The 72,089-nt window shown below is 38.3% G+C and overlaps 4 protein-coding genes and 1 pseudogene across 6 annotated transcripts; 2 read left to right on the top strand and 3 right to left on the bottom strand.

The window, feature by feature from the left end:
* Positions 1–33,883: 33,883 nt before the first annotated feature.
* Positions 33,884–35,334, bottom strand: LOC121977742 (protein ASYMMETRIC LEAVES 2-like). Of its 2 annotated transcripts, XM_042530179.1 has the most exons (2): positions 35,200–35,334; positions 33,884–34,811 (listed from the first exon to the last, which is right to left on the bottom strand). In XM_042530179.1, the coding sequence occupies exon 2, from the start codon at positions 34,795–34,797 to the stop codon at positions 34,177–34,179; it is 621 nt and encodes a 206-aa protein (XP_042386113.1). In that variant the 5' UTR covers positions 34,798–34,811; positions 35,200–35,334; the 3' UTR covers positions 33,884–34,176. The 2 variants fall into 2 exon arrangements, with proteins under 2 accessions (XP_042386113.1, XP_042386112.1); XM_042530178.1 differs by having other exon boundaries at positions 33,884–35,314.
* Positions 35,335–35,968: 634 nt separating this feature from the next.
* On the top strand, positions 35,969–39,774 carry LOC121975583 (NASP-related protein sim3-like). The gene is made up of 6 exons (XM_042527314.1): positions 35,969–36,283; positions 36,791–37,029; positions 38,159–38,368; positions 38,444–38,534; positions 38,643–38,910; positions 39,062–39,774. Exons 1-6 carry the CDS (start codon positions 36,018–36,020, stop codon positions 39,425–39,427), a joined length of 1,440 nt encoding a protein of 479 aa, XP_042383248.1. The 5' UTR covers positions 35,969–36,017; the 3' UTR covers positions 39,428–39,774.
* Positions 39,775–40,243: 469 nt separating this feature from the next.
* LOC121975582 (probable protein arginine N-methyltransferase 3) lies at positions 40,244–44,679 on the top strand. 2 transcript variants are annotated; one of them, XM_042527313.1, is made up of 8 exons: positions 40,244–40,553; positions 40,754–41,075; positions 41,474–42,013; positions 42,193–42,290; positions 43,018–43,096; positions 43,173–43,430; positions 43,519–43,686; positions 44,018–44,679. In XM_042527313.1, exons 2-8 carry the CDS (start codon positions 40,785–40,787, stop codon positions 44,462–44,464), a joined length of 1,881 nt encoding a protein of 626 aa, XP_042383247.1. In that variant the 5' UTR covers positions 40,244–40,553; positions 40,754–40,784; the 3' UTR covers positions 44,465–44,679. The 2 variants fall into 2 exon arrangements, with proteins under 2 accessions (XP_042383247.1, XP_042383245.1); XM_042527311.1 differs by having other exon boundaries at positions 40,262–40,553; positions 40,761–41,075.
* A 104-nt stretch (positions 44,680–44,783) lies between these two features.
* On the bottom strand, positions 44,784–57,854 carry LOC121978408 (annotated as a pseudogene).
* On the bottom strand, positions 57,621–65,020 carry LOC121975581 (outer envelope protein 61-like). The gene is made up of 11 exons (XM_042527310.1): positions 64,696–65,020; positions 63,220–63,450; positions 61,708–61,764; positions 61,468–61,596; positions 60,081–60,158; positions 59,913–59,983; positions 59,771–59,823; positions 59,461–59,656; positions 58,538–59,069; positions 58,301–58,444; positions 57,621–58,024 (listed from the first exon to the last, which is right to left on the bottom strand). Exons 1-11 carry the CDS (start codon positions 64,789–64,791, stop codon positions 57,878–57,880), a joined length of 1,734 nt encoding a protein of 577 aa, XP_042383244.1. The 5' UTR covers positions 64,792–65,020; the 3' UTR covers positions 57,621–57,877.
* Between the last annotated feature and the right edge of the window lie 7,069 nt (positions 65,021–72,089).

Genomic DNA, 72,089 nt, shown 5'->3' with positions numbered 1-72,089 from the left:
CCACGGTCTCCATTACTGGTTTGTAAGTGATGCAAACAAACTTGCGCGTTGGCTCTGAGTGTCTTCCTCCATATCGGATGAGTTTGTTTACGGATCACTAAATCAAACTTCCATTTTAGATGACTATAGGAAATTAATTAAGAGCGTGTGATCGTCCCCATCGGAAGGGACACAATCTTATTAATGGACTTAGTGTCAAGTAATGATATACACTTAGGCACGTCTAATAGTATCCTCCCCATCGGAGTCACTGCTATTATTTGTGTGACCGAAGGAAACCAACTATTAATTTTATTTGTCAAAAAGTTAGGTTGACAAGATAATAAAATTAATGGGTTACACCCTCCTTTTACAAATGTTGATTTTGTATACGTCCACACTATCGTGGCATACAAAATTCACGGTGTTTTGAGGTGTTAGTTAATTTAAAATAGTATTGTTTGAGGAATCAATATTATTCTAAATTTAGAGTCCTGACCAAAGTTATTTTTGTGATTCTTAGGATGACTTTCAACCCACTGGCCATTATACTGAAAGAGAACAAACTTACTGGTCCCAACTATATTGATTGGAAAAGAAACCTGGACATTGTTCTTACTGCTGAAAGCTATAAGTTTGTACTGACTGAGGCTTGCCCTGATGCACCTGACGGTGACTTTACCCCAGAGGAGATTGAGTATCATAAGAAATAGGTAAAAGCTGATGAGATGGCGCGGTGTTACATTTTGGCTTCAATGTCAAATGTATTGCAACATCAGCATCAAGATTTACCTACAGCTTATGATATAATGAACAATCTCAAAGAACTCTTTGGGCATCAGAGTCGGACTGCTAGGCAAGAGGAAATGAGAAAGCTAATGACAGCCACCATGTCTGAGGGGACACCCGTAAGAGATCATATCCTCAAAATGATAGCTTATCTAAATGAAATACAAGTCCTTGGAGGAGAAATCGATGGGGAAACCCAGGTTGATATAATTCTCCAAACACTACCTAGAAGTTTTGAGTAGTTCCGCCTGAACTATAACATGAACAAAAGAGAGTATACGTTGGCGGAACTTCTGACAGAACTACAGGCAGCAGAAGGAATATTTCGTCACAGTTCTCAGATTCACTATGCTGAAAATGGTTCTACTTCTAAGTCGAAAGGCAAAAAGAAGAAGAAACAGGTCTTTTTAGCAAAGAAGGTAAATAAACCTTAGGGTACAGGACAAAAAGCTGGAATGAAGAAGCCGAAGGGCAAGTGCTTCATCTGCAAGCAGTCAGGACATTAGAAGGTGGACTGTCCTCGTAGGAATCAGAGCAATAAAGGTATATCTCATGCTCTAGTAGTTAAAACATGTTTAGCGGTGTTATCTACCAGGCACCTGGTGTGTAGATACGGGAGTCACTGATCATGTCTGCAATTCTTTGCAGGGGTTCCAGGAAACCCGACGACTATTTGAAGGAGAGATAATCGTCTACATGGACAATGCTACTAAGGTGGCGGTTGTTGCAGTGGGAGATGTCTACTTATCTTTTGATAGGAATAGAAATTTGGTTTTAAGAAATTATCTTTATGTACCCAGTTTTAGAAAAAATTTAATTTCAGTTTAGATTTGGATGGATATTCAGTTTCCTTTAGTAACAATGTGGTTATAAAGAGAAATAAAGTGATTATCTGTTCTGGTGCATTGGTTGATAATTTATATACTTTAAATCCAATTTCTCCCACAAAGTAAAATATGAAAATTAATAACACATCTTCTAATTCTAATAAGAGAAAATAACCTTCGGAAATGAACTAAACGTATCTTTGGCATCTAAGGCTTGGTCATATTAACTTAAGTAGGATTCAAAGGCTTGTAGCCGATGGACTCTTGTGTCCATTAGAGTTGGAAAACTTTCCAACATGTGAATCCTGCTTGGAAGGTAAAATAACCAAGAGACCTTTTAAGGCCAAGGGGTATAGAGCCAAAGATGCGTTAGAACTGGTTCATTCTGATTTGTGTGGTCCTATGTCTATCCAGGCAAGAGGTGGTTATGAATACTTCGTCTCTTTTATAGACGATTATTCAAGATACGGATACATTTACCTGATGCGCCGCAAGTCTAAATGTTTTGACAAGTTCAAAGAATATATGGCTGATGTGGAGAAACGTCTTGGTAAAAGTATCAAGACACTACGATTTGACCGTGGTGGCGAATACCTCTTTGGAGAGTTTAGGATATACTTATCAGAAGTCGGGATTCAATCTCAATTGTCTGCACCTGGTACACCCCAGCAGAATGGTGTGGCAGAACGAAGGAATAGGATTCTTATGGAAATGGTTAGATCGATGATGAGTTATTCAGAATTACCAAATTCGTTTGGGGATATGCTCTGGAAACAGAAGTGTACATTCTGAATATGATACCTTCTAAAACAGTTCCTTCTACTCCCATGGAATTATGAAATGGGCGTAAGCCTAGTCTGAATCATATCCAGATATGGGGTAGTCCAACACATGTGCTGAAGGAAGATACTGACAAGTTGGAATCATGTACAGAAGTTTATCTGTTTGTGGGATATCCCAAAGGAACAAAAGGTGGTTTATTTTATAATCCTAAAAATCAGAAGATCATTGTTAGCACAAATGCTCAATTTTTAGAAGAAGATTATGCAATGAACCATAAGCCCATGAGTGAAATAGTGTTGGTGCAGTAAGCATCCGACGATCGAACCTCAGTTTTGATAATGGCAAAGGGATTCAAAGTTAAGATTCCTTGTTATCTAACGTGGTTAAATAAGGTTTCAGGAAAGTCCTAACTGCGGTTAGGCAAGGGAAAATCCTAAGGGGGGGTAACCTTAGGTCCTAGGGGGTGGTAACCCTAGGTGAAGGAAAAATCCTAAGGGGGGGTAACCTTAGGTCCTAGGGGGCGGTAACCCTAGGTGGAAGAAAACCCTAAGGGGCGGCAACCTTAGGTCCTAGGGGGCGGTAACCCTAGGTGGAGAAAAACCCTAGGGGGCGGTAACCCTAGGTCCTAGGGGGTGGTAACCCTAGGCGGAAAGTCCAGTCGGTCTGGAGGACCGGACTGGCATCAGGTAATCTCTCCTGAGGGGAGTAGGTGAGGACGCGTTCTCCATCGAGGGAACAGTAGGCGTCGGGTCGACCTTGTTGGTTGCTACTCGAAAAACCTAGAGGTTCCACTGTACAAAAATTTTGTACAAAGGTCTGAACCTTTTCCTAGCTACCATGTGTTCTTTTAAATTAAATTTTGGATCGCCTGCGGAACTTAACACGTTTGATCCAAAACTTAACCTATTCGTTCTTTTAGGTTTTGACTTGGGTCTCCTGCGGAACTTAACACGTTCGACCCAAATCACCTTAAGTTATTAATTCCATTAAATATTAATTTCCATAATTGGTTCCCAGTACTGACGTGGCGAGGCACATGGCCTTCTTGGATATGGGAGCAACCACCACCGACTAGACAAAACCTTTTATGGAAAGCTAATATTTAATTTCTTAAAATAACTTTAGGTTAACCAAAAAGAACAATCAAATCACAAGGGAAAGAAAAACAAAAGAACACTATATCGAAAACAAATTCGAAACTCTAGAATCGTATGCCTCTTGTATTTAGTATTATTTCCAAAAATAACTAGTATGATGCGGAAACAAAAATTACTAGTTATACCTTTTAGAAAGACCTCTTGATCTTCTACCGTATTCCTCTTCTAACCTTGGATGTTGTGTGGGCAACGATCTTCCGAGATGAGAACCACCAAGCACCTTCTTCTTCCTTACAAGTTTCGGTCATCAAAAACTTCTCCTAGGATGAAGAGGTTCGGCCACCACCACCATGCTCCAAGGGATGCTAGAAAAGAGACTTCTTTTCTCTCCTTCTTCTCCTTCTTAGATCCGGCCACCAAAGCTATCTCCACCATGAGAAGGTTTCGGCCACACAAAGGAGAGGAGAGGAAAGAAAGGGCCGGCCACACCCAAGGAGAAAAGAGAGGAAAAATAGAATAGAGTCGTTAGCCTTGAAGCCTCCTCTACCCCCTCTTTTATAATCCTTGGTCTTGGCAAATAAGGAAAATTTAATAAAAACTTCCTTAATTCTTTTGCCATTGAAAAGGAAAATTTATTTAATTAAAATAATTTTCTCTTTTCAAATTATAATGGCCGGCCACTCTTCTCCCCAAAACAAGGAGAGTTTTAATTAAAACAAAAATTAAAACTTCCTAATTTATTTCTAGAAATTTATAAAAATTTCTCCAATAATTTTAATCCCTTCATGATTGGTTAATAAAAATAATTTTATAAATTAAAATCTTTCTTTTAAACATGTGGATAATTTTCAAAAAGGAAAGTTATCTCTAAAAATTAAAATCTCCTTTCAATCTACAAATAAGGAAAGATATTAAATCTTTTCTTAATCTTTTGTAGAAACTAATAAAAGAGAATTTTTAATTTTTAAACTTTCTTTTAAATCATGAATATAATTAAAAGGAAAGTTTTTACCAAAATTAAAATCAACCTTTTAATCTACAAATAAGGAAAGAGATTTTAACTCTTCTCTTAATCTTTTGTAGAATCTTATAAAAGGAAGGATTTAAATTTTTAAACTCTCTTTAAATTATATTATCCACATAAGAAAATTTTAAAATTAAAATTCCTTTTATTTTAATAAGGACGGCCACATGAATTCCCACATGAACATACCCATAGCCGGCCCTAGCTTAGTCTCCAAGCTAGCTAGGCCGGCCCCTATAGGAAGGGTAAGAAGGTGGGTATAGAACTCTATAATTAAGAGGCTACGATAGGGACCGAGAGGAGGAATTGGTTTTGGTCTCTCGATGAAATTAAGCATCCCGTGTTCGCCCCGAACACACAACTTAATTTTATCAATAATAATTCATTCCACTAGAGAACTATTATTGAACTACCGCACCAATCCCAAATTACATTTTGGGCTCCTTCTTATTATGAGTGTGTTAGTCTCCCTGTATTTAAGATAACAAATGTCCACTAATTAAGTAAGTTACTGACAACTCACTTAATTAATATCTAGCTCCAAGAGTAGTACCACTCAACTTCATCGTCATGTCGGACTAAGTCCACCTGCAGGGTTTAACATGACAATCCTTATGAGCTCCTCTTGGGGGCATTCTCAACCTAGATTACTATGACATAGTTTCCTTCTATAATCAACAACACACACTATAAGTGATATCATTTCCCAACTTATCGAGCTTATTGATTCATCGAACTAAATCTCACCCATTGATAAATTAAAGAAATAAATATCAAATATATGTGCTTGTTATTATATTAGGATTAAGAGCACACACTTCCATAATAACCGAGGTCTTTGTTTCTTTATAAAGTCAGTATAAAAGAAACGACCTCAAATGGTCCTACTCAATACACTCTAAGTGTACTAGTGTAATTATATAGTTAAGATAAACTAACACCTAATTACACTACGACCTTCCAATGGTTTGTTCCTTTCCATCATGGTCGTGAGCCACTGTTTATAATTTATAAGGAACCGATAACATGATCTTCTGTGTGTGACACCACACACCATGTTATCTACAATATAAATTAATTGAGCAACTACATTTATCATAAATGTAGACATTTGACCAATGTGATTCTTATTTCTAGATAAATGTTCATACCAAAAGCTAGGCTTTTAGTATACACTCTAACAATCTCCCACTTATACTAAAAGACTAAGCTGTCATATCTGCTGCCATACATCTGATTCCCAAGCCTTTCAAAAAGCTCTTGCCTTAAGGACCTTAGGTTATCATCTGATGCAATCTAGGCGGCAACAACTTCTCCTCGTTATACAATTTCTTGTATTGGGTAGTACTTCTATTGTGGTTTCTTGCCTTATAGACTCATGGTTTCTTCGAGTTTGTTACTGCACCATTATTATTACAATAAATTATAATAATCTTTGGACAAACTAGAAATCATATCTAAGTCTATCTTGAGGTAATTAAGTCATTCAGCTTTTATGGCTACCTCAGAGGCTTGCCATATACTCAGCTTCTATGGTGGAGTCCAGAAAAAACACCTATGCTTATCACTCTTCCATAGTTATGACTTTTCCTCCTAAAGTAAACACAAAACCCCGAGGTCGACTTATTATTGTCCCTATCCGATTGGAAGTCAAAATCTGTGTAACCCACAGGGACCAAATTAACTGCCTTGTAAGCTATCATATAATCTCTAGCGCCTCTAAGGTACTTTAATATATGCTTTACTGCAGTCCAATGTCCTTGTCTAGGGTTACTTTGATATCTGCTAACTATGCCCTTGGTAAAACAGATTTCTGATCTCGTGCATTGCATATATTAGGCTTCCGATAGCCGAAGCATAAAGAACTGTCTTTATTTCCTTTATCTCCTTTGATGTCTACAGAGACATATCTTTAGATAAAGTTACTCCATCCTAAAAAGTAAGAAACCTTTCTTGGAGTTTTGCATGCTTAAAACGAGCAAGGATTTTTCTGATGTATGAAGCTTGGAATAAGTAAAATATTCTTTTCTTGCGATCCCTTATTACTTTGATCTCAAGAATATATACATTCTTCCAAGTCCTTTATATCGAATTGTTTGGACAACCATACCCTTACTTCTGACAACATTTTGATATTGTTTCCAACTACCAAAAATGTTATCTACGTATAGTACAAGAAATACCACCACGCTTCCATCACACCTTTTGTATACACAAGACTTATTTAGTTACTAAATGAATCCAAAGGTATGGATTACTTTGATAGACTGGATGTTCCAAGACCTTGAAGCTTTGTATCGATCCATGCCGATTGAGCTTACACAAGATGCTCTTAGCCCTTTGCAATGAACCCGTCGGTAGCTTTATATGGATGCTTTCTTCAAGACTTCCATTAAGGAATCCTGTCTTGACATCCACTTACCAAATAGATAAAAGAATCGGATAGACTTAAGCATGGCTACCGGTGAAAAGTTTCCTTTTCATCTAGCCTTGCTTTGAAAGTTTCTACCTTCCTGCTATCCTCTTTTCCTATTATAGACCTTTTTATACCTAAAGGCTTTTACACCATTTGGTGGTTCTACAAGCTTCCAGATTTTATTAGAATACATATATTCTAATTCTGTTATTCATTACTCTTTGCCAAGATATTTCATCTTTATCTTGGAGTGTTTCATCATATGTCCGGAGATCAGGTTCATGTCCTCCAGGGATCGAGTCCAAAAACTCTCCCAAAACATGAATCGTTTTAGGTTGCTTAACAACCCTCCCACTACGACAAGACACTTTCTGCAATTGTGTATCATTTGTGATACGTGTTGCAGTTTCCTTGTGATATCTCATCTTGTACAGTTGGTACTAGATTAGACATGCCTTTTAATATTTCCTTAAGAACAAATTTTCTTATGGGCACATGGTTTATTACATAGTCCTTTTCGAAAAATCGGTCATTGATGCTAACAATGACCTTCTGATTTTTAAGACTATAAACCTACTTTCATTTCACTAGGATAACCCACAAACAAGTGAATTCCTGTCCAACTTATCATTGTCTCTCTTCTGCATATGTGCTGGATTACCCGAATATGCTTCGAAATAGGCTTACGCCTATTCAGCAATTCTATATGAGTAGAGAGTTCTGACTTTGAAAGGTACTATATTCACTTCCATTTCCAGAGTATATCCTAAAAATGATTTTGGTAATATTCTAAATAACTCATCAATCTACTTATTTCTATAAGAGTCCTATACCTTCCTTTTTCTTCACCATTCTGTTGGGGTGTACCAGGTGCAGTTAGTTGGGATTGAATCCCTACTTCTGATAAGTGACTCCTAAATTCTCCCAAGAGGTACTTGCCACTATGTTCTTACCATAGTGACTTTTACTTTGTCGTTTCTCCACATCAGCCTCGTACTCTTTGAACTAATCAAAGTACTTAGACTTGCGGCACATCAAGTAAATATATCCGTATCTCAAATAGTTGTCTATAAAATAGATGAAATATTTGAAACAACCTCTTGCCTGGATGCTCATAGGATCACACAAATCAGAATGAACCGATTTCAACATATCTTTGACTCCATACCCCTTGGACTTAAAAGCTTCTTGGTTATTTTCCTTCCAAGTAAGACTCGTAGGTTGGAAAGATTTCCACTACCAATGAACCCAAAAGTTCATCAGCTACCAATAAATCCTACTCAAGTATAACCTAGCTTTAGATGCCAAAGATATAATTGGTTCATTTCCGAAGGTAGCTTTCTCTTAAAATTAGAAGATGTGTTACTAATTTCCATTTGTTGCATCGTGGGAGTTATTGGATTATAAATTGTCAACCATCATACCAGAATAGATAACTTCCCTATTTTTCTTGATAACAACTTTGTTATCAAAATAGACACAATATCTATAATAGTTTAGAAACTAAAATCAGGTTCTTTCTAAACTTGGTACGTAAAGACAATTACTTAAAATCCATATTTTATTCTTATCAAAGGATAAACATCTCCCATTGCAACAGCTACCACTTTTACAGTAGTGCTCATGTGGATGGTGATTTACCTTTCATTTAGTTGTCGGGTTTTCTGGAACCTTGCAATGAATTGCAGACATGATTAATAGCATCTTGTATCTACACTCCAGGTTCTGGTAGATAACACCACTAGACATGTTTCAACTAATGAATTAAATACACCTAAATTGTTCTGAGTTCTAAGAAGACAGTCTACCTTAATGTCCAAGACCTATTTCCAATCATTACAATTGGGACTACTAAGTCTTTTTCTATAGTATGACTACTAGGGATTGACAAACATCCTAAGAATCACAAAAATATTTGGTCAAGATCAACTCCTTAAAATCTCCATGAATTTTGTGTATACAAAATCGAAGAGGAGATTTTATTCATTAATTTTATTATCTCGTCAACTTTACTTTATGACGAATAAAATTAATAGTTGATCTGTCTTTGATCAAATATTTGGTCAAAACTCTTTGAATTTAAAATAACATTGATTCCTCAAACAATATTATTTAAATTCACCAACACCTCAAACACCGTGAATTTTGCATGCCACGTTAGTGTGGACGTATACAAATTTATCATTTGTAAGAGGAGGGTTTTACCCATTGACTATCTTGTCAATATAACTTTTGACAAATAAAATTACCTCAAACATCATGAATCTTGTATGCCACGTTAGTGTGGACGTATACAAATTCAAACATTTGTAAGAGGGCTTTATTAATTTTATTATGTTGCCAATCTAGTTTTATGACAAATCAATAGTTGGTTTCCCTTTGGTCACACAAGTGATAGTAGTGACTCCGTTGGGGAGGATACTATTAAATGTGTCTAAGTGTATACCATTACTTGACACTAAGTCCATTAATAAGATTATGCCCCTTCCGTTGGGGAAGATCACACGCTCTTAATTAACTTCCTATAGTCATCCAAAAATGGAAGTCTGTTCTAGTGATCCACAAACAAGCTCATCCGTTATGGAGGAAGGCACTCAGAGCCAACGCGCAAGCTTGTTTGCATCACTTACAAACCAGTAATGGAGACCATGGGATTTACTTAAAAATCCCTCTCCCACTTAGTTATTTATAAATGAGGAATTTTAACTATGCTAGCCTACTAAATATGTAAACCAACATGCACACACAGCACAATATAAAAGCAATAAATAGAAAATCTAATTTTCAACTATTATGGCTTTTATCTCTAGTTGTCCTCCGTGTGTTGCCAACCCTAGCTACTGCCATCTTTGGCCACCGCCACCGGGTCTAGTTGTCGCATCCATCTTGCTCCTTGTTCCGCTGCGCCTCTGGTCCTTAAAAGGTTCCACGCCTTGCAAGACTAGATCCGCGACATAAATAGAATTTTACATTTTTCGATCCTATATTCCTCGAAGGAATGTACATGTATCTAGATCAAAAAATAAAATCCTAATAAAACTAAATACAGCTCCTGCTGTATTTTATAATACAATCATACACACACAATAAAATGCCCTTGACATGTCCAAGGGTCCAATCACACACATAATAACTATAAGCCATAATAGTTGGATCCTGCATCCACAAAGTTAGCACATCCTACTATTAACCTGCCTAAATTATGTATGACATGTGCATAATTAAACTAATACCAAATACACAGAGACAAAACCCTAGCTCTGATACCAATTGTTGGTTGCTACTCGGAAAACCTAGAGGTTCCACTGTACAAAAATTTTGTACAAAGGTCTGAACCTTTTCCTAGCTGCCATGTGTTCTTTTAAATTAAATTTTGGATCGCCTGCGGAACTTAACACGTTTGATCCAAAACTTAACCTATTCGTTCTTTTAGGTTTTGACTTGGGTCTCCTGCGGAACTTAACACGTTCGACCCAAATCACCTTAAGTTATTAATTCCATTAAATATTAATTTCCATAATTGGTTCCCAGTACTGACGTGGCGAGGCACATGGCCTTCTTGGATATGGGAGCAACCACCACCGACTAGACAAAACCTTTTATGGAAAGCTAATATTTAATTTCTTAAAATAACTTTAGGTTAACCAAAAAGAACAATCAAATCACAAGGGAAAGAAAAACAAAAGAACACTATATCGAAAACAAATTCAAAACTCTAGAATCGTATGCCTCTTGTATTTAGTATTATTTCCAAAAATAACTAGTATGATGCGGAAACAAAAATTACTAGTTATACCTTTTAGAAAGACCTCTTGATCTTCTACCGTATTCCTCTTCTAACCTCGGACGTTGTGTGGGCAACGATCTTCCGAGATGAGAACCACCAAGCACCTTCTTCTTCCTTACAAGTTTCGGCCATCAAAAACTTCTCCTAGGATGAAGAGGTTCGGCCACCACCACCATGCTCCAAGGGATGCTAGAAAAGAGACTTCTTTTCTCTCCTTCTTCTCCTTCTTAGATCCGGCCACCAAAGCTATCTCCACCATGAGAAGGTTTCGGCCACACAAAGGAGAGGAGAGGAAAGAAAGGGCCGGCCACACCCAAGGAGAAAAGAGAGGAAAAATAGAATAGAGTCGTTAGCCTTGAAGCCTCCTCTACCCCCTCTTTTATAATCCTTGGTCTTGGCAAATAAGGAAAATTTAATAAAAACTTCCTTAATTCTTTTGCCATTGAAAAGGAAAATTTATTTAATTAAAATAATTTTCTCTTTTCAAATTATAATGGCCGGCCACTCTTCTCCCCAAAACAAGGAGAGTTTTAATTAAAACAAAAATTAAAACTTCCTAATTTATTTCTAGAAATTTATAAAAATTTCTCCAATAATTTTAATCCCTTCATGATTGGTTAATAAAAATAATTTTATAAATTAAAATCTTTCTTTTAAACATGTGGATAATTTTCAAAAAGGAAAGTTATCTCTAAAATTAAAATCTCCTTTCAATCTACAAATAAGGAAAGATATTAAATCTTTTCTTAATCTTTTGTAGAAACTAATAAAAGAGAATTTTTAATTTTTAAACTTTCTTTTAAATCATGAATATAATTAAAAGGAAAGTTTTTACCAAAATTAAAATCAACCTTTTAATCTACAAATAAGGAAAGAGATTTTAACTCTTCTCTTAATCTTTTGTAGAATCTTATAAAAGGAAGGATTTAAATTTTTAAACTCTCTTTTAAATTATATTATCCACATAAGAAAAATTTTAAAATTAAAATTCCTTTTTATTTTAATAGGGACGGCCACATGAATTCACCCATGAACATACCCATGGCCGGCCCTAGCTTGGTCTCCAAGCTAGCTTGGTCGACCCCTATAGGATGGGTAAGAAGGTGGGTATAGTACTCTATAATTAAGAGGCTACGATAGGGACCGAGAGGAGGAATTGGTTTTGGTCTCCCGATAAAATTAAGCATCCCGTGCTCGCCCCGAACACACAACTTAATTTTATCAATAATAATTCATTCCACTAGAGAACTATTATTGAACTACCGCACCAATCCCAAATTACATTTTGGGCTCCTTCTTATCATGAGTGTGTTAGTCTCCCTGTGTTTAAGATAACAAATGTCCACTAATTAAGTAAGTTACTGACAACTCACTTAATTAATATCTAGCTCCAAGAGTAGTACCACTCAACTTCATCGTCATGTCGGACTAAGTCCACCTGCAGGGTTTAACATGACAATCCTTATGAGCTCCTCTTGGGGGCATTCTCAACCTAGATTACTATGACATAGTTTCCTTCTATAATCAACAACACACACTATAAGTGATATCATTTCCCAACTTATCGAGCTTATTGATTCATCGAACTAAATCTCACCCATTGATAAATTAAAGAAATAAATATCAAATATATGTGCTTGTTATTATATTAGGATTAAGAGCACACACTTCCATAATAACCGAGGTCTTTGTTTCTTTATAAAGTCAGTATAAAAGAAACGACCTCAAATGGTCCTACTCAATACACTCTAAGTGTACTAGTGTAATTATATAGTTAAGATAAACTAACACCTAATTACACTACGACCTTCCAATGGTTTGTTCCTTTCCATCATGGTCGTGAGCCACTGTTTATAATTTATAAGGAACCGATAACATGATCTTCTGTGTGTGACACCACACACCATGTTATCTACAATATAAATTAATTGAGCAACTACATTTATCATAAATGTAGACATTTGACCAATGTGATTCTTATTTCTAGATAAATGTTCATACCAAAAGCTAGGCTTTTAGTATACACTCTAACAATCTCCCACTTATACTAAAAGACTAAGCTGCCATATCTGCTGCCATACATCTGATTCCCAAGCCTTTCAAAAAGCTCTTGCCTTAAGGACCTTAGGTTATCATCTGATGCAATCTAGGCGGCAACAACTTCTCCTCGTTATACAATTTCTTGTATTGGGCAGTACTTGCGCTCTATTGTGTTTTCTTGCCTTATAGACTCATGGTTTCTTCGAGTTTGTTACTGCACCATTATTATTACAATAAATTATAATAATCTTTGGACAAACTAGAAATCATATCTAAGTCTATCTTGAGGTAATTAAGTCATTCAGCTTTTATGGCTACCTCAGAGGCTTGCCATATACTCAGCTTCTATGGTGGAGTCCAGAAAAAACACCTATGCTTATCACTCTTCCATAGTTATGACTTTTCCTCCTAAAGTAAACACAAAACCCCGAGGTCGACTTATTATTGTCCCTATCCGATTGGAAGTCAAAATCTGTGTAACCCACAGGGACCAAATTAACTGCCTTGTAAGCTATCATATAATCTCTAGCGCCTCTAAGGTACTTTAATATATGCTTTACTGCAGTCCAATGTCCTTGTCTAGGGTTACTTTGATATCTGCTAACTATGCCCTTGGTAAAACAGATTTCTGATCTCATGCATTGCATACATTAGGCTTCCGATAGCCGAAGCATAAAGAACTGCCTTTATTTCCTTTATCTCCTTTGATGTCTACAGAGACATATCTTTAGATAAAGTTACTCCATCCTAAAAAGTAAGAAATCTTTCTTGGAGTTTTGCATGCTTAAAACGAGCAAGGATTTTTCTGATGTATGAAGCTTGGAATAAGTAAAATATTCTTTTCTTGCGATCCCTTATTACTTTGATCTCAAGAATATATACATTCTTCCAAGTCCTTTATATCGAATTGTTTGGACAACCATACCCTTACTTCTGACAACATTTTGATATTGTTTCCAACTACCAAAAATGTTATCTACGTATAGTACAAGAAATACCACCACGCTTCCATCACACCTTTTGTATACACAAGACTTATCTAGTTACTAAATGATAAAATACGCCTTTCGTTTTTTCCCTCCAAAATTATTTTCAAAAATTCATTTTCATTCTTTTACGGTTTATTAGTATTGATAAAATATTGAATTTGGCAAAATTTGAAATAATATTTTTTTAAATTTTTTTAATAATATTTTATTATTATTTTATTATTTTTTTTTTGAAACTCGTAAATTTCTATTTCTATCCCTCTCCCGCACTACTAATCCAAGACTAAATCTTGGAACAAGTTTTATTGTGTTTGTTTTACGAGATTCCTTCTAATGGCCTACGAAGATGGGTACAACTCCACGTGCCTACCACTGCTGTCTGACGAGAACTTCAGATACTGGAAAGACCAGGTGGAGCATCAATTAAAGACCGAAGCAGAAATATGGACCATAGTCCATATTGGATTCACTCTCCCCACCAAAGAAGGTGTACTCATCACCTGTGACAAGTGGGATGCACAAACAATAAGGACATTCGAGGCAAATGCAAAAGCAACTTACATTCTCCTATGCGGACTAACAAATTCAGATCTTGATCGAGTTGGAAAGTTCAACAATGCTAAGGAGCTTTGGGAGAAAGTGCTCAAGCTTTATGAGATCCCTTCAGAGTTAGAAAATCGAATAGAACCTGAGTCCGAATTTGAAATTGAATCCTCAGAGTCAACCTCCGAACCAGACTCAGAAAAATCAGAGCAAAACGATATCATAGCACTGATGGCCAAGGACGAGATATCTAAATCTGAGTCAGAATTTGAAATGGCAACAGTCAAGGGGGAGGATCCTATCACGGATCTAAAAGGTAAAACTGTAAATTCAAATTGTAAATCTCTCATAATCTGTTTTAAGTGTAGGGAGAGAGGGCACTATAGAAACGACTGCCCCACTCGTAAGACTCAACCGGCACAATCGGAGGAGAAGGAGAAAATGATCAAGAGAGGGAAGAAATACATCAAATGCTCCAAATGCAAACTAATGGGTCACTGCAAAAGACAATGCCCAGAAAGAAGACCCAAGAATCTAGAGGGAGAAATTAAGGTTAGTACATTTACATTATATGAAAATCCAGTTTTTTGCAACACATGATCGCACTAGCTTAACTAATCCTGCTTGCTTTAGTAAAGATTTCTCTTCAAAATTAGATATGCATGCTAATAATGTAATGAACAAAATTAATTCAAATAAAAATAAGAAATTAACTCTTAGAAAAGTAGAAATACAAAATAATATTTTAAAAGATAAAATTGATAAATTAGAGAAGATTGTTAATAATTTAGTCAAATCACGAAATCTAGACTTGGGTTATAAATCTAAAGTAAAACTTAAACAGTACAAACCAAGTTATAATCAAGTACCTTTTATTTACTTAACTTAATAAAACATAAATCAATAACATAGGAGGAGGCTCCAGAATAGCTGGCACCTCCGAAATTAATCCACCCGATAAGGGTAAACAAGAGTAGAATACCCGGCAGGGTAATTAAGGTTAGATTAAAATGGATTTGGTTTAACTTAACCAACGGTACTGGTGAAGTTTTTGGATGATAGTACGTTAGGGAAGCTTGGGCATCGCATGTCTAGGAAGATATGGCTTCGACCTGGTGCATTTTACCAAGTGGAACTGACCGAAGCTACCCTTAAATGGATCCTAACTAGTTAGACCAAAGTTTAGTATTAAGTTCAATGGGTAGGACTATTTGGGAAACCTCGAAGGCATGGTTACTTTAATGAGTACCTTGTGACTCACCATAGCCCAGAAGTTTATCAAAAGAATGCTTACTTGTTGAACCCAAAGCTAAACCTGAATCTAACACAAAGTTAAACCAGACCCTTAAATTCAACCATAATTCATCTCACAACAATTATAGGATTCCCTGATTGACAATTTAGATCGGATGAGATGACTAGGAAATTAAATTTTTAAAATTGACTTAACTTAAATCAAGTTAATTAACAATTAAATTATTTTAACTTGAATAATTTTCAAATCTAAATTATTTTAAAACAAAGTTTCTAAATCATTCAAAATTGTCTAAAATTATTTTTCAAATTTAATTAAAGGAGATGGAGGATATGAAGGCAGTTCCTTATACTTCGGCAGTAGGAAGCTTTATGTATGCAATGCTGTGTACGAGACCTGATATCTGTTTTAACATGGGCATGGTTAGTAGATATCAGAGTAACCCTGGACAAGGACATTGGACTACTGTAAAGCATATATTGAAGTACCTGAGAAGGACTAGAGATTATATGCTAGTCTACCAAGCAGACGATTTGCATCCTGTGGGTTACACGGATTCGGACTTCCAATCAGATAGGGACAATAGTAAGTCTACGTCAGGCTATGTGTTTACTCTAGGAGGTGGAGCCATTGCATGGAGGAGTGTTAAGCAGAAATGCGTCTCGGACTCAACCATGGAAACTGAGTATGTGGCAGCCTCTGAGGCAGCCAAAGAAGCTGTATGGCTCAGGAACTTTCCAATGGACTTAGATGTGATCCCTGGTTTGCCCAAGATCATCACAATTTATTGTGATAATAGTGTGTACAGTTGCAAACTCGAAGGAACCATGAGCCCATAAGGCAAGTAAACATATAGAGCGCAAGTACCACCTGATACGAGACATCGTCAAGCGAGGAGAAGTTGTCGTCGCCAAGATTGCATCAGCAGATAACCTGACAGATCCTTTCACTAAGGCCCTTCCAGCGAAAGCTTTTGATCGGCATGTGGAGGCGATGGGAATCAAATGTATGGCAACAGATATGGCAGCTTAGTCTTTTAGTATAAGTGGGAGATTGTTGGAGTGTATACTAAAAGCCTATCTTTTGTAAACATTTATTTTTTGAAATAAAAGAATCACATTGGTCAATATCTGCATTTATTTGTTAAATATAATTGTTCAATCAATTTATATAGTAGATAACATGGAGTGTAGTGTCATACTCAGAAGATCATGTTGTCAGTTCTTTATAAATTATAAATAGTTGCTCACGACTAAGATGGAAAGGAACAAATTAAACCATTAGAATAGTCGTAGTGTAATTAAGTATTAGTTTATCTTGATTAATAAATTACACTTATGCACTCTAAGTGTATTGAGTAGGACCATTTAGGTAAGTTCTTTTTGTACTGACTTAATAAAAGAACTAGACCTTAGTTATTATGGAAGTGTGTGCTCTTAATTCTAATATAATAACAAGCACATATATTTAATATTTATTTCTTTAACTTATCAAAGGGTGAGGTTTAGCTCGATAAATCAATATACCCGATAAGTTGGGAAATGATATTACTTATAGTGTGTGTTGTTTATTATAAAAGAAATCTGTGTCCTAATTATCTAGGTTGAGAATGCCCCCAAGAGGAGCTCATAAGGATTGTCATGTTAAATCCTGTAGGTGGACTTAGTCCGACATGACAATGAGGTTGAGTGGTACTACTCTTGGAGCTAGATATTAATTAAGAAAGTTGTCAGTAACTTACTTAATTAGTGGACATTTGTTATCTTAAACACAGGGAGACTAACACACTCATGATAAGAAGGAGCCCATAATGTAATTTGGGATTGGTGCGGTAATAACTCTCTAGTGGAATGAGTTATTATCGATGAATTTGAGTTGTGTGTTCAGGGCGAACACGGGATACTCAAGCTCATCGGAAGGTCAAAATCAATTTCTCCTCTAGGTCCTTGTCGTAGCCTCATTATAGCCTCAAGTCCATCCAAATGTAAGGCTCTTCTTGGTGTCCAAGAAAGGGGTCGGTCCAATGCTTGGTGACCAAGCAAGGGTCTGCCACATCCTCTTCTATAGGGGTCGACCCTTTGCTTGGTGACCAAGCATGAAGGGGCCGGCCACAATAATTCAAAAGGGGAGGGTTGTTTTGAATTTTTAAATCTTCTCTTTATAGAAAACTATAAGTTTTAAAAGAGAGATTTTAATTTTTAAAATTTTCCTTATTTGAATTAGGCCACATGTTTTAATAGAGAGTTTTAAAAGTTTTAAAAGTTTCCTTTTTTAACCATCCTCATGGTTTAAGAAAAAAAAGGAAGATAAGTTTTAAAATTAAAATTTTTTATCATCATGTTAAAAAAGAAAATTTTATAAGAGAAGTTTTAAATTTTAAAACATGGTTTTAATTTTTAGAACTTTCCTTTTTTAACTCCTACTTTAGGAAAGAGAGCTTGTAAATTTTATAAGAGGATTTCTTCTTGTAAAATTTTAAAAATATTTTTCCTTTTTCCCCTTGATGAAGTGGCCGACCACCTTGCTTGGTGCCCAAGCAAGGGACCGGCCATAATTAAAATAAAAAAATCATCACAAAATTAATGTTGGTGATTGATTCAATCAAGAGGAAAGAAAAGAAAAAATAAAAAGGAAAAAGGAAAAACTAGAGGATGATTTTATTTTTTGTAAAAAGTTTTTCCTTATTTGCCTTGGACAAGTAATATAAAAGAAGGGGTGAGGAGGCCTCATGAAACACAACTCTTATTCTCTTGCTTGGAGACTCTCTTGGTGTGGCCGGCCCTCTCCCTTCTCTTTTCCCTTTTGCTCTCTTCTCCTTGGTGGTGGTGGTGGCCGATTTTTAGAAGAAGAGGAAGAAGCTTTTGGGTGGTGTTCATCTTGGAGGATCGTCGCCCACACGACGTCCAAGGCGAGGCAAAGAATACGGCAGAAGATCTCGAGGTTATTAGCTTACAAAGAGAAGGTATAACTAGTAATTTTCTTCCGTATCATACTAGTTATTTTCTTTGTAAGAATTCTAAATACAAGAGGCAATTAGATCTAGTTTTTTGAATTAGTTTTTCGAGTTTGTGTTTTCTTCTTTTTTGAATTTGTGATTCGATTGTTCTTTTTGGTTAACCTAGAGTTATTTAAGGAAATTAAATATTAGCTTTCCTTAAAAGGCTTTGTCTAGGCTGTGGTGGTTGCTCCCATATCCAAGAAGGTCACGTGCCTTGCCATGCAATCCTGGAAGTCAATTTTAGAAATTAATATTTAATGGAATTAATAACATAGGTGGATTTGAATCAATAGTGTTAAATTCCGCTTGCGATTCAAATCTAAACCATTAAGAATAGATAAGTTAAATTTGGAATCAATGATGTTAAGTTCCGTCTGTGATTCCTAATTTAACTTTTAAAGAACACAATAGGTTATTTAAGGAAAGGTTCGACACTTGTAAAAAAAAAAAAATTTACAGTGGAACCGGTACGTTTTCCTAGGACTAACCAACAATAGGCTTCTCCGCCTTCATAAAAGGAGATCTTTCAAAGCTTTTTCTACTACCTTGGATTAACAACCTTCTTAGTTGTAACCAAGTAAATTGCTGAATTTTTTTTTCTTTATTTCTGTTAGTTTACTTTATTACTATTGCACTATTTGAGTTGAAAGAATCAAGGAGGGTATACTTTTATTTTGCAGGTAATTCACCCCCCCTCTTGTCGGCCCTGCTGCACCAACAACTTCTATTTTCTTCCTCCTGAGCGGACGGCCTGCTTCGGTCGCGTGCGACTCTGGTTGGATCAGCGCTTCTCCGACGAGGTTTCTATGGGGATCTTCTTGTGTCCTCTCGCTGATTGGAACGATGATGCTCGTGTCACCGGTCAGGAGAGGGGGACCGACGATAATAACTCTTAGCCAAATTGATCCTATCCGAGAATGAGTCAACGGACTCTAGGGAGATGGTGCTCACGTTGACTGGATATCGGCTGAAGATGGCGTGGACCTCAAACGAGCTAAGTCTGCAACCACAAGTTGTTAGTGTCGAGCCAGGGAGGGGTTCACTGGCGATGGCCCTCCGACGCTCAAGTCAGTTACCGGCGACAAGCGAATAAAGTAGAGAAGAAAGGAGCAGCAGTGTAACTATAGCTACAGTAGTGAACATACCTCCGTCGAAGACTGGGGGTGGTCCTTATATAGGGCTCCCAGGAGGTGCATGCACTCTTCCCAAGGTGTGCACACTTCTCAAAGCATACCTGAAAAGGACGTGTCAGAAAAGCGTGGCTGACACCATACCTTAACAGCCCGAGCATATCCCTGACGTGACAGTGGAAGATTTCACCGTACGATTCTCTGTCTGACCATGCCGCCGACCATGCCGCATGTCGATGACACTGGTCCCTAGGAAGATATCAACAATTGTCCCTTTTATCTTTTATTGGGTCGAGCGGGAGAGCCGCTCAGCCAGTCTGCCATCTGGGTGATACAATGGCTGGGCCGAGCGCCCGCTCGGCCAATGATCTGCTATCCGACTCCACCCTGTTGGGCAAGGGAGCCCTGTCTACCGGGTCGAGGCTGCATCCACTGTTTAACCAAGCGGGACGGCCGCTCGGCCTTCGTCCCTCCCTGCTTTGAGCTTTATGAGCGTCGGAAGCTCGGTGTTTGACCGAGCTGTCGAAGTGTCGAACCGGCTACTCTTCCTGCTGATCGGGAAGGTAGTTCGTCTGATCGGACGCTTGCCTAGGACGTTGACCACTTTGACCTCCTGCCAGACGGGCCCCACCTTACCACCGGATCAATGCCTCTTCCACCTCTTCTCCATTCACATATATCCAACAACCCCCCCCCCCATATGAATGGAGATAGGGTATGTGATAGCATTCAGCAGTTGAGTTCAGTATAGAATGGGTAGGTTTTACACTTTGAATCTTCTCTTGTGGAGATTTGTTTGCTTACTGGCTGACAATAGACGCGATGTCCTTGAAATGTTTCACCGTTTGTGTAAGCATTGATATATCTCACCCAAGAATCTCCCTGATACATCAGTTCTCATGAGTGTGTTTATTCTTAGCCATGAACATGTCTGGATTTGTGAGAAGTTCTAAGAATTGTGTCTCTAATTCTCTTCGAAGCTGCCCCACTTCTTTCTCACATAGGTGATCTCTTAAGAGTATTCCATATTACTCTTCTTGGATCATTAAAAGTCGTGTGCTTAACCTCCATCCTTCACTGATTCATTGGGTCGTTCCTCCACAGTGAGCAACTTTATCAGTACAATTAGGTTGTCCCTTTGAACCTAGTTCTTGGGATCTCTAGTCTGCATAGGTTGGGTTTCCTTTGCACCAATATTTCTCATCAGCATCAGGCATATCTCTCATGATGAACTTACAACTAACTCGCTATGTAACCCCTTGGTTAACAAATCTGCTAGGTTATCCTTTGACTTCACATAGTCAACAGCGATAACTCCCGTTGAGAGTAGTGTCTAATGGTATTATGGCTACGATGTATATGTCTAGACTTACCATTATATAGATGGCTCTGTGCCCAACCGATTGCTGATTGACTATCACAATATATGCAATTGCCGACACCGATTTGGACTATCTTAGAATATCTTCTAAAAATTGTCATAGTCATTCAACCTCTTCATCATATTTGTCAAGAGCCACAAACTCATATTCCATCATGGATCTGGTTATTACCGTTTGCTTAAAAAAATTTCAAGAAATGGTTGCACCTCCAAGAGTGAATACATATCCACTAGTAGACTTAGAGTCTTTTATGTTAGATATCCAACTCGCATCGTTGTATCCTTCGATCACAGCAGGATATCTCATATAGTGCAGTCCATATTCATGAGTATACCTCAAGTATCTCAGTACTCTTGTTATCTCTTTCCAGTGCTCAACACCGGGATTACTCGTGTATCTACTTAGTTTACTTACTGCGTAGGTCAAGTTTGGTCAAGTACAACTCATCAGGTACATCAAACTTCCAATTACTCAAGAGTACTCTATCTGAAAGATACTTTTGCCTCAATTTTTTGATAGAGGTTGACTCGTATCTATGGGCGTTCATGCCAACACAGTATCACCCTTGGTGAATTTCTCAAGAATCTTGTCTATGTAATGGTACCAACTAAGAACAAATCCTTCTATTGTTTTAAGAATTTTAATTCCTAGAATCACATCAGCTATTGTTCTAAGAATTTTGATTCCTAGAATCACATCAGTTAGGTCCATATCTTTCATGTCAAATCTTGAGTTCAATATATCTTTAATGAATTTGATTATCTTATCATTACTCTCAATAATAAGAATATCGTCTACATATAGGTACAAGATGACATAGTCATTCTCTGTGACTTTCATGTAGACACATTTATCACATTTATTAATTTTGAATCCACATTCCTTCATGGCATTATCAAATTTTTCATGTCGTTGCTTTGGTGCTTGTTTCAAGCCATATAATGACTTCACCGATCTACAAATCTTATTTTTCTGTCCTAACACAGAAAGCTCTTCTGATTGCTCTATATAGATTTTCTCTTCTAAATCTCCATTTAGAAATACTGTCTTTACATCCATTTAATGTATTTCAAGATTTTATAGAGCGGCAATAGCCAACAATACTCTAATGGAAGTAATTCTTGACACCGGAGAATACGTATCAAAGTAATCGAAGTCTTCTTGTTATCGGTATCCTTTGATTACCAACCTGGCCTTTACTTATCAATTGTGCCATCTAACTTCATTTTCTTCTTGAAGATCTACTTGCAACCTAGTGGTTTATTTCCAAGAGGAAGATCCACAAGTTTCCAAGTATGGTTTTGTAAGATAGAATCTATCTCAGATGCAATTGCATCTCTCCAATGAGGTCTATCAGAAGAGCCTACAGCTTTTAAGTAACTTCGGGGCTCACTTTCCAATATAAAAGTGATAAAATCTGATTCATAGGATTTTTCTACCCAAACTCTTTTATTCTGTCTAAGCTCAACCTCATCTAGTTCCTCATCATCATCTTCACCTTGTGTTTCATATGTTCGCTTTAAGAAGCTAGCATCCTCTCGAGTTTTATACGGAAACACATGCTCGAAGAACGAGATATTTCTCAATTCTATTATTGAGTTCTTGTGTATCTCCAGTATTTGTGACTCATACACAAAAAATCGATACATACTGTTGTTTTGTGCATATCCAATAAATATGCAATCAACAATTTTTGGTCTTATCTTAATCATTTTCGGATCAGACACCAAAACTTTGGCAAGGCACCCCCATATTCGTAAATATTTGTAAGATAGTTGTCTTCCATTTCACAACTCATAAGGGCTTTTATCTATTTTCTTTCATAGCACCTTATTTAAAAGGTAATTAGCTAACACAGCTCCCCCCCCCCCCCACATGAACTCTGGCAGTCCAGAGCTTAATAGAAGAATGCATCATCTCCTTTAGAGTTCGATTCTTACGCTCAACAACTCCATTTTGCTGAGGAGTATAAAAAGCTATAATTTTGTATCTGATCTCATGTTCATCACACAACTCAGCGAACGGTGATACATATTCACCATCTCGGTCACTTCAAACCACCTTAATCTTTCTATTAAGCTGGTTTCAACCTTATTCTATTAAGCTGGTTTCAACCTTATAGAGTGCAAATTTCTCTATAGTTTCATCCTTATTTTTAAGAAGATACACATAATAGTATTTTGTGTTATCATGTACAAAAGTGATGAAGTATTTATTCCCACCATGTGTTGGTGTACCTTTGAGGTCGCACACGTTAGTGTGAATTAACCCGAGTGGTTTGTTACTTCTTTCAATATGTTGAAAGGATGACCTTATGATTTTTGCTTCAACACAAATCTGACACTTGTGTTTCTTTCAAGGTGGAATGCAGGTATGCTTTGCATATTTATTAATCTATGCAACACATCGTAGTTAACATATCCTAGTCTATCATGCCACAAACATGAAGACTTAAGCATATAAGTGGAAGAGCTTTCATTTTTATTTATCTTAGGCCTAATGATCATTACATTGAGCTTAAACAACCCATCAAATACATAGTCTCTTCCAACAAACATTCCATTGTTAGACAGTACAACTCTGTCTGACTCAAAAATAATATGAAAGTCATGCTTGCTTAACAGTGATCTGGACACTAGATTCTTTCAAATCTCTAGAGCATACAATGTTGGTGCAATCGACCTAGGTTTTGATCGGTACGATCATAGTTTTGATGTGTGTGTCAAAGAGTTTAAGTTAGGTTCATCCTTGTATTTGATATGTGTATTTGAGTTGTGCAGGTTCGCAAGATACACATGCGACTCAGGATGATGGCTTCGGGTCCGGTGAAGGATGAAGCATCCGAGGGACCGTGGACAAGGTAGCGAGGACAAAGGCCGAGGGAAGCAATTTTGAGGCATACGCGAAGGATGACATTGGGGACGAGCCGGAGGCTTGAATGCATCCGAGGGACGAGAGCCAAAGAAAGTATGCTTGAAGGTTCTGGTAAAGCTGCAAAGGAAGCGTCAAAAGAGTCGTAAGGGTGAGGGTACGAGTACACGAGAGATTGTATTCGGAGTAAAAACATAAATTCTAGGGTTTACTGTAGCAGTACTGTAAGCGTTACTGTAGCGATCTTGTGATCATTGCATGTTTTAGCGATCGGTGCGATCGCTATGATCGGTAACAGAATGGTTCTTCGTTCGGTCGGTGTAGATCGATCGCAAGTTTTCGCGATCAGCACCGATCGCTAGTTTTAGATCGGTGGTATATGACCGTTGGTCTTGGAAAGTAGCCGTTGGCTACCTCAACGGTAACACCGGTTGACTTTGTCAGTCGACCGGTGCCGAGATGAGTTGATATGATGATCAACTCTCTCTCTTATATAAAAAGCTTTGGGGCTTGAAGGAGGTTACTCATGCTTATTGAATAACTCCTTGTCATTGCCCAAAAGCTTCCAAGCCTCTCTTCCTCCTAAACCTAAGTTCATCATTGTAAAGAGGAAGAGATCCTTTGTGAGAGGTTTGCTCCACCGAGAAGGAGAAAGCTCTAGCCGGAGATTGCCGGGGACTGATCCACCGAAGGATCAAGGGCTCGTCCACCTCAAGGACACGCCGTGGAGTAGGAGCAAGCAATCTCCGAACCACGTAAAAGAATCGTGTTAGCGTTTGTGTTCTTACTCATTGCTTTCTTGTTTTAGTTTCATTTCCGCTTGCGCAAACTAACCGTGTAGAGAAGAAATCGAAGTTGGGGGTGACCTAGCTATCCAACCCCCCTTCTAGCCGGCCACCGATCCCTTACAAGTGGTATCAGAGCGAGGACGCCCTTCAACGGACTAATCGCCGAGAAGAGCACTTCATCAAAATGGCCGGCTCAAACATTCATCCACCAAAATTCGAAGGGGACTTCTCATGGTGGAAGAAGAAAATGGAGGTATTTTTCAATACCGATTTTGACATTATGCTAATCATGAGAAGTGGCTTTGAAGAACCCAAGGATGAACGGAATGAGACAATCGACATAACAAGATGGACCAAAAGACAAAAAGAAGAGCATCTAGCAAATTCCAAGGCAATGCATCACCTACTACATGTTCTTCCACAACAAGAAATAACAAGAATTGGAAACTATACAAGTGCCAAAGACTTGTGGGAAAAGCTAGTGGAGCTTCATGAAGGGACATCGGAAGCAAAATTGGCAAAAAGAGACCTCCTTCGAACTCAACTCAACAATATCAAGCTTGAGAAAGGAGAAAAGGTATCAATTTTACATTCTAGAATTAAAGAAATTATTAATGGGCTAACAAGTGTAGGTGAGACACTTTCAAATCGAGACATGATGATGAAAGCCCTAAATGCTTTCCCAAGAACCACAACTTGGAGCTCCATTGTAGATTCATACTACATATCAAAGGACCTAGAGAAATCCTCTCTAGATGAACTCTTCTCAACAATGGAGCTTCATGAAACAAGAGTTGAAGGATTAGATGGAGAAGCTCATAGATCAAGAGGAGTAGCCCTTGTGGCAAACAAGGGAAAGGGAAAGAAGAAGAAATCTTCATCACCACCATCTTCCGACTCCGAAGAATCAAGTGCCTCAATGGATAGCGATCAAGAGGCATATATGGTAAGGAAGATGAGAAAGGCATTTAAATCTTTTTCTTCTAACAAATCTCGTGCTAGGAAAAGTTCTAGAAGCAAAAGTAGGACAAGGAAGATCATTTGCTATAATTGTCAAGGAGAAGGACACATAAGAGATGATTGTCCTCTCTTGAAGAAGAAGGAAGGGAAGAAGAAGGAGGAGAAGAAGACAAAAGAAAAAGGGAAGAAGGCTCAAAACCTAAAAGCAACATGGGATGATCCTTCATCATCATCGGAGGAAGAAGAGCACCATGTAGTCAACTTTGCGCTAATGGGAATTGATGATATAGCCTCCACCTCATCCGAGCAAGAAGAAGGAAGGAGCTCAAGCGAAGATGAAGAGGGGAGCTCAAGTGAAGGGGGAGGTCAAACTTCGGATTCGGACTTCTCGGTAAGTGAGGTACATAATCTTCCTCCCCATATTTTAATTAAAATTATTTCAAGCACAAATGATGATTTATTTAGGGCAAAAAGAAAGAACAAATCCTTGAAAAATGACATTTGCATGCTTAAAGAAAAATTAGAATCCATGCCTATTAGGGATGATGATTTGCATGCTTCCTCTACAAGTTCAAATGATTCATGTTTAGAAGAGGAAAATAGGAAATTAAGGGAAAAGGTAGAATACCTCACCATAGCCCTTAGAAAATTTGAAATTGGCTCAAATACCTTAAACATGATTATTGGGAGCCAAAGGGCAAGTTTTAAGAAAAATGGGCTAGGATACAATGAACCCAATAATGAAAAGACTTATCATTGTCTACTTGCTAGGGGGAAATCAAAGACAAAGACCATAGATAGGAAATGGATCCCTAAGGAGTACTTGGTCAACCCAATTAGAGAGAACTTCTATTGGGTGCCAAAATCAATCCTCAAGGGTTAGAGGATTTTAGGTCAAGTCAACCATAGAAATCATAATTCCAATTTTTTGGTTGACTTGAGACCTTAAGGGGGAGCACTTAGCCTTGATAGAAATTCATGATAAAAAGGGCTAAGTAGAGATTACCTTTATCTCACAATGACTTGCATTATTTTCTAACAATAAATGTGAGATACTAGGATGATACAAATAATTCACATATGCTTATGGCATTTTGATGAGTTATGAAATGTATCAATTTTTAGTGATCATAGACCAACTATGGGGAAAGCAAATGTTTAATTAATGGACATCTTGCCCATAGATCATAGTTGGACATTTCAAATGTTTTGAAAACAATTCTATGTTTTATTTACTGTGGTTTAGCTATTTTGAAACATATGATTGCAAAACAAGGTTTCAAATTGATACAAACTTGATTGATTTTTAAAGTGTTTGAGTTTTTATCAAAACTTCAAAAATATGATGAATTTTAATGAAAACATATTTTTCCTTGTTAAATAACATTATAAGAAATATGTGTTCAAAATTTCATGATTTTTCGAATTTTCTAGAATTTTCTATGCATTTCTCAAGTTGGCTGTAAAATGCTGAAATTCGGGCTGGTTTGTGCCAGTCGACTGCGACAGATAGCAGTCGACTGGTAGCTGTTTTCCAGCACTTTCAAGAGCTGGTTTTGGGTACTTTTAAGTCCACATTGATACCATAGTATGTATACATGTTTGGTACAAATTTTGATGGTGTCAAAGGGGGAGAAATGCAAAGGTTTAAGTTAAAAACCTAACTATGTGCAAAACTTGAAAATTATGGTTGAGAGCATATGTTAAGGGGGAGCTTGGGTATTATGCTTTGCTTCTAATTTTCATGTTGTTATTTATGCCTAACTTAAACATATTGCCACACATCAAAAAGGGGGAGATTGTTGGTGCAATCGACCTAGGTTTTGATCGGTACGATCATAGTTTTGATGTGTGTGTCAAAGAGTTTAAGTTAGGTTCATCCTTGTATTTGATATGTGTATTTGAGTTGTGCAGGTTCGCAAGATACACATGCGACTCAGGATGATGGCTTCGGGTCCGGTGAAGGATGAAGCATCCGAGGGACCGTGGACAAGGTAGCGAGGACAAAGGCCGAGGGAAGCAATTTTGAGGCATACGCGAAGGATGACATTGGGGACGAGCCGGAGGCTTGAATGCATCCGAGGGACGAGAGCCAAAGAAAGTATGCTTGAAGGTTCTGGTAAAGCTGCAAAGGAAGCGTCAAAAGAGTCGTAAGGGTGAGGGTACGAGTACACGAGAGATTGTATTCGAGTAAAACATAAATTCTAGGGTTTCTTTGTGGCGATCTTGTAGCGTTCTTGTAGCGATCTTATCATTGCATGTTTTAGCGATCATTGCGCGATCGCTAGCCGATCGGGCGCGAATGGTTCTGTTCGTTCGGTCGGTGTAGATCGATCATTGCAAGTTTTCGCGATCACGATCATTGCTAGTTTTAGATCGGTATATGACCGTTGGTCTTTGGAAAGTAGCCGTTGGCTACCTCCAACACTAGCGGTGATTTTAGCAATCGACTGGTGGCGAGATGAGTTGATATGATGATCAACTCTCTCCTCTTATTTAAAAGCTTTGGGGCTTGAAGGAGGTTACTCATGCTTATTGAATAACTCCTTGTCATTGCCCAAAAGCTTCCAAGCCTACTCTCTTCCTCCTAAACCTAAGTTCATCATTGTAAAGAGGAAGAGATCCTTTGTGAGAGGTTTGCTCCACCGAGAAGGAGAAAGCTCTAGCCGGAGATTGCCGGGGACTGATCCACCGAAGGATCAAGGGCTCGTCCACCTCAAGGACACGCCGTGGAGTAGGAGCAAGCAATCTCCGAACCACGTAAAAGAATCGTGTTAGCGTTTGTGTTCTTACTCATTGCTTTCTTGTTTTAGTTTCATTTCCGCTTGCGCAAACTAACCGTGTAGAGAAGAAATCGAAGTTGGGGGTGACCTAGCTATCCAACCCCCCTTCTAGCCGGCCACCGATCCCTTACATACAACACATTGTTTAGAGTAAGGTCCTTGCTCGAGATCATCTTTAGTATTACTTTTCCTTGACCCATGATATCCGAGGTTGCTGAGTTCCCCATGAACAGTTTGTCTCAATTGACTTCTTCAAAATTGTGGAGCAGCTTCTTGTTGCAGCACACATGTCTAGTAGCTTCAGTATCGATCCACCATTGCTATGGGTTTGAACCGATCAGGTTCAGTTCTGAGACAACTACAAAGAGGTCGTCCATTTCTGATCCCTCATTCAGGTTGGCCTCCCTGCTTCTTCTTCAGCTTTTTGTATTCCGAAGATTTGTGACCAACTCAGTCATAGTTGAAGCACTTCCCAGAGAATTTCTTCTTGCTAATGCCTCCTCTGGGTCTCATCTTGGAAGACTTGGGGTTCACAGTAGCCTAAGAGAACAGCTTTTTCCCTGAACTCTTGTTGTCTTCTTCGATACGAAGTATAACAATGAGTTCCTCTACATTCATCTGCTTCCGCTTATGCTTCAGGTAGTTCTTGAAGTCCTTCCAGCCGGGGGGCAACTTCTCAATGATAGTAGCTACCTGGAAGATTTCACTCAAAAACATCCCTTCTGAGTAGATTTTGTGCAAGATCACCTGAAGCTCCTGGGCTTAGCTTATCACCGTCTTGGAGTCAACCATCATGTAGTCCAGGAATCGACGCATGATGAACTTCATGGCCCCCACATCCTCCATCTTATACTTCTTGTCCAAGGTCTCCCACAACTCCTTAGTTGTTCTCTTCATGCTATACACAGCGTACAGCGAGTCGGCAAGAAAGTTGAGGATGTAGTTTTAGCAAAGGAACTCAGAATGAGTCCATGCCTCTATTGTACTGATGGTCTGCGCATTAACATCCTTAAGATGCTTGGGAGGGTCCTCGATCAAGAACCGAGCCAGATTGGGCGTGGTCAAGTAGAAGAGCATCTTCTGCTGCCACCTCTTAAAGTTCGATCCACTAAACTTCTCTGGTTTTTCCCCATGATTGATTGATATAGCTCCAATCGAGGCAGAGAAGGCCTTCGTGTGTTGAGTCTGTTGCACCTCAACACTTTGTTCTGTGGTCATCTCAACAGAATCTAATTTGTTTCAAGATTATTGGACAAAACAATCTATTACCGGAGATTTGGGGAATTAGCTGAATTTAAATACACCAAATCTATACACAAAACTTATTAGTCGAGATGACCTAAGCTGATAATCTTATGCTACTAGAAGGGGCTGGTTTCTGGCAAGTGTTGAATGCAGACGAGTGACCGACCGGGCGAGCTAGTGGACAGCTGCGCAAACCGAGCGAGCAGCCGGGCAAGAACTAATCGGGCGAGTGAAGAGGCCAAGCGAGTAAGTGGTCGGACGGGCAAGTCGTGGACTAAGTGATCGATCAGCTAAGCGAGCAAATGAACAAGCAGTTGAGAGAATTGGGTGAGCGGCCGAGTGAACTGAGCGAGCGATCGAGCGAACTGAGCAAGCGAGCTAAGAATAAACGAGTGTGCAGCCGAGCGAAGAAGAGGTCGAGCAAGCTACGGTCGGACGGGTGTGCGACCGAACGAATGTAGAGGCTAACTCTGTCTGACTAAAATATTAAGCTAGTTTTTAACCTCATTCTTATATAGTGCAAATTTCTCTATAGCTTCATCTTTACTTTTGAAAAGATACACATAATAATATTTTGTGTTATCATCTGCAAAAGTGATGAAGTATTTATTCCCACCACGTGTTGGTGTACCTTTGAGACCGCACACGTCGGTGTGAATTAGCCCGAGTGGTTTGTTGCTTCTTTAAATATGTTGAAAGGATGACTTTATCATTTTTGCTTCAACACAAATCTCACACTTGTGTTTCGTTTAAGGTGGAATGCATGTATGCTTTACATATTTATTAATCTACACAACACATCGTAGTTAACATGTCCTAGTCTATCATGCCACAAATATGAAGACTCAAGCATATAAGTGAAAGAACTTTCATTTTTATTTATCTTAAGCCTAATGTTCATTACATTGAGCTTAAACAGTCCATCAAATACATAGCCTCTTCCAACAAACATTCCATTGTTAGACAGTATAACTCTGTCTGACTAAAAAATAATGCGAAAGTCATGCTTGCTTAACAGTGATCTAGACACTAGATTCTTTCAAATCTTCGGAGCATATAACACATTATTTAGAGTAAGGCCCTTACTCGAGATCATCTTCAGTATTACTTTTCCTTGGCCCATGATGTCTGAGGTTGTTGAGTTCCCCATGAATAGTTTGTCTCAATTAACTTCTTTGAAGTTGTGGAGCGGCTCCTTGTTGCAGCACACATGTCTGGTAGCTTCAGTATCGATCCATCATTGCTGTGGGTTTGAACCGATCAGGTTCAGTTCTGAGACAACTGCATAGAGGTCATCCATTTCTGGCCCCTCATTCAGGTTGACCTCCTGCTTCTTCTTCGGTTTTCTGCATTCCAAAGATTTGTGACCGACTCAATCATAGTTGAAGCACTTCCCAGAGAATTTCTTCTTGCTGATGCCTCCTCTGGGTCCCATTTTGGAAGACTTAGGGTTCTTCTATTTCAAGTTTTGACCATGCTCGTTCACGTTGGCTTTCACAGTAGCCTAAGAGAACAGCTTTCTCTCTGAACTCTTGTTGCCTTCTTCGATGCGAAGTCTAACAATAAGTTCCTATACATTCATCTCCTTCCGCTTATGCTTCATGTAGTGCTTGAAGTCCTTCCAGCTGGGGGGCGACTTCTCAATGATAGTAATCACCTGGAAGATTTCACTCAAAATCATCCCTTCTAAGTAGATTTCGTGCAAGATCACCTGAAGCTCCTGGACTTGGCTTATCACCATCTTAGAGTCAACTATCTTGTAGTCCAGGAATCGGCCCACGGTGAACTTCTTGGCCTCCACGTCATCCGTCTTATACTTCTTGTCTAGGGTCTCTCACAGCTCCGTAGTCGTTCTCTTCATGCTATACACAGCGTATAATGAGTCGGCAAGGAAGTTGAGGATGTAGTTTTAGCAAAGGAACTCAGAATGAGTCCATGCTTCCATTGCATTGATGGTCTGTGCATCAGCATCCTCAGCATGCTTGGGAGGGTCCTCGATCAATAACCGAACCAGATTGGGCGTGGTCAAGTAGAAGAGCATCTTCTACTGCCACCTCTTGAAGTTCAGTCCACTAAACTTCTCTAGGTTTTCCCTATGATTGATTGGCACAGTTCCAATCAAGATGGAGGGGGCCTTCGTGTGTTGAATCTATTGCACCTCAACACTTTGTTCTGTGGTCATCTCAACAGAATCTAATTTGTTTCAAGATTATTGGATAAAACAATCTATTGCCAGAGATTTGGAGAATTAGCTTAATTTAAATACACCGAATCTATATACAAAACTTATTTGTCGAGATGACTTAAGCTGATAATCTCAGGCTACCAACAGGAGCTAGTTTCTGCCAAGTGTTGAATACAGACGAGTGACCGACCGGGCGAGCGAGCGGACAACATCGCAAACCGAGCGAGCGACCGGGTAAGTAACTAACCGGGCGAGTGAAGAGGCCAAGAGAGTGAGTGGTTGGACGGGTGAGTCGCAGACCAAGTGACTGATCGATCGAGCGAACAAACAAACGAGCGGCCGAGAGAACTGGGCGAGTGGCCGAGCGAACTGAGCAAGCGGGCGAGCGAACTGACCAAGCGAGCTAAGGCCAAATGGGCGTGCAACAGAGTGAAGAAGAGGTCAAGCGAGCTACGGTCGGACGGGCGTGCGGTCGAACGAACGTAGAGGCTAAGCGAGCTACAGCCAGACGGGCGTGCAACCGAGCGAAAAGAGGTCGGTCAAGCAGAGGGTCGAGCAAACGCAGAGGCCAACCGAGTTAGCGACCGAACGAACGTAAAATTTTAGCGGGCGGATGGACCAAGGCCTGTGAGGGTGGCAGTTTCCTTAAAATAGATTCGCCCCACCTCCGGCTGTGCTTCGAGGTTTCCTCGGGTTGTCTGTTTCCTAGGATACAATAGTGAACCGTGATTCCCACTAAGCACTGATGGTCACGGCAAACTAAGAGGTTCCCGATTGCTATCATGGGCACTCTGCCGGGCAAGAGATGTACAACAGAAGAAAAAGAGAACGTAGGTGGAGAGCTTCAACTTTTTGAGCATGTAACCTTTTGTCTGTGGTTGAAGCCTCTATATGTAGGAACTCAGACCAATAGGCAGTGTTAATGATCATTTTTCGCTAACTGTGAAATGTCAACGTTTCACTCGGCTGTATTAATTTTTAATTTAATGCATCCGTTACACCCTTAAATAAGTAGCACAAAGTTTATGTAGCAAAATATTAGTTGTTCCACTTGGATAAATTTTATCCCAACCAACCTAGCATTCAACACGTATTCATACATTAGTCAATATGATTTAGTATAATTCAAATCCTTGATTTACACCAACGTTGTACGAAGGAGAAAAAAAATTACATACAAATGAGAGAAGTATTAAAAAAAATTAAATTTAGGTTGCATCAGACCACGTAGGCTATCATCCCCGTCGCGCAAGCTAAATTGTATAGCGTATGAAATTTATACATATATATACTCTTCTGCTCCATATCATTTTCAAACATAAAAAAGATTAATTATGTGGGCTCAAACGAAGACCCTGTCACTCTCAAATAATTGTGCACAGTCTCGATCAGCAACCGATTAGTTTGTCTCCTCCAAATTTATCTAGTGCAAAGAAGATGAATCCCTTTTATACTCGCACAATCTTTGAGTGATTGTCCAAAGCCTTCGCGGTCATGCAATGGCATGCTCAGTGACATTAGTCTCAGTGCTGCTGCCCTAAACACCCCGTATTATATATATAGCATACGTATCAGTATCTACTGTATGGATTACGAGGGATAGATCGAGAAATGGTAGATAGCACGGCCACAGAACAAGAAGAAGAGAACAATAAGAATGATGAGCTTGGGATGGAGGTGTGCAATGCAAAGGACACGTAGGCGTGTCTGCAGCGATAATATATGACCTATATATTCTTCCTCATGATGACCAAAGGGAGACATGATCTTTCACTCCGATCTAGTTTATGCTGCACTCGCTGCTGCTTATCACTGCGCCTCCTGCACTGCCACCACCCTCTCCATTCCAATTGCCGAAATTTAATGTCCTTGGAAAGAAACCCAGTCATTCAACTAGATTTTTTGTCTCCATGAAACACTGAAGTCAACACTGAACCAGAAACAGCATTATAGCAAGAAAATTTTGTAACTTGCTATTGTATTGTATGTAACAAATTTATTGATATGTATTATGATATAACACCTTATATCTTACTGACAGTGCAAATGCTTGATTAATTTACAGGGAAAGAGAGAGAAAGAATACATAATAGCATTACATATATACCGTATGTGGATCCATATACCCTTAATTTCTCTATCTTATATTTTGATGGTAAAAGGTGAATACGCTCGTCGCAGCGCCCCCATCAACCCGTCGCAGGATCAACGCGGAGGAGGTAAATTCTATTTTCAATATCTTATTCTTTCTTGATGTTGTTGATCTTGATTAATTAATGATAAAAAATGACCTAAACCATTGATCTTACTCTTCCCCGTGTGTTTGCTCAGGATTATGGTACTGCCGCTGCTGTTGCTGCTCTAACAATGCTCCAAATCCACCGGCGCCGTTCAACAACTGCACCGCCGGCAGCCGGAATGTTGCTGTCGCTCCGAAGCTGCCCGTCCGATCGTACAGCATCCCCACTGGCAGTGCCGGGTCTGTACTATTCATCGCCATCGGGGCGGCCATCCCGTTGATGCCTCCGGCGAAGCTGGGATTGAAGGCGTAATGGGGGAGGCCGACCAAGTGGGGGCCGGCGGCGGGGACGAGGAGGTAGTTGGAGAGTTCCTTCTCGGCGAGAGAGAGGTCGTGCTGGAGCTCTCTGAGGCGGCGCTGGAGGAGGTGGATGTAGCCGACGCAGCCGTTGACGGGGTCGCGGAGGCGCGCCTCCGCCTCGTATGCGAGGGACACGACGGCGTCCTCCCGCTGCTCCGGCCGGAGCTGCTTCAGCAGCTTCGCCACGTTGCTGGCGCCGAACACGCGGTGCACGTTAGCAAACTTCGCCGGCTGGTCCGGGGGGAAGTGCGGCGCGAACACGCACTCCGGCGCGCACTTGCGCCGCAGCAGCTTGCACGCCGCGCACGGCGAGCTCGACGACGTCATCTCTTGGCAATTTCCTAAAAATGGTAATTTAAACCCACCGCGGACCATCGATAATCATTCAATATTATTGCATGAATTAGGGTTAGAACTAATTTCGCTTGATTTTTTCCTTCGCAAGATCACTGCTTCGATCCAAAAGATGGATAAATCATAAAAATAATTCACTCTCCTCTCAAAAAATCAGATCTTTTGGATCTCGAGTCGAAAAAGATTTCATCTTTTTTTTGTCTTCTTCTTCTCTCATTAAAAAATTGTGAGATGTCAAGAAAGAAGCAAAGTAAGATCATTTTTCGTGGGAGAAGAAACTTCTGCTCAAGAACACTAATTCTAAAAACAAGAAGGAAACTCTAAAAACTAAACACAAAACTGAATGGAATTAAAGAAAAAAAAAAACAAGTATACCGATTTCTTCGCCTCCTCCTCTTCCTCAGCGTTGAATCCGCGGGGATCGGAAGGATTTGCGGCACTCGGTAAGGGGAAAAGAGAAGGAGAGGTTGCGTGAGTAAACTTCAGATCCCAACACAGGAAGAGAGAGAGAGATGAAGAAGAAATATCATATTAAAATTAGTCACATTAATGATCATTTTCTCATTAAATAATTAAAAGAAAAGAGAAAAAAACTACTGTGACACGAACATTTTGCTAATTGCCATCCAGTACTTATCTAAAACCCTGGGCAGGCAATTGATCTTTTGTTAACAGTGCATTCCCCATTCTAATTTCTGGCTTGTAAATATGTCATAAATAGTATGTAGTTCGAACTGATCTTAATTATATAGGTCAATCATAATGGGTAGTAAGTAGCCTGACGTAATTTAAATAGCTAAAATAGGGTTTTGATCGAATTTTCTTTTTCAAAATGATTACTTAATCAGGTTGTGTCCATATCACGATTAAATGTGCATGTCAACCATGACCCAACTTCATTATGACCATGGATCTTAATCGCCATTATTCTTGAATTTATATTTTTATTTCAAAAAATAAAATTATTATTTAGTTTTTAATAAACCTGCAAAAAAAAAAAAACTTTTTATAGCAATCAAAATAGAAGAATTATCCGTTTAGGGATTTTGTCAGGAAATGGACTTGTTATTGGGCCTTTGGCGGGCCTCGTTGAATCGCTGGTGGAAATCATTTATGAACCACGCCGAATGGAACGCGTCTGCTTTTCTTCGTCCCACTCACCCAGCGCTCCTACTAGTCCACGAGGTTGCGCCATGACTTCCGCCGACCAGGACCGCACCGAAGAAGAAACCCTAGCGAACGATACCGTCCCCGACCAGGGCGGCCAAACCATGGCCTTGGAGGAAGGCTCCGACGAGGTGCTCACTAGCGCCGGCGGGTCTTCGAGCGCTGGGGACCAAGAGAGTGCCGACAAAACCCTAGCCGGCGCGGATGAGCTGTTTGCGAAAGGGTCGAAAGCAATAGAGGACGGGGAGTTCGTGGACGCCGTGGACTCCCTCAGTCGTGCGCTAGAAATCAGGTTAGGGTTTCGTTTTGTGGGTTTGGTTGGTGTCCGGTAAAGCCACATCTCTGTTCGTCCATCTTCCTTCTCTTGCCGTAGGATATACTGAATTTACGTTTTCACTACCAGTTCGTCTGGTGACACGCCTTATAGATTCCGTCTCACCATTTGCAAATCTCTCATTTTGTTAGCCGGTGACTTGCTGAAAGAGCAGGACAGTTTCTTTTCTTTAATTCCGATGAACAGCAATTAGTGTAGACTCTGATAAATTAATCACTTTGATACAATTTCTACAGTAGATATCTTTAGTTAATTGATGGTGTTTGTCCTAAGCTTGCGCTGTAAAAATTTGAAGTGCTATCTGAACAGTGTGGATAAGGTTGTATTATTCAAACTCATCATTTGCATTGACATGAACCTTAACATGATTTTAGCAATATCATTGATTTTTTTTATTATTATATTCATCTAAAGAGTATTTTGACTGGTTAATAGTGGCATAGTTATTTATATTTTTTTTTTCAGGGTCTCACACTTTGGTGAGCTTGCACAAGAATGTGCGAGTGCATATTATAAGTATGGATGTGCACTACTATACAAGGCTCAGGAAGAAGCTGATCCATTGGGCAACTTCCCTAAAACTTCACCAGCAAATGATGAGAAGTCCACAACTTCTAGTTGTGCAAAAGAGAATGGAGGAAGTTCAAAGGATATTGCTGATGTTGGTAAAGATTCTTCATCATTGAAGGATGAGGTGCCTGAAGGTATTTTTTCATGTTTCATATGAACTTACAAGTTAATGCTGCTGCATGATGTTTAATTTGTATTCAAAGTATTGATAACTTTTCTTTTAGCTTAGATACCTGATGATATAAAATGATTCAGTAAGTTAGAAATTTTACATTGAACTAATTGGATATGATACATCACAATACAGTAGAAAATGATAAAATGTTATAGATCGTGAGCATTTGTCTAGTTGTTTTGTAATGTATAATTGCATATTCAATAAACAATGGTGAGCAATGAACTTAGAATATGTAATGACTAAGCATATGCCATGTCTTTGGCAGTAGATGCATTTTCATAAAGCTAGTCCTTTGGTAATATAAATAGATAAAAAGGATTTATACTAATTAAATATGAATCCAAGATTTTAAAAGTGTATGCAAGTGGCAACCATGTTGGATCAGTGCATTTCTAGATAGATTATGTTGATATATTGTGCATGCATATGCATTTTCTTTAAGAAAAAGTACTATTTAACTCTAATTATGCTCATAGAAAATTTAATCTTGATAATTCTGAGAATTAAATCAATGTTCACTATTTAATTTCATTTTTTACATTCTACCTTGCAGTTAAACAAAGTAAATGTAAACAAGATCTGAGTTTTGAAAAGTTATAAGTGGCAAAACGTGCAGTCACTAGTACAGACAATCAATGTTAATGCTGAGTCTTGAAATATATGTGACACATTTTTAATTTTCTTATGAAAAGATAATCATTAATACATTTCTTGCATTCGTCATACTTACCACTTTCTTCATCATCTTTAATTTACTGTTTTTGTTAATTTCTGTTGTGATCTGTAAACAATTTTGAAATTTCTCTGTGGCTAAGATTTGGTAAAAATTGTCCAATATTGTCAAGACTGATTTGCCTCTTGTTCTATTGCACTCATAGGTCATAAGCATTAGCTGATTTGTAATGTGTTCGCTAAGGGATCTTTCTCTACTCATTTGTCTGATTCTTTTATGTTGCTTCATTGGCATTGTTATCAAAGAAGTTTCACCTTTTCCTTTCTTTTTTCTTGCCATTGCCTCATATCAATAAATGCAAGACAATGTTTTCGATGCTGTGTTCGTTTAACATTTCCATAATGTGGTCTAGGTGAAGGTTCGAACAAGGATTCTAGTAATGATGCTGACGAAAGTGAAGATGATGAAGAGGATACAGCTGAAGCAGATGAAGATGAATCAGACCTGGATCTTGCCTGGAAAATGCTGGATGTTGCAAGGGCAATTGTTGAGAAGCAACCTGGTGACACCATGGAGAAAGTGAACATCTTGGCTGCTTTAGCCGAAGTCTCAATGGAAAGAGGTGCGTTCCTTTATCGATACTAATTACATATATCAGAAATGATACTCAGAAATCAACAACTTCGATAATTTGCAGAGGATATTGACACTTCACTAGATGACTATTTAAAAGCCCTGGCCATTTTGGAGAACCTAGTCGAGCCTGGCCACCGCCGGATTGTGGAATTGTATCCTTTCTTGGTGGTTATTCTGATGAAATTGAAATTCTTGCTTGGAAGTGAGAATTTAAGGCCTCGTACGTAACTTCTTCTCTTGCTTCCTTTACTTGATTTCAGAAACTTCAGGATTAGTTTAGTGTTGGAATTGGGATCAAGGATCAGCGAAGCCATACCTTATTGTGAAAAGGCAATAACACTTTGCAAGTCTCGATTAGTAAGACTCAAGGAAGATGAAAACATAACTGCTGTCACAGGAGCTTCTGAAAGTTCTATTCTGGACTCAGAGAAAAATGACTCTGCACCTGCTAAAGAGATTAAATCCGCATCTAATTTGACAAAAGACATAGAATTTTTGACTGAAATCTTGTCTGAACTTGAAAAGAAGGTATGATTTTTAACTAGTTTTTCCTTCCCTTAAATCCACATGCTGTCTCCTTAAAGATCTGCGTTGTGATCTGAATTGTCAATGTTGTGATATTCTCAATGTTTACACCTTTCAATAAGTTATTAACACTAACACTTTTTTTTTATTGTAGCTTGAAGACCTACAGCAGTTGCTGGCAACTCCGAGATCTGTGTTTTCGGATGGTGTGAAGTTGATAGCTTCCAAGCTGATGTCTGGAGAGATGAATGCCCCAAGTGCATCCACAACTCCACTGACTTCCTTGCAGATGGGAGCTGTAAATAGTGGTGGTTTTGACTCTCCGACACTTTCTACTGCTGCAACAAATGGTGCTATAACGGACCTAGGCGTTGTGGGTAGAGGCGTTAAGCGAGCTACCATAAACCCAAGTATCGCCGATCCTCAAAATAAAAGGTTTGCATTGGATAATCACACTGAGAATGCGACCGATCATGGTGACACCTCTGCCGTGCAAGATGCTGAAGATGCCTCAAAGTAGCGTGGGATGTTAGTTCTTAGTCTCTTCCCCGCTGAGTTCTATGTTGTTCATGACACTCTTTGCGTTGTGGTCATTAGTTCGAATGCCTGCCTACCAAGGAGCTCTGAGTATGGCCAACCAAAGTCATGGTGAGACCATTCGTAGTTGTCTCTCTTGTCGATTCTAGGCGTCTGTGTTTAGCTACAGCTGACATATTTTTGATGTATCGTATCATGAATTAATTTGGGGGCTGAGGGATGTTCATTGACTATGATGTCTCTCTTGGCTATGATGTTTTGATTTGCTACAACCGAATTCGAAATCCGTATTCATAATTGAAAAAACAACAGCCTCCACGGGTATTTCTACGAGTGTTTGTTTCAATAGATTTTAAGATTAATTTTTATTAGATGTAAAATACTTTATTGGAGGACTAATTTTTTTAGAGTAAAAAAATACGTTATCATTTATCTGTCTTTATTTAATCACGGATGAGTGATATTGAATAACGTTGGATGGATGCCTGATTTTCCTTATACTGTTAGAGTAAAATATATTTATTTTTTCTTTATTGGATCCGCGTTTTTTTATCCAAAAGTATCGGGTTTGGAAGTTTTCGTGATTTATCAGATTTTTTATTTTAGATTTCTATTTTTTTTTCCAGATTTATTTGTTCAGATCTGCGCATTTCGTATAAAAATCGGGATCCGTTTAATATTTTTTTTTAAATTATGAATACGGATTTTGAACTCGGGTTCAAGATTGGACTCCGGACCAAGCCCATCCGCCCATCCCTGGTTAAATCCGGATCCGTCATCAACAGGTTGCTGTAACCCTATTTGTTGAATCCGCACTCCTCTCTTACTACGATCCGCGCGCACGATATATTCTCTCTCGCTCGGCCGCCGCCACGGCCGCCTTCGTATTCTCCGCCGAGCAGCATCCCCTACATTGCCTCCTCTTCCTCGACTGCAACCCACCTTCTGTCGTTTCCTCCATCCTCTATTTACTCCGCTGAGTCTTCTTCTAGGTGTCTCTCCTCGTACTCGGCTTCCACTTCATCCTTACCCTCAAGCCAGACTGCTTCCGGCGATAGTTCCTGCGCTGCAGCCAAAAGGCACAACCGGCTTTGCAACCGCCCGCGTCGGTAGGTCAAATTGCTTCATTTTCCCCAAATTGATACAGTTTAAGCTTGAGTGAGATTCTGGCCTAAGATTTTCTCGCTAGGATTTGGTAACACGCTGTCACCAATCTGTCATTGTTGGACAAAACTGCTATAAATTCTATGATAATGGCGTCAATAAATGGTTGGTTTTATTTGTTGGAATCCTGACACAACATATTAAGGTTTCAGAGGCTGCTTTCGGAGCAAAACCCCATGGCAAAAGATGTCATTGAGTTCAGGCGATCTGAAGAATTTGAAGATGTGATAGAAGAGGAAGAAGACGAGGAAGAGGAGCAAATTGAGCAATGGGATGACTGGCAATCTGACAAGGAGGACTCATCTGCAGATTTCCTTTGCTTGTTCTGTAGTTCGAGATTTGGTTCTGTGGAGGTCCTCTTTGACCATTGCCGCTGTAAGCACTTCTTTGATTTCCACAGCATTGTTCGTGAGTGGAGCTTAGATTTTTATGGTTCCTTCAAGCTCATCAACTATGTGAGGTCTCAGGTGGGCAGCCATTATCAACTTTTGTTTGTCCTTGCAACAAAATTTTGTGCTGTTTTCCAAGAGTATTGTTTTTTTTTGGTTGTTGAAACTTTAAAGGAAGTATCGTAGATAATCCGTCAAAGGTTTTGGATTATGCAAGGTGTATAGTCTACTTTCGTATTTTCATTTTAATACACCCTCAAAATAATGTAATAAATATAACTGGTTAAATATACTGTCATTATCTAATGCAAAATTAGTCAAGAAAATTTTAGTTTGTTGATTTGAATGTAAAAAAAGAAAATAATGTTCTTGTCTTATGCTTTGGAAATTTTGGAAGCATACTTTCGAGGAATTATGCAGATAATACAAACACACAAATCCTCACAGTTACCATCTCTGCTTTTATTTAATTGCAGGTCTCTGAAAATAAATGCTGGTGCTGTGGTCTAGAGTTTCAATGCAGTAGAGATCTTCAGAATCATTTGCATCCAGCTCCCAGTTTTGATAAGGATGGAAAATTCTTATGGGAAGATGATCATTATTTAAAACCATTTATGGGAGACGATCCACTTTTGCATAGTTTTGGTGGTGATGAAGATGAAGAAGATGATCCTATGACAATAAATAAAGAGGAAATAATGAGAGAGCTAGTTGTCCATGAAAAATTACCTAGACTCTGTAATGGTGGTCACAGCATTCTGAATGGTGATGCTTCAGTCTCCAACACCTTCACAGAAACTGAAGATAAAACAGAATGTATACATATATTGGGTAATAATTTTGAAGGAAAGCCAACCGATGACATTATTTTTAAACCATGTGATGAGAAACATAAAGATGGGCAATTAAGGGAGTCTTTTGCTAATGTCACTGTGAAGGAGATCAGAAATGTAAATGAGAAATATTTTGGTGCTTATGGCTCTTTTGGCATACACAGGGAGATGCTCAGTGATAAGGTTCGTTTTTTTCTAAAATAATTCTTTTCTTATTAGGTTATCAGAAAATATAAATACCTCTTTCCAGATTTGCTGCGTAAAGTGATTGTTTACTAGAAAATTTTCATTTTCCTTTGCACATATATTTGTGTGTGTGTATATATACATGTTATACAAAACTAATGTTGAACCAAATTCAGGCAAGAATGGATGCTTACCAAGGAGCGCTGTTAAATAATCCCTCTCTTATTAACCAAGCTACAGTTTTGGATGTGGGTTGTGGGACAGGGATATTAAGGTAACGCTGGTTTGTTACCTCCTTCCTTATGGTTTTGGTTGGTTATACTTAAGAAAATGTGGTGCTATTTGTGCCCATTCCATTGTTTGTATTTATAGCTTATCAGACTGATTCTTATTTGTTCTTCCTAAACAAATTACCCTTTTTAGTTTTACTTTTCTTCCTTTTCAAGAAAATGTTGAGTTGAGTTTATAATTCTTTTAATGCTTTTTGAGGTATCTATTAGGCAGACTCTGCTTAGTGACTCTGAACAAGAACTGAACTGTATGTTTTAAGAGATTTTCTCCAAAAGTCAAGCAGAAGTTGTGAGCAAGCTGACATGGACTTTGTAGGATTTAGTTGTCAAAACTGGGGAGCTAATGAGCTATCTCAACTAAATTTTTGTTTGATGAAATTGCAAAGGAGTATAATAGCTACCAGGAATTCAATAATAGTTAGGTTTATGTTGACTCTATATAAGTTTTTTCAAAAATATACTAATAACTTTGCACACCAATTTTAGATGATAACTATATTCCTAAAGTTAGAAGCTAAAGATAGAAGCTTTGATCTGAATTGGATTTTGTTAATTAGATGGTTGATTAAACTAACTTTAGATTGCATTTGTCTATTTTAAATTCATAACAACTATCTTAGTGTATCTTGATAATATAATTAATTCCACAGGTATAGCAGTTTCTTTGCAGAATCATTGTTTGTCTGTTTGCTTTATCTATGTTTTCTATAGTCTTTTTGCAGCTCAGGGTGGTGCGTCAAAGGTCATTGCTGTTGAAGCTAGCAAGAAAATGGCTGCTGTTGCTACTCAAGTAATTGCCATTCCTAACTTGAATTTGCTTTCATAAACTGATTCTCACTGGATTGTCGCTATTTTTTGAATACTAGATAGCCAGTGATAATGGCCTATTGTCAGACAACACCACCAAAGGCAGAGAGAAGTGTCCTGGAGTAATAAATGTTGTTCAATGTATGGTTGAAGAGCTTGACAAATTCATACATGTTTTGCCAAGTAGTGTCGATGTGATAGTGAGCGAGTGGATGGGTTATTGCCTGTTGTATGAGTCGATGCTCAGTTCGGTCCTCTATGCTCGTGATAGATGGTTAAAGCCTGGTGGTGCTATCCTTCCTGATACCGCAACCATAGTAAGGCTGCTAAAATACATACCTCACTTGTACCTTTGTACTTGGTCAATCTATTATACTCTATCTGAACTGCTACTTTTGTTTATAGTTTGGAGCTGGATTTGGAAGAGGTGGGACAAGCATACCTTTCTGGGAGAATGTGTATGGTTTTGACATGTCTTGCATCGGCAAAGAAGTTATGGAGGATTCTTCTTCTGCTCCCATCGTTGATACCATAGACAGCCGGGAAATTGTGACAGAAACTGCAGCTATCCATGTAAGTTCATGCTTAGCTTCTATTAATTGGCAAACCCCTTGTTTGATTCTGCAACACATCCAATTTTGAATTTGAAGGTAACAATCACATAAGTAAACCTTGAAGTGCATTCGAAACTCTTATTCAAGCCAAGCTGCTGTTTAAAATACCCTTATAATACATCCTTTTCTTATTTCTTTCAAAATGCTAACACCACTTGCTGAAGAGAACAAAATTGTTCAGAGTCTAGAAAGCCTTAAGCTTTAAGTGTTTTTGTTCTAAAGCTGGCTTCTGTTTTTATTCTTAACCTTTGCTAATATATTTCTTTTATATTCTAAAATATATATGCCAGTCCTTTGATCTAGTGACAATGAAGCTGGATGATATGGATTTCACATCAAGTTTTGAATTGAAATTGAGAACAGAATCCATAGATGGCATTACCACTGCCAGAACACGCTCTTGCTACGGGATGGTGCTCTGGTTTGAGACGGGTTTTACTAGCAGATTCTGCAAGGAGATGCCCACCAACCTCTCGACGTCACCTTACTCTCCAAAAACTCATTGGTCTCAGACCATTCTCATGTTCAGGGAACCAATTGTTCTATCATCTTCTGATATTACTGCCAGCATGACTGGGGCAGTTGGCACAGAAGAGTGCCCTGCCGTTGCCATCAGGTCTCGCATCAGCATCGCTCGGTCGTCAGCGCATCGCAGTATCGATGTGTCATTGGAACCTCAAGCTATTAGCTCAGATGGTCGTAAGCGAAGTTGGCCAGTTCAGATCTTCAATTTGTGAGATTTCAATGACCTCATGCCACCCAAGTCTCTGTTCTCTTCTGAATTTTTGTAATGTAGGGTTATATATCAGTATTTATCTGTCTGGATGTTTATGAAAAGCTTGATTTAATACATAATCATGGAGCTGTTCCATAATATTGAAAGATTGAGTAAGAATTAGAACCCACAAGCCATTTAAGTAGAATTTGTCGAGCGATATGCTTCTTTTGTCGAGGTTGAATCCCCTTAAAATATTTTTGAACTTTTATGTTTATGAAACATAAAACACAATGGAAGGGCCACTTGGCTCTTGTGCTGACAGCCTTTGATCTTTTTCGATGAATTGATGTGGACAAATATAATTCCGGTGTTTTCATAGGGGACAACCACCCCAAATGCATCAGACCAGAGAACAAGCTGACAATAACACAGCTAGTAATTACATCCAAGCAAGAGAACCTCGATCTGTGGATGTTTGAGGTCGGCCTCTTGTAGGTGTCGGTGGTCTATTGGCATTGAGTTCCTAACATAGCAAAGAAACACAAAAGATCATAAAATAAAATCCTACAAGTCACGTACTGCCGTGCAATCGCTAATCGAAGAGTGCCACACCTTAATCCATGAATCTTCTGTATGACGCTCTGGTGAAGCCTCAGGTGAATTAATGGCAGGGGGTAAAGGATGAATAAGTTTTGGAACAACGACCAGGTCTCTCCCTAAAACTAAAATTGCTCCTGCATTATTTGCAGTTCCTGCACAAAGACTATTGGTGAAATTAAGAAAGCAGTCTAATGTTGAGAGCTAAACATGTCGATAGCAGTCCTACCACAATAGTTGGTTGCAGAGAAAAGAGTAATCAAATGTCCTGGGCAAAGCACTCAAAGCCATCCATCACACACTCATGTGCTCGTACATTCAACTGAAGGTCATTGTTATTACAGAACTCCATAACACTATCACAAAGATCAGCAATTTCATTGCAAATCAAAAAGAACTGTCTCTGTACAGGTGGTTTCCAATCACGTGGTTTCAGTAGATGTCCTATAACCTGTATTGATGACTAAAATAATTTAGAACACTCTGTGAATAGATGGAAAATACATCTATACAGTAAGACAATTTAAAATTCAGGTAAGATGCCTAGTTCTTGGGACTCTATCAATAAATTCATCTGTAATTTAAATGCTTGGAGATAAGTTTTAATCATTTAAATCTTCTGCAATAAAAATGTTTTGCTTTTTCAAATGTCTTACCAAGAAAACGAACAGAGGAAAAACACATTTTTCATAACTCAAGTACAGATGCAACTTTAAATGTTAAACACTTTTTTATAGCTACTAGATAACCCACTTATAACAGTATACATGTATGGTGAATCCAAACAAGTGCAATTTAAATGTACAGATTTGATAAACAGAATATAGCTTGTTAAAATAAAGTTTACCTTCTTGGGCACACTATTTATAGACATTTGTCTATCCAACAATCTCCGGGCTGCAATTGCACTCTCAGGAGTGCCATGACTTACTCTCCTACCTTCATTTTCAAACTGATCTATTGAGAGTTGCCTGACCATACCACCCAAAGCCCCACTTGTCTCTGCAGCAGCAACCACCTGGTGTAACAAACATGTAGAGTTTCAACATCAAAATAAACAAAAGTGAAATCATAATGGCCAATGTGGCATTTGCAAGAATAAATGACAAAGCAAAATGTCTTTAACATATCCTGAACTAAATATCGTACTAAAACTTGATAATAGAAATAAATCAAAACTAAGAACAGGACAGATATCATTTGTATGTCCTGAATAGACAATAATATGGAAACATGTGACTTGTTTATTCCATGTAATTTTATCTCAAAATTCCAGAAATTACTACTTCCACTCCCAAATAATTATGCTCACTGCTTGGTGGTGAAGTCGAACACCAGTTGGTGGGGTATCATTTGCTACAGAAGGATCTGACACTTTAACCATGCTCGTTACTGGTTTCCCACTAGTTGTAGCTTCTGGACCATTATCTCGATTAAGCAACTGTGACATGTCACCATTGACTTGTCGTGCCTTTAAGGCAGATAGAGTAGCGCTGATTGCTTCTGCCTCTGCTGCAGAGGCTTCAACTAAAGCCTCGACACCTTTGCTCAATCTTCTGCAGGAACCAAGAAAATGATTCCGATGAGAGTAGAAAATTGACCTGACTATGCTATAAATTTACAAAAAATCTAGTCATGCCTCATGGCTACCTTGGTCCTCCTTGGAGCGTAGCATGTTCAGTGATTATATCATTGCACATATCTTCATTGAGAGGAGGGACAACCAGAGATCCCACCACAATTGCACCATCATGATCTGTCTGGGAATTATTTTGCCTTGACCTCTCATCAGCATATGAGTAGCTTCCTGGTGCCTTTCCTAATTGTACATTTGAAGCAGCAGCCACTGCAGCAGCATGGGAAGCAGCACTTGTTGTCTCAGCAGCAGCCAGATCTTCAGCAACAAGTAAATCATCAAGCAGCACACCTGAAGAACCATAATGTAGTCAGAAACCAAAACACCTATAAATTCTCATTAACAGTTCAACTAAAACAAATAGCATTATTCAAATAGTGCATGTCAATTATACACAATCACAAATTAAAAGAAAGCAAGCATATGCACCTACATGTACCATTGAGAAAAGAGCTAATGGTGTAGAAATATTTTCTAGGAAAAGATAAAACAAGTAGCTTTTATGAAAATAAAGGGATAATCTGGCAGGGGAAAAATTTTTCTCTATGCCCTCAGGTTCTATAATGGGAATTACTCACCATTTACTCACTCATATAACACCAGCCATTCCCAAATGAGAAACACAATTATCCCTATTAATTCACTACAAAATTCAAAAATAACAAACAATTTAGAATGATTAACAAACGAGACAAAAATAGAATTCAAAATTATTCCCTTTTTGCACCATTAATTCAAATTTCAATTTCAATTCGTTGGTTTTTTTGTTTGTATTATGTTCCTTGCATATAGCCTAAGTAGAAAAAGGAATGGCATAGAAGAATAACGGCATTGTCATATTCCGCTTACCAACTTAATCAAATGGAATTCTACTTAGCAAAAAGTTTTATAATGAAGAAATAACAGTGGTTCATAACTATACAAAAAAAAACAGGAATATAAAGCTTATACAGGGATATTGAAAATTGGAATAATGGAAGAGTAAGGCAAAATGAAAAAAGAAAAAAATTGACAAAGGAATGTTATCAGAGTACAAATATAGAACTTTCAATTCTTGCCTCCATGTAATCCTCCATAAATGAATATCAAGTCACCAACCGCAGCAGCTGCATGTCTACAACACCGTGTTAGCTCAACAGATGCATCTGGCATCTGCACTATATCTACCTGTCCTTGGACTTGTTACAACTGACTCTGAATCACACCAAACTCCAGCAGCAGTATCCAACACTTCAATAAAAGAACACACTGTCTCATATAACTAAATGACAAAGGAACCAATATATTGTGTGCAGTTAAGTAGTAAGATACTATAGCTATGTGACAATTAATAGCTAAGACAAAATACAGAAAAGAAAAGCAAAGAACTTTTTCTGACAACAATTATTTGAAGGTTGCTTACAGGCATACTATTGGCAGCCAGTTGAACCAAGTCTATGGACAATACAGAAGCAGCGTCCATTAACTGTAGGTAAAGAAGTTACAGCACAACATAAAGTGCTCTTAACTACAACCATACATACAGCAATCATTCAACACAATCCTTTAAGAGAGGGGAAGGTAGTTTGTTCGCTCATTGATCCACACAATCAGGAATACAACAACAAAAATTCATTCCTAAACAAACTTTCTAGGCTAATTTTCATTCGTGAATAAATTTTGTTTAATTTCATTTCCCCATTAACTAAGAAGATTGCAAGCATTCAGACGGCATCAGTGGGCAGTGCCATCTTCAGTCGCCATTGGAGGAAAGCTGAGTATTATCAGTGGAGTTCTTTGTCAAAAAATTCTACAACTAAGCTTCAGAAATACTAGTTTAGAAATAGATATCATCTTCAAATCTTGAAATATGCAAAGCTTGCAGAAAAGATCAATTATTCTGTTGTGATTTATTTTATCAAAACAATTTAAATAAGAAGTTGAGCTACTTAAAATTACACTAGATTGATTGAAACTACCTGCAATGCTAGAAGAGTCATCTACCATGCGCCCACCCCACCAAGAGCTCCTCCAGACACATGCAGTCTTGCATTGACATAGACCTAATGGATAATGCTTATTAACATAATAAGATTAGGATATGCCAGAGACAAAAAAAAAGGTGGAAGAAAAGAGAATCTCACAGCAGCATGCTGATATCTCGGAGATGGAGAGACACCAGGAGCTATAGCCCACTCCCAACGCCCATCCCTATGTTTTGCAAGACCACAATGTTGGATATTGGGGCCTTAAATGGACCAAAACGATTTAGAGGAAGGAAGTCATCAATTGTTGAAAGTCGTAATTGACTTCAAAATTGAAATCTACGATTCGCGTAGATAGATTTAGACTATTAATTTGCTCAAAACCGATTAAGGGTGAATGAGAAATTAATGTTTAAAGTCAACCCAAAATAACATTTGTTATTCATTAATAAAGTGCATAGGAGAATAGTCCCACATCGGAAATTCTCGATGTGTATTCTCTACTTATTAATGAAGATGTGTTAATGGAGTTAACACAAAAAAATAAAAGGACAGGTGACCCCTTAGCCCAGGGCGAGCAGGTGCTCGCACCTGTGAGCCCGCCACCCGCCACGTGCGCACGTGCGCAATGGGCGCTTTGTAGGCGCACTTTGCACTTCGCACGTACGCCAAAAAAATTGTCACGCCCCAGGTAGTCCTTGTCCGAAGAAATTTCGGCAGCATCTCCCCTGTACGACGGACAATATGAATCTCAGTATACATATATCTATACCTCGGCCACACTTGGCCGGAACAATACATACAAATAGTAAACAATCCACGCAGTTATATTCAACATTTCTACACAGATATAATATGAACAATCCACGCAGTTATATAAAGAAAAGATGATATAGAAATCAACGAAGATATACGTACACATCCTACTCCACTACAACGAAGAAACGAAATCCACGAAGTAATGAAATGTTCGCAGGAGTTGGAGCCTTGCTTCCGTCGTCGTCGCCCGTCCGCGAGAGAGAACAGAGAAGGCAGAGAGGGGAGATCGGGGAAGGAGAGGGTTCGGGCAATCGGCGTTTTAGGAGAGGAGAAAAAGAATTTATATATTAAAAACATTCCCTCACTTAAACGGGTATCCCAAACAGGCTTTATCTGCGCCCGAACTTAATCCCCTCAAAACCCGTCGTACGAACTCCGAAAAATTCCCAGAAAATTCCTAAAAATCTCTGAAAATTTAATTAATAGGGTTATTTTACGCATCGTCGCGAGGAGCTTAAATTTATGCTCCAGGTGACATTGCAGTGCCTGCGTGGCACTCGGGTGACGTGACAGGCTCTTACCTGACGTGGCAGTGCCTATGCGGCATCCTCGTGGGCAAAGGGAGATGACTGGACAGTTGACTTAGGGAATGGATGGCTACCGTTGATCAACGTTGATCAAATAGATATGATGGATCGCTTGTGATGCGATCTAGAGCGTTGGATCGCAAAGAGTAACGATCTGACGGCCTGGGATGAGACTTGATCTGAAGCATCGAATCAATGGATCCAGATCCGATGGCTGATGACAATAGGCGGGATCTGAGGGTCACAACTCCTCAGATCTGATGGATGAGATTGAAGTGGGCTTGGTGAAGGGTTACAACCCTTCAGAATAGATGATCTAGATCGATCCAGCCCAAGGAACACATCCACTCACCCAAAGGGCACTCAACCTCTTCGTTCAGTATAAATAGAACCCTCCAGATGATGGAAAACTAACTCAATCTTCTCTTCTCTTCCTCAAACATTCATCTGATCTTGTGCATTCAAGAGTCCAAGAAATCTACTAAAAGGTTCGATGGTCTCGGAAGTCGGAGTGCTATGATTCCGAGACGTTCGTCGTCGTTGTATCTTGGGAACGAATTGCAACAATCCGTTAAGCACCGTAGCGGAGCAATATCGTTTACGGAGATAGTGTCGAACACTAGCCTCGACGATCAGTTTGCATACTCCAGAAGCTACCCGGAGACAACAGTCGTAAACGATATTTCCTGCAAACTGATATGGCTACCAACGACATTCCGACGGTCGTTCCGACCGTCATTCCGACCGTCGTTCCAACCGCCATTCCGACAACCATTCCGCACGGAGAAAAGCAGGAGAAATTCACCGGAACTGACTTCAAAAGATGGCAACAGAAGATGTTGTTTTATCTAACAACGCTAAACCTTGTACGGTTTTTGCACGAAGACACGCCAGCCGCTACGGAAGGAAGTAAGGTTGCTAGCGATGCGTGGTCTCATGGAGATTTTCTGTGCCGCAATTATATACTCAACGCCTTGGACAACACGTTATATAACGTATATTGTTCTCTGGAGATGGCAAAATCTTTGTGGGAATCCCTTGAGAAGAAATACAAGACCGAAAATGCTGGATTGAAGAAATTCATCGTCGGTCGGTTTCTGGATTTCAAGATGGTGGACTCAAAAAGCGTCTCATCTCAAGTCCAAGATATGCAATTAATACTGCATGATCTGGACGCCGAAGGCATGAAGCTGAACGAGACATTCGCAGTTGCTGCGGTAATTGAGAAGCTCCCTCCGTCATGGAAGGATTTCAAGAATTACCTAAAACACAAGCAAAAGGAAATAGGGCTGCAAGACCTGATCCTGAGGCTACGAATAGAAGAGGATAATCGAAAGTTATCCGACTCCAGAGGAACCAAGCGGACTATAGACGAAATGTCCAACCTGGTCGAGCCGAACGCCAAAAGGAAGGCTCAAGCAAAGAAGTTCAAAGGCTCCTGCTACAACTGTGGAAAGGCAGGACACCTATCCAAGGACTGCAGACGCCCAAAGAAGCCAACCAAGGGGCTAAAGGATGTTGCGAATCATGTCGCAACCTCTCTTGAGGACTTGGATCTCACTGCGGTTGTATTTGAAGCCAACTTGGTGGATACCAACCCGAAGTAGTGGTTCATTGATACTGGAGCAACTCGTCATATCTGTTCCGATAAAGCGATGTTCTCCAAGTATACTCCGATAAATGGCAGGAAGCTCTATATGGGTAATTCCACGACGTCGCCAATTGTTGGACTCAGAAAAGTTGTTCTGAAGATGACGTCCGGAAAGGAGCTAACACTCATTGATGTACTCCATGTTCCCGACATCAGTAAGAACCTAGTTTCTGGAGCGGCATTGGTCAAGGCCGGATTTAGGCTAGTGTTCCAGTCAGACAACTTTGTACTTACGAAGAATGGTATCTTCGTAGGAAAGGGGTACCTAGAAAAGGGTCTATTCAAAATGGTTGTAATGCCTGTACTCCGAAATTTTGATGGTAATAAAATAAATGCTTCCAGCTATGTTATTGAGTGTTTTAATTTATGGCATGATCGACTCGGACATGTGAATAATAATACTCTCAAACGTCTCGTCAAATTAAATTTATTACCAAACGTCAATGTTGACGGAACACTCAAATGTGAAGTGTGCGTGGAAGCGAAAATGACGAAACTACCTTTTCATTCGGTGGAAAGGACGACAACTCCTCTAGAGTTAATACATAGTGATCTATGTGACTTGAAATTTGTGCAAACTAGAGGAGGTAAAAAATATTTTATTACTTTTATCGATGACTGCACAAAGTTCTGTTATGTCTTTCTTTTAAAAAGTAAAGACGAAGCCCTAGAGGCGTTCAGAACCTATAAAACAGAAGTTGAAAATCAACTTGACAAACGAATTAAAATAATTCGAAGCGATAGAGGTGGAGAATATGGTGCACCGTTTGATGAATTTTGTACAGAATCTGGCGTTATCCATCAAACAACGGCACCTTACTCACCTCAATCAAACGGTGTTGCCGAACGTAAAAATCGGACACTAAAAGAAATGATGAATGCCTTGTTGATAAATTCAGGCTTACCTCAAAACTTGTGGGGGGAAGCAATATTATCGGCAAATCACATTCTCAACAGAATCCCTCATAAGAAAAATGATAAAACTCCATATGAACTATGGAAAGGCCGCGAGCCATCGTACAAATACCTGAAAGTGTGGGGGTGCTTGGCAAAGGTCGAAGTACCTAAACCAAAGCAAGTAAAGATCGGACCTAAAACGTTCGATGCGATATTTGTCGGATATGCCCATAATAGTAGTGCATATCGTTTCCTAGTTCACAAATCAGATATTCCTGATATACATGTGGGAACAACCATAGAATCTCGAAATGCGATATTCTTTGAAAACGTATTCCCAAATAAAAAGGGAAACGTTGAAAGTGATAACAACGGAAGTTCAAACAAAAATGACGTTACCGAACTTAGCTGTTATAAAAGGACTATTGACGATCAAAGTGAAGAGCCACGTCGTAGCAAACGGGCTAGAGTGACTTTCATGTCAGAAATGGAACCAAGAACATTAAGTGAAGCTCTCTCTAGACCCGATGCTCCAATGTGGAAAGAAGCTGTCAATAGTGAAATTGAGTCTATCATGAATAATCATACTTGGGAATTAGTAGACCTTCCTTCTGGTAATAAACCATTAGGTTGTAAGTGGATACTAAAACGTAAGTATAAAGCTGATGGATCAATTGACAAGTATAAGGCCAGACTTGTAGCCAAGGGGTACAAGCAAGAGGAAGGCCTTAATTACTTCGATACATACTCACCGGTGACAAGGATTATGTCCATACGAGTGCTAATAGCCATTGCAGCACTGTATGACCTTGAAATACATCAAATGGATGTTAAGACTGCATTCTTAAATGGTGAGTTGGAAGAAGAAATTTATATGGAGCAACCCGAAGGGTTCATGGCTCCTGGAAATGAGAAAAGGTGTGTCGACTTGTTAAGTCATTGTACGGACTTAAGCAAGCGCCTAAACAATGGCACGAAAAATTTGACAAAGTAATGCTGTCAAACGAATTCAGAATAAATGAATGTGACAAATACATTTATGTCAAAAACACACCTGAAGGCTATGTAATTGTCTGTCTATACGTAAGCGACATGCTAATAATGGGCGTAATCATGATGTAATCATGACTACAAAGAAAATGTTGATTAGAAATTTTGATATGAAAGATATGGGTCAAGCAGATGTTATATTGGGAATTAAAATTCTCAGGACATCAGAAGGGATAGTTTTAACACAATCCCATTATGTAGAATCTGTATTGAAAAAATTCAATGCGTACGATCTCTCTACAGTGAAAACACCTATGGATCTAAGTCAACACTTAGTAAAAAACCATGGTGAGACCATATCGCAGTTGGAATATTCTCGGATAATAGGCAGTTTGATGTATCTCACAAACTGCACACGTCCGGATATTGCCTGTACGGTCAACAAACTGAGTCGTTTTACGAGTAATCCAAACGACACCCATTGGAAAGCATTGATGCGAGTTCTCAGATATTTGAAATATACTATGAACTATGGATTACATTATGGAAAATATCCCGCTGTATTGGAAGGATATTGTGATGCTAATTGGATATCAGATACAAAAGACTCCAAATCCACTAGTGGATATGTATTCATGATCGGTGGGGGAGCAGTATCTTGAAAATCCACTAAGCAGACTTGCATTGCTCGGTCAACTATGAAATCCGAATTTATAGCACTAGACAAAGCAGCTGAGGAAGCTGAATGACTGCGGAATTTCTTGGAAGATATTCCTAGCTGGGTGAAACCTGTGCCTGCCGTACTAATCCACTGTGATAGTCAATCGGCGATTGGAAGGGCACAGAGTAATATGTATAATGGGAAGTCACGACATATACGTCGTAGACATAATACCATTAGGCAGTTGATCTCGAATGGAGTGATTGCAATCGACTATGTTAAGTCCAAAGATAATTTGGCAGATCCTCTAACGAAGGGGTTGAGTCGAGATCAAGTATACTGCTCATCAAGAGGAATGGGATTAAAAATCTACAACTAAAAACGACTGTAGCGGTAACCCAACCTTGTTGACTGGAGATCCCAAGATCTTGGTTCAATGGGACAACGAAGTTACAGAAGTTGTGGTCCAGCACATTAGATAGTTTATCTCTATCCCAATCCTAGGATGAATTTGTGCTGTCCTACCTCATGTAGTGAGGTTAAGCTTATGCTTTTAGTGACTTCTATACCTGATAAGGTGGAGTATGGTAGGATACTCTTGATAGAAGTGTCACCTATGTGAGTGTGAAGACAGGCCGCTTCAATGAAACACTCATGAATCCAAGATGGTATCCATGGCCGAAACGGAACCAACCATGAGAACCTAAAGTAGGTGAGATAGATCTCTGTGTGGGTGTTATTGTCTAAGTATACACCAACAGCTGAGCAGTTCAAGACATCACGTTCACTGCGCAGCCTAGTATACTCGATAGCATTTCACTACGGAAGGTTCAAAGCCACAAGCTACCTCTCCCGATGCAGTGACTTATCGATTGGACTCTTGTAAAATGTCAGCATGCATACACGCATTGCATTAATTTCCATTCATGTGGGGGATTGTTGGATATTGGGGCCTTAAATGGACCAAAACGATTTAGAGGAAGGAAGCCATCAATTGTTGAAAGTCGTAATTGACTTCAAAATTGAAATCTACGATTCGCGTAGATAGATTTAGACTATTAATTTGCTCAAAACCGATTAAGGGTGAATGAGAAATTAATGTTTAAAGTCAGCCCAAAATAACATTTATTATTCATTAATAAAGTGCATAGGAGAATAGTCCCACATCGGAAATTCTCGATGTGTATTCTCTACTTATTAATGAAGATGTGTTAATGGAGTTAACACAAAAAAATAAAAGGACAGGTGACCCCTTAGCCCAGGGCGAGCAGGTGCTCGCACCTGTGAGCCCGCCACCCGCCACGTGCGCACGTGCGCAATGGGCGCTTTGTAGGCGCACTTTGCACTTCGCACGTACGCATCGTCGCGAGGAGCTTAAATTTATGCTCCAGGTAACATTGCAGTGCCTGCGTGGCACTCGGGTGACGTGACAGGCTCTTACCTGACGTGGCAGTGCCTATGCGGCATCCTCGTGGGCAAAGGGAGATGACTGGACAGTTGACTTAGGGAATGGATGGCTACCGTTGATCAACGTTGATCAAATAGATATGATGGATCGCTTGTGATGCGATCTAGAGCGTTGGATCGCAAAGAGTAACGATCTGACGGCCTGGGATGAGACTTGATCTGAAGCATCGAATCAATGGATCCAGATCCGATGGCTGATGACAATAGGCGGGATCTGAGGGTCACAACTCCTCAGATCTGATGGATGAGATTGAAGTGGGCTTGGTGAAGGGTTACAACCCTTCAGAATAGATGATCTAGATCGATCCAGCCTAAGGAACACATCCACTCACCCAAAGGACACTCAACCTCTTCGTTCAGTATAAATAGAACCCTCCAGATGATGGAAAACTAACTCAATCTTCTCTTCTCTTCCTCAAGCATTCATCTGATCTTGTGCATTCAAGAGTCCAAGAAGTCTACTAAAAGGTTCGCTGGTCTCGGAAGTCGGAGTGCTACGATTCCGAGACGTTCGTCGTCGTTGTATCTTGGGAACGAATTGCAACAATCCGTTAAGCACCGTAGCGGAGCAATATCGTTTACGGAGATAGTGTCGAACACTAGCCTCGACGATTAGTTTGCATACTCCAGAAGCTACCCGGAGACAACACACAAGCACTTGATAAAGGCTACAAGAAAGAAAAAGATTATTTTACTTTGATGATCCTTTTATCCCAGATAATATGAGATCAATTCTATCTAACACTTAGGCTTTGTTTATTTGGGAAGAGGGAAATACAAACTGTAGAAAGATTTATGTTATGAAACCTTTCACTTATTTACTTAAAAAAAAAGGATGGATGATTTTCCTTTCTTTTGTCTATCGAACGTAGGGACGGATTGAACATCTATAGACCTTTGATTTTGCATTAGGTGGGGTGGGCTTTTTTGCAAGACGGATTGAACATCAAAATGATTTTGCAAAACCACTCATATGTATCAAGCTCAACGTAGATTTTTTTTATCGATTTTTGGATTTTACATATTAATATCTATGAAAAATCAAAATAAATAATGGACACCATATTTGAACTCCTTGTAATTTTAGAAATTCATAAAAACTGAAATAGGTGTGATCGGAACTCTCTAGGTCCATAAGTGGATTTTGATCGAAACTCACTAATCGACCTAGAGAGCTCCGATTACACTCATTTTAGTTCCAGTGGATTTCTAAAATTACAAGGAGTTCAGATATATTATTCATTGTTTATTTTTACTTATTCAAATGTATTAAAATGTTATTAAAAATTGACTAATGTTATTTATATGTTCTGTCGATACAAAAAAGAAAAGAGAGATAAGAGAAAGAAATATAATGAAGAAAATGGTAGAAAAAATTAATTTGTCAGAAGAGTAAAATAAAAAATATATTTAAATAAAAAATGCATTTAAAAAAATATATTCTTTGATAAATACCAAAATAACGTATATATTTTGATAAATTTAAATTTTTACATGTGTCTTTTGATAAATTGCCGATAAAACAACCGGAGCATCGAAAGAACACTTACGGAACAAGCCACCCGTTTTTAAGGTCGGAGAACGTCATACCCGTGTTCCTACCTTCGCTCCAGTTCCAACTTTGTGGAGCCTCTTAGGCAGCATTGGAGCAAGGCTGGTGGGTGCCACAGCGGGTGAAGACTGAAGACCTCCCAGAATCTATCTTTAGTTTTGTACTTGGATGCAGTTTTTAACTCCAGTGACTTGTCTTTACGGCGGCCTTCTCACGTGTCTAAGGCATAAGAAGTCGCTTGGTCGGCGGAGGGGGAGCGAATCGAGCGATCCGATTAGTAGATCTGGACTGCGGCCCAATAGAACAATCAATTGGGCCGCTTATTTTAAAGGATAAGTAAATTAATCTGTCAAATTTCAAAGTAAATATTTGTTTACATTTCTCTTCAATATTGTAATGATTTCCTCAATAAGCTTGTGGAAGGATGCCTCTCATATGCAGAGATCAACAGTGCTCATACAATACAATGAAGATACAGAGATCAGAAGTACAAGGGAAGAAAAAAAATGTTTCACTGCTTTTGGAATTCTTAATCAGTAAAACCCAGAGAAGAGAGATAGAGAACTAAAACTGGTTTTTACGGCTCAAAAGTTGGTAGATAAATTCCTCATTAAGCTCGTGAGAGGAAAGCTCACATAGGTTGCCCATGAAATAGACAGAAATGAATTGGATTATCCACCAATGAAGCCAAGCTGATGAAGAATGAAAGCTAGAATCAACATAACAATGGCTAGAATCATGCCAGGCCTGCCCAGGAGCCAATTCTTCGTCCTCTTTGCAGTTTCGATCCCTCTTTGTGCCTTTTCCATCCATCTCATCTGGGAAAAAAAAAATAATTAATAAATGAATAACATAAAAGAAATATTTCAGCTATGACATGGCTTGTTGAGCATTCGGGTTATCCATCACCTTTCAAAGATTAAGAGCATTTTACCAAAAGGCATCTTCTAGTTCTCAAAGATAAACAAAGATAAATTTGTGATTTTCATAGCATAAGTTAATTTGTAACACCACTTAGGCATCTTTTGGAAAGAAAATCACAGCCAAAGTATTAGGGTAAAAATTAAAAGGCATTTCACTAAATAAAAACTTACCATTTTATCCAAATCCGAAGCTGATAACTGTGACATGGCTTGTTGAGCTTTTGCAGCATCCTCTTTTGAAAGATTAATTCCAAATTGCTGGCTCATATTCGCCATAGTTTCTGGATCCATGTTCTTCATCATTGTTGCAAACATCTGTACGTATGCATACATATTGCACAATATTTGGACAGTTAGGAAAATGCTTCAAAACAAAGCTTAAGAATTAACACTAATAAATATCTACACCTGCCGCATTGCTGGATCTCTCATTGAATTCTGCATATTGTCCTGCAAAGAAGCCACTGAAGTAGGAATATCAGAGGAGGATTGGCCCATTTTTGACCTCAGAAGAGCATCATCAGAATTTCGTTCTCCTACATCGGAGTGTGTCCTTGATGAACTTCCTGTATTAGATTGCGCCATATTCTCCGTTCCACGGGTAGAAGCATCTGCCACTTGGGAAGGAGCACTACTCGCATTGAAAGAAGAGGCAACTTTCATCATTCGCTGGAGCTCTTCGGGGGACATTTTGCTGACTGTTTCTGATGCCATTTTGACCATTTCAGGTGTCATTTCTGGCAACTCCGATCCCAACTTCAAATCTCCTGGTCCTTTACCTTTGAAAGATGAAGCGACTTCAAACATTTTCTGAAGCTCTTCTGGTTTCATCTTGTTAATGGTATCAGTAGCAGATTTGATCATTTCAGGTGATATTCCTTGCAAGCCCATGGCTTTCAGAGTACTAGGATCAGAGGTGGAAAGATAATTCTGGAACAATCTGCCAAGTACAACAGCACATGAGAAGCAAACCACTACATGGTCATCAGCAATAATTAAACATTGTCAAGTAAAAAATGATTGTAATGGAGATGTTGAACCGTGAAGAATTAAACAAACTACAAAAAGTAAGGTTAGTTCAGAAGAGATGGAAAAATATCATATGAATGGATGGGGTTACTAGGTAAGAAAAGTTTCTATTTGCGATTGGAAAGGTGCAACTCAAATAGATTGAAAATAGATTAATATGGCGGTTGGATCCACCTAGTTTATCTCAGATAGTTGAGAAACACAATTTGTTGTTCTAAAAACAGATGAAACATAATAATCTAAACCCTTATGTGCATTGTGAATCTAAGGATATGTAGCGGAATGCTAAGGGCATAGTTTACCGGATGTTTTCAGGATCATCACTAAAGCTTTTTAGGAAGCCATCAGCAGAATCATCACGAGAAGCCTGACCATTACTTTCAGAGAACTCAACAACTTCAACTGGTGGGGTAACTGAATACTCCGCGGGTGTGTTTCTATGACTGTCTGATAGTATTCCCTGGTTCTCCTCTTCAACTATTTCCTCAATCACAACACCTGGGAAAAAAAATTTAAGTCAACTGCATGTTAGAAACTGGCACAAAAAACAAAGGTTAAGATAAAAAAACATTTTTAGAAAACATGCATGTTTGAAAAACGATGGAAAAATACCTCTTCTCATATTTGTATTTCCGCCTGCCTGTATTAGTTTATCATTAGCATCCCTGCATTAAAAACCCAAACTGTCAATGAAATAATCTGCTATTAACACATAAAATGTGAAATCCAGGTTCACAAGAGGAAGATTTAATACCTTAGTACATCTGCAATAGTTTCATCATTAGGTGAAAGTTCATATGCCTTTCTCAAGTCAGAGACAGCAGCCTGATAACATTTAAATTTTAGTAACAAATATAATTAGCTGAACTCAGTCTCGCAAACTGGGTCAAAGTTAGGCAGAAATGAGAAATTCATAACCTACCTTCAGGTTTCCCAGTTCTTTGTATGATTGACCTCTACGATACAAAGCTTTCACATTTCTTGAGTCATGTGTCAAAACCTGTATTTGCAGCAATAGCTCAATCATAACTGGAGAATCTCCATTAGAAAATCAAACCAGAAGTTGCATAGGAATAGTGAAAGTGAAAAAAGAAAGATGATTGATTAGTACTGAAAGGTACAAATACATAGATGCATAGGAATAGTGAAAGTGACGGGACCAAATAAAAAGATGAGATCAATCAGGGAATAAATGAATCATCCATTGGTTAGAGCCTTATTTCACAAAATAATATCGACCAAATCAATTGCATAGAATCGAACATGCCGATTTCAATAATCACCATACAAATGAAATTTATCCACTCGAAATACCATAGAGTGGCTCATACAATATTTTTTCCTTTTTTTTCCTTACAAAAAACAAACTTGACCCAAACATCAGACTTTCTTAGGATAGTCATTACCAGTCATTTATACTAGCACCTGAAAATGCACATTCTATATTTTGATCAAGGTAGTAGAATATATTAGTTATTACACCATAATCTTGTATTCAATGAAGCAACTCTGCCACCCGAGTACCAACTAGGCTATGCCCGTGGGGGCATAATCCCATATTCAAGCTCAATGAGAAGGTGGAAGGTTTTGTTAGACCATGACAGATATATACACTACTAAAACTGAAATAATGTCAATTAGGAAACAAGTTGTCATCATTGTTTGTCTATATTATTGTTTACCATCAGTACCAGATTCTCTTGGTGAATGGAACACCTGACTCACTGTCTATCAGTGTTGTCATCATGGGGTTGGACTACCAAATTCAACCAACTAACCTAGGATCAAAACCATCTAATTCAATTAGTGGACAACTTTCTTGAATTGGATTTTGGCTCTGTTCAACAAAAAAATAGGTGTGTGGGTGTGTGGGTGTGTTGTGTGGGTGGGTGGGGAGAGGGGACGGTTCACCTGCAGTTCTGGTCGTCTCTATTCTCACTCCGAATGTGGAAGCAACAAGGCACTGTTGGCATTGCAATCAACATATAGTCGATTCATTTCAAAGTTATCCATATCAAAGAGAAACAGTCTATATTTATCATAAGACTTTGTGATATTAGTTAACAGTCATTGCATTTAGTAAAAGAACTCAAGCCAAAGTTCAGATAAAAGGAACAACAACTTGCCATGAAAATTTTGCTAAGTCTTGAGAGACACTTATGAAAAATTTGCAAAACAATTCAAGAAGCAGTGACAATATATCAGACGGATGCACATCATGTTTGACAATATAGTAGGACAATGTTATTTAAGCAAGTACAACATGGTGCTAATGAGCATATGTTTAAATCACTGTAATTATGAAGTACCTCTGAGCCTTCTTTTATGCAGTCCTCAAATTTGTTAGTTTTCAGATAACATGACATCAGATTGAGGGAGCACTGTAGGTCTAAGGTTCTAGCCATGCTTGAGGAAATGCTTTTTAAGGTGTTTTTTGCCTGGTAATACAAAGGTATCATGCTACTATCTCTTAATATAAAATCATAACAAACAAGTCAGAAAATCAGCCACGATGTTAGTTAACTATTCAAAAGAAAAAAAAAACATACATGCAAGTACTTCTCGGCTGCATCATTGTATTGACCTTGACTGTGAAGCTCATTACCCTGTACAAAAAGAAATCACTTACATTAATAGAGTAAGAAAATATTTGATTTAATAACAGAAAACTGTATTGGTTCATTGATATCCAAACATCATAAAAGAAAAAAAAAAAAAAAAAAAAACTAAGACTAGTGGTACAAGAAGGGGAGCTTTGGCGCAACGGTAAAGTTGTTGCCATGTGACTTAAAGGTCATGGACGTCATGAGTTCGAGCCTCGGAAATAGCCTCTTGCAAAACAAGGTAAGGTTGCATAATAGACCCTTCCCCTAAACCCCGCATGAGCAAGAGCTTCGTGCGCCGAGTTGCCCTTTACTAGTGGTACAAGAGAGAACCATGAGAGAAAGGAACTAATTAAAGATGAACAGAAAAACCATGAAATAAAACCAACTTAAATAAAATGTGCAAGCATAATTTTGTTTCCCACATCGGCTTGTAACATATGTTAAGCACTTGGCAGTATCTTGACTGCCAACAAAATGTGCACATCTATATTAGAATTTAAGACATGTCTTATTTTTCTTTATAATATATTAATGTTAATAAAGGTTACATAATACAGACACAACATGAACCATGTTGAACTTTGTAGTTCATCAAAACAAAAAATCTGCATTAATTAAAAATACTTCCAAAAATCAGGCACACATCTAAATTTGAATTTAGAATTTAAGAATCAAGACAACATGTCTTTTTTTTCCTGTACACTATATGAATGCTAGTGGAGGCTACAGTCTACAGACTCAACATGTACCACGTTGTGAGTTCTGTAGTTCAACAGAAGTCAAAAACGAGGAGCAAAACAGCTAAGCTTACTATATGGTTTTAGCAGAATTTTTTTTGCTAATATTGCCATAGTTTTCATTTTGAATGAGAATATATATATATATATATATATATATATATATATATATAATTGTCACAGCAATAAGTAGCCAAACAGTATATGTTATTTTGAATCAATGCAAGAATACAACCTAACCAGGAATCCCTCTGCAAAGTGTGTGTGACTAGTCTGAAGACTTACAATTGGAATCAACAGAAATGTCCACTCAAATCTTGTATCCAAGTTTCTTCCGTATACAGTTTAGGCAATAAATACTAACTTCATCTAGCAGATACGAGGGTTGTCATATTACTCAGAAATGGCCAATATGCACCACTTTGACCACAACTAATGAATGTAAATTTTAGTAGGAGACTTATAGGTTTTGCTTTTGGTATTTGCTTGGGTACTTTACTGAGATATTTGTATGTTGTGTTTCATCTCATGGTTGGTCTCTGATTTTCCTAAAAGTTATATAATATATATTTGGAGTGTAGGCCTGTTCATTCAAACTGTTTTTTTTTTCAAATAAAATAAAAAACAGCATTCACTTGAAGTCTATATATGTTCGATAAAGTAAACACTATGATAGTTGTTTGTTAGTGACAAAGAAGATGAAGGGGAAAAAAAAAACCTGTTGCTTCAGCATCTTTGCTGCACTTAATTCGTATGACACTTGAGCATCTGCAAAGGACTTCATAGATGCAATCTCTTCTGGTGTTGCACTAGCTAATCTTTCACTGACCTTGACCATATCTTCTGTTCTTCTATTTCTCATCTGTTCTGCAGCTTGTCTGACATCTTCTGGTTTCATATTCTTCATGGTTTCAGTTGCCATTTTTAGAAGCTCAGGATTGGACATCATCTGCAAGAAAAAAAATCAGATTTGTGCCAAATTAAGCATAAATGTGGAGTAATAGATGAATTTGCATGTAAACTTTCCATGAGAACAACAATTATCAGCATAAGACAATTAAACAAGATGCTAGATGAAGTAATAGAAGCTTCATTTCCATATATTTTCTTATTGCACTACTAAGACCACGATTGTCATACATACTAGTACCAAACAGTGGAGATGTTGAGTTTAGTGAGATAAGATTTGACTTACACAATAAAGTTAGGTACTACTTAATTGACTTCTCATTTTAGATAATGTTACCACTTGTTATTACTTATCCATGGGGCACGTAAGCATCAATTATGCAATTCTTAGTTAGGAGGTAAATCAGCGTGACAGATGATATGCACCAATTCTTAGTTTGCTATGACCTACCTAAGTAAATATGAGGTGTGTGGGATAGAATCAGCCTTGTGGTATAAGCCAAGTGAAGATATTCAAAGTGCAGTGTAAAGGGGCACGTTTATGCCTTTTATTTTGGTCTTTTCTTGTGTTTTCTTAATATATTTCTTCCTTGCTCTGCATGATTATCATTTGAGAAGTACATTTTTCTGGTTGAACAAACTGTATGGTTGCTCTAAGGATGTAGACAATTGTTCTCTATTTCTCAATGCTAGTAATCTGATAAGGAAAATAAACTTTTCAAGTTATACAAACAATCAAATGTACGTCCCCAAAATTACACTGATGGTTGAGAAAAGAATGGTTTACATAGGCATTAACCATCAAACCTGAAGTAATAAAACAACCTCACCTACAAAAATGTATGCAATTATTCTCAAAAACAAAAAATTCCGGGTTTATGATTAAACTACAGAAACAATCCAACCAAAAAAATATCCCTTCAGCGATCAGATAAATAAGAGAAATAACACGGTAAAATAAACCTAGTTGGATGCTGCTTGCTAGTATACAGACAATTGTAGAAAACATCTTTACAATCGCAGGGGTTAGGGATAGGTAATTCTCGAAGTTCGCTGCAGGTCATAATTTTAGGAACTATGGAGGTGACTCGCAAGAATTACCCTTATCAACCGAAGAAATTGCAGAGCCTTTTCAAACTAAACTCGACGATAAGACCTGTTATCGGAAAAATCCAACTCATATTTACTCGATCGGTGAAGTTTTCACGATTTCTGACTCAATTCAACTCGCCCCCAAAATAATCAAATCAATCTACGGTTCAAACTTGGGGGGGAAAGGGCCAACCTGTCGCTGGATCTTAGCCAACTCCTCGGGAGGAAGACGGCTCATCTGCTCCTGCGCAAGCCGCATGAGCTCGGGATCCATCATGCCGTTGTACATTTCCTCCCCTAGCACCTCGAATCGCCTCGATTTCTAGGCGAGGAACCCCCGATGGACAGAAGGAGCGAATAGGAAGGAAATCGAAGAAAAAAAACTTGTCTCTCTGAATCGCACGCCTGGATTGAATAGATTCTGCGGATGGAAAAGGATCGATCTGGCTGTGCGTATAAAAGAAAGAGCACCTAATTCGATTCGACGAACTATTCAGGCCGCCGCCTTTGACGACAAAATTGACCCGATTCGTTCTTTTAATCTGCATTTCTATGGAGAATTTATTTATTTATTTATTTATATAAACACAGAGTTAATTTGATTTAATTGTTGCTCGATGAACCATCGTATTCTTCGGACAGCGATCCTCTGATTCACGATCTTTGGATCAGTCTTGATTTATCTCCGAGATTATGATATAGTGATAAGATATTCAGATTATCATTTTTACTCATGATTCGAATTCTAATTATGATAAATTTATAAGAATTTTTCCTTCAAATAAAGCATATAATTAAAGAATGTTGAATTTCTGAATTACTCGCTGCGAGTACTTTCGATTTATCCTAGTAGTTGATAGAAAATTTCCATGGAACCGGATCAGTCAACCCAGACTCGATGTTATCCAGCCTGATTAATTTTTTTTATCAGTCTTGATCTCCTTTCATTTATTGATTGGATGGACTAGTGATCTTCTTTTTATTTATTGATTGAGTAGACTAGACCTATCTAGCACATCCAACCAATAAATAAAAATGACCTATTCTAATTCAGAAAATTCTAGATCGAGGATTAACTTTGTATTCTTCCATATTTATGTTACTCAAACTATTTTATAAATAGAAATGTTTCATAGAAAAAAAAAAACATAGTATCACTCTTTTTTCTACTCTTGAATTAACAAAGGATAATTCTATGTTATGTTTATATATTGATACATCTGTAATTTAGAAATAAGGCTTATCAATATTCTTTAAGAATATTAATTAACAATATAATATTTATCAATATATAATATTGAAATATATATTCAATAGAAATGTTTCATATAAAAAAACACATAGTATCACTCTTTTTTCTACTCTTGAATTAACATAGGATAATTCTATGTTATGTTTATATATTGATACATCTGTAATTTAGAAATAAGACTTATCAATATTCTTTAAGAATATTAATTAACAATATAATATTTATCAATATATAATATTGAAATATATATTCAATTTGATCATATTATAATATACTTATTTAGTATTTATTTCCTTTTAATTTTTATTATTTTCTATTTTTATGTGGACATGAATATTTGATTGCTTTGTAACTATGATAACATAGTGCGTTTTGTTTAATATTTATTTTCTTTTAATTTCTATTATTATAATATTTTTGTACATATTTTGTTCTATAAATAATATTATTCTAATTATTTTTTTAAGTTGCTTTTATAGCATGGTTGCTATTATAAATATTACAAAACTTGAATTTGAAGTGCTTGACCTAACTGGAAAAAGTTATTTGTCATGAATTTTGGATGTCAAGATTCACCTTATCACTAAGAGCTTAGGTGATATAATAAAATAAGGAAATAATAAATCCCTATAGGATCGTGCAAATGCACTTATTTTCTTTCGTCACTATCTTGACGATGGATTGAAAGATGAGTATCTCATCATAAAAGAATCGCAAAAATTTTGGAATAATTTGAAAGAAAGATTTGACCATTAGAGAACTATAGTTCTTCCAAGAGCCTATTATGAATGGATTCATCTTCACCTACAAGATTTTAAATTTGTAAGCGATTATAACTCAGCACTATTCAAGATTAGCTCCAAACTTACATTTTGTGGAGAGAAAATTACTTATCAAGATTTATTAGAAAAAACTTTCTCCACTTTTCATGCATTGAATGTGTTCTTACAATAACAATATTGTGAGCGTGGATTTAAAAAATATTCTAATCTTATCTCTTTCTTACTAGTTGTTGAATAGAATAATAAGCTATTTATGAAAAATTATCAATTGTGCCCAATTGGATCTACATCATTTCCTAAAGCAAATGGAACATCATGTTGGGACCGATATGCCCGCTAGAGGGGGTAATAGCGTTTTGTCGCGCTTGCGTCGATTTGCTTCGTCTTGTCGTTGCGCATTGGAATACTCGAAGACAAACACTCACAATGCTAACAACTAGGATTTACTTGGTATCCACCTCAAGAAGAGGTGACTAATCCAGGGATCCACACACGACACGCTATCTCCACTAATAACAACTCCTTCTCGGTCGTAGCCGGAGGCGGAGAAATCTCATATAAACTCACACAACAACACAAACAAAAATACAAGAATAGAGTACAAGATACAAATGAAAACACTACTTCTTCTTGCTTACTTGTTGCTTGTTGTTGTCTCTTGAACCTTGAGAGAACACTCCCAAGAGCCTTCAAAAACTGGCGGTGAAGATCGGAGAAAGTCGCTGAAGATCGCTGTAAGCTCGCAGGAAAGAAATCGCAAAGATCTACAGAGAAAATGCTCCACAACGGCTATATCCTGTGCTCCCAATCGATTGAAATAAACCCCAATCGATTGTCACGTCAGCTTCGCACAATCCAGTCGTCCATCACCTGCATCCTACGCACGGTCACTTCCCCAATTGATCGACCGATCGATTGGGATTGTCTGAATCGATCGCTCGATCGATTCAGCACCATTCTATACTCTCGCATCCGCGTGAGAACTTCTGCTGCCCAATCGATCGACCAATCGATTAACAACTCCCAATCGATCGCCCGATCGATTGGGGAAGCCTCTGTGCTCACGATTTCACATCTCAATCTATCGGTCGATCGATTGGGCCTTCCCACAATCGTAGCACAGTCCAAATCGATCGACCGATAGATTTGGACCCTGTTCAATCGATCGCCCGATCGATTGAACACTTTGAACTTGACTCAAACTCAAGTCCAAAGTCACAAACCCAACTTCCGGTCAACCATGACCTGTTGGGTCTCCATGCCTAGAATTTGGCCACACCCGACCAACCTCGAACTAGCCTTCTAGCCTCCTCCATCAGTCTTGTGTCCCTCGGATATCCCCCCTTCCTTCACGCCTTGCCTTTAGGAGCTTCCTTCGGCCTCATCATAGTTGTCGGTTCTTCCTTACCAAGTCATACCAGGACTTACCTTGCCAAGACGACATGCTTGGACTTACATCCTTTGCCAAGATCTCACTTGGACTTTCCAATTGCCTAGCTCCTCACCAGGACTTTCTCCTTTGCTAAGATCACACTTGGACTTTCTGATTTGCCTAACCTCCAGTTAGAACTTCCACCACTGCCTAAACTCCAGTTAGGACTTCCATACACCTAACCTCCAGTTAGGACTTTCCCAGTCAGGTCTCCTGTCAACCTTGACCTACTTGACTTGTATTCTCATTAACATGGTCAACCCTTTGACCATCTCCATAACTGGACTATTGCTCCAGCAATCTCTTTATATTGTCAAACATCAAAACTCAAATCCCGACTCAAGCTTGACTCAACTCAAGCTTAGTCAAACAGGTTAAACTTGACCTAGGAAAATTGCCTCAATAATCTCCCCCTTTTTGATGTTTAAAAATACCTCTAAGTTATACTAAATCTCATAGTCTTAACCTCTTCTTTATACCAAGGCTAAATCTCATAGTCTTAACCTCTTCTTTATCACAAGGCTAAATCTCATAGCCTTAACCTCTTCATGACAAGGTATGAATGAAGGTTTCCTTCATTCTCTCCCTTTCCTAGAGGGCAAACTTGTTAGAGTGTATACTGAAAACCTAAGCTTTTGTAGACATTTATTTTGAATAAAGAATCACATTTGGTCAAATTATCTACATTTATTTGTAGTTGTTCAATTAATTTATATTGTAGATAACATAGTATGTGGTGTCACATACAGAAGATAATGTTATCAGTACCTTATAAATTATAAACAGTAGCTCACGACTAAGATGGAAAGGAACAAACCATTGGGAGGTCGTAGTGTAATTAGGTGTTAGTTTATTTTAACTATATAATTACACTAGTACACTTAGAGTGTTTTGAGTAGGACCATTAGAGGTCGTTTCTTTTATACTCACTTTATAAAGGAACAAAGACCTCAGTTATTATGGAAGTGTGTGCTCTTAATCTTAATATAATAATAAACATATATATTTGATATTTATTTCTTTAATTTATCAATGGGTGAGATTTAGTTTGATAAATCAATAAGCCCGATAAGTTGGGAAATGATATCACTTATAGTGTGTGTTGTTGATTATAAAAGGAAACTGTGTCCTAGAAATTTAGGTTGAGAATGTCCCCAAGAGGAGCTCATAAGGATTGTCATGTTAAACCCTGCAGGTGGACTTAGTCCGACATGATGATAAGGTTGAGTGGTACTACTCTTAGACTAAGATATTAATTAAGTGAGTTGTCAGTAACTCATTTAATTAGTGGACATTTATTATCTTAAACACAGGGAGACTAACACACTCATAATAAGAAGGAGCCCAAAAATGTAATTTGGGATTGGTGCGGTAATTCAATAATAGTTCTCTAGTGGAATGAATTATTATTGATAAAATTAAGTTGTGTGTTCGGGGCGAACACGGGATGCTTAATTTTATCGGGAGACCAAAACCAATTCCTCCTCTCGGTCCCTATCGTAGCCTCTTAATTATAGAGTATTATACCCACCTTCACACCCATCTAAAGGGGGTCGGCCAAGCTTTGCTTGGATCCCAAGCAAGGGCCGGCCAAACCATGTTTAGATGGGATTGATTGTGGCCGGCCCAAGCATGGGTTCAACCTATGTGTGGTCGGCCATTAAAAATAGAAAAGGAATTTTAAATTTAAATTTTTTTCTTATGTGGAATACATGATTTAAAAGAGAGTTTAAAAATTAAAATATTTCCTTTTATAAGATTCTACAAAAGATTAAGAGAGGAGTTAAATCTCTTTCCTTATTTGTAGATTAAAAGGTTGATTTTAATTTTGGTAAAAACTTTCCTTATTTATAAATCATCCACATGTTGAAAAGATAAATTTTAAAATTATAGAAATTTCCTTTTATAGCATCAACCATGAAGGGATTATTAAAGAGAACTTTTATTTTAAAATTTTTCCGGAAGCAAATTAGGAAGCTTTAATTTTTCTAGCGAAAAATTTCCTAGTTTGCTTGTTTGATGTGGCCGGCCATATGCATTAAGAAAAGGATTTTAATTTTAATTAATTAAAATTTCCCTTTTCAATAGCAAAAGAATTAAGGAAGGTTTTATTAAATTTTCCTTATTTGCCAAGGCTAAGGATTATAAAAAAGGGGGTTTGGGTGCCTTCATGAGACACAACCTCTATTCTATTTTCTCCCTCTTTTCTTCCTTGGTGTGGCGGGCTTCTTCAAAGTCTCTCCTCTCCTTGGTGTGGCCGAACCTCTTATTTTTCTTGGAGATCAAGTGGTGGCCGGATCTTAGCTTGGAGAAGAAGGAGAGAAAGCTTGCATCCCTTGGAGCTTGGTTGGTGGAAAAAGTTCTTCATCCTTTGGAAGTTTTGTGCTTGGCCGAAACTTGAAGGAAGGAGAAGAAGGTGCTAGGTGGTTCTCGTCTCGGAAGATCGTTGCCCACACAACGTCCGAGATTAGAAGAGGAATACGGTAGAAGATCAAGAGGTCATTATTCACAAAGAAAGGTATAACTAATAATTGTTTTTCGCATCATGTTAGTTTTGTTTCTTTGTAAAAATACCAAATACAAGAGGCATGCGATTCTAGTTTTTCGAATTAGTTTTCGAAGTTGTGTTATTTTATTTTTTTTCTTTCCTTGTGATTTGATTGTTCTTATCGGTTAACCTAGGGTTACTATGGGATGGTTAAATATTTAATTTCCTTAAAAGGCTTTGTCTAGTCGGTGGTAGTTGCTCCCATATCCAAGAAGGCCAAGTGCCTCGCCATGCAGTACTGGAAGTTGATTTTGAAAATAGATATTTAATTGTTTTTGTGACCTACGTGATTTGGATCAAACGTGTTAAGTTCCGCAGGAGATCCAAGTCTAAACCTAAAAGAACAAATAAATTAAACTTAGGATCAAACGTGTTAAGTTCCGCAGGCGATCCAAGTTTAATTTAAAAGAACACATGATAGCTAGGAAAAGATTCAGACCTTTGTACAAAATTTTTTGTACAGTGGAATCGATAGGTTTTCCGAGTAACAAACAACAATTGATATTAGAGCTAGGGTTTTGCCTTTGTGTATTTGGTATTAGTTTAATTATGCACATGTCATACATAATTTAGGCAGGATAATAGTAGGATGTGCTAACTTTGTGGATGCAGAATCCAACTATTATGTCTTATAGTTATTATGTGTGTGATTGGACCCTTGGACATGTCAAGGGTATTTTATTGTGTGTGCATGATTGTATTATAAAATACAGCAGAAGCTGTATTTAGTTTTATTAGGATTTTATTTTTGATCTAGATACATGTACATTCCTTCGAGGAATATAGGATCGAAAAATGTAAAATTCTATTTATGTCGCGGATCGAATCTTGCAAGGCGTGGAACCTTTTGAGGACCAGAGGCGCAGCAGAACAAGGAGCAAGATGGATGCGACAACTAGACCCCGTGGCGGTGGCCAAAAATGGCAGCAGCTAGGGATGGCAACACACGGAGGACAACAATAGATAAAAGCCATAATAGTTAAAAATTAGTTTTTCTATTTATTGCTTTTATGTTGTGCTGTGTGTTCTTGTTAGTATGCATATTAAGTAGGCTAGCATATTCAAAATTCCTCACTTTAAATAACTAAGTGGGAGAGGGATTTTAAATAAATTTCACGGTCTCCATTACTGGTTTGTAAGTAATGCAAACAAGCTTGCGCGTTGGCTCTGAGTGCCTTCCTCCATATCGGATGAGTTTGTTTGTGGATCACTAGATCAAACTTACATTTTGGATGACTATAGGAAATTAATTAAGAGCATGTGATCTTCCTCATGGGAAGGGGCACAATCTTATTAATGGACTTAGTGTCAAGTAATGGTATACACTTAGGCACGTCTAATAGTATCCTCCCCATCGGAGTCACTGCTATTATTCGTGTGACCAAAGGAAACCAACTATTAATTTTATTTGTCAAAAAGTTAGGTTGACAAGATAATAAAATTAATGGGTTACACCCTCCTTTTACAAATGTTGAATTTGTATATGCCCACACTATCGTGGCATACAAAATTCACGGTGCTTTGAGGTGTTGGTTAATTTAAAATAGTATTGTTTGAGGAATCAATATTATTC

This window comes from Zingiber officinale, chromosome 4B (genome assembly GCF_018446385.1).
Source record: "Zingiber officinale cultivar Zhangliang chromosome 4B, Zo_v1.1, whole genome shotgun sequence".
NCBI classification, from domain to species: domain Eukaryota; kingdom Viridiplantae; phylum Streptophyta; class Magnoliopsida; order Zingiberales; family Zingiberaceae; genus Zingiber; species Zingiber officinale.
The sequence above is the reverse complement of the archived record's forward strand: the minus strand, read 5'-3'. Positions and strand labels throughout refer to the sequence as shown.

Excerpts from the sequence above, each read along its gene's own strand:
- LOC121977742 (XM_042530178.1), bottom strand. The coding sequence starts at position 34,845 with ATGGTCCGCGGTGGGTTTAAATTACCATTTTTAGGAAATTGCCAAGAG.
- LOC121975581 (XM_042527310.1), bottom strand. The coding sequence starts at position 64,791 with ATGTACAACGGCATGATGGATCCCGAGCTCATGCGGCTTGCGCAGGAG. Across the intron at positions 61,597-61,707 it reads CAGCCGAGAAGTACTTGCAT|GCAAAAAACACCTTAAAAAG; the intron begins GTATGTTTTTTT and ends TTGTATTACCAG. Across the intron at positions 58,025-58,300 it reads CTTCGGATTTGGATAAAATG|ATGAGATGGATGGAAAAGGC; the intron begins GTAAGTTTTTAT and ends TTTTTTTCCCAG.
- LOC121975582 (XM_042527313.1), top strand. The coding sequence starts at position 40,785 with ATGGCAAAAGATGTCATTGAGTTCAGGCGATCTGAAGAATTTGAAGAT. Across the intron at positions 42,014-42,192 it reads GGGAGATGCTCAGTGATAAG|GCAAGAATGGATGCTTACCA; the intron begins GTTCGTTTTTTT and ends AACCAAATTCAG. Across the intron at positions 43,687-44,017 it reads CAGAAACTGCAGCTATCCAT|TCCTTTGATCTAGTGACAAT; the intron begins GTAAGTTCATGC and ends TATATATGCCAG.
- LOC121975583 (XM_042527314.1), top strand. The coding sequence starts at position 36,018 with ATGACTTCCGCCGACCAGGACCGCACCGAAGAAGAAACCCTAGCGAAC. Across the intron at positions 36,284-36,790 it reads AGTCGTGCGCTAGAAATCAG|GGTCTCACACTTTGGTGAGC; the intron begins GTTAGGGTTTCG and ends TTTTTTTTTCAG. Across the intron at positions 38,369-38,443 it reads CGAAGTCTCAATGGAAAGAG|AGGATATTGACACTTCACTA; the intron begins GTGCGTTCCTTT and ends GATAATTTGCAG.